The sequence below is a fragment of the Rhinolophus sinicus genome, linkage group LG13 (genome assembly GCF_036562045.2).
Source record: "Rhinolophus sinicus isolate RSC01 linkage group LG13, ASM3656204v1, whole genome shotgun sequence".
In the NCBI taxonomy this organism is placed as follows: domain Eukaryota; kingdom Metazoa; phylum Chordata; class Mammalia; order Chiroptera; family Rhinolophidae; genus Rhinolophus; species Rhinolophus sinicus.
Genome location: NC_133762.1, coordinates 2,539,147 through 2,608,583, shown reverse-complemented (window position 1 = coordinate 2,608,583; position 69,437 = coordinate 2,539,147). Strand labels below are relative to the sequence as shown.

The window sequence follows — 69,437 nt, the reverse complement described above, 5'->3', positions numbered from 1 at the left end:
TGAATGTTAATTCTATCATCTCTTTTTTTAGAATTTTTTATTGGGGAATATTGGGGAACAGTGTGTTTCTCCAGGGCCCATCAGCTCCAAGTCGTTGTCCTTCAATCTGGTTGTGGAGGGCGCAGCCCAGCTCCAAGTCCAATCGCCGTTTTCAATCTTTAGTTGCAGGGGGCGCAGCCCACCATCCCATGTGGGAATTGAACCGGCAACCTTGTTGTTAAGAGCTCTCACTCTAACCAACTGAGCCATCCGGCCATCCCATCTCTTTTATTTCTTGGTTTATAACTATTGACTTATTTTCCTTTTGATCATCATGGGTTATGTTTCCCCACCTTTTTGTGTGTCCAATAACTTATTGAATCTGGACTTGAGAACATTAGGTTGTCAAGTGTCTCCCTTTCCCGAGTGTTGCATTTTGTTCTGACAAGAACTTAATTCTTTCATGCATCAACTTGTACCTTTCAAGATTTGTTTTTAAGCTTCGTTAAGCCTTTATCTAGGGTCATTTCAGCCTTATTCTCAATATGGGGCCTCTCTGGGGTCTCTATTGAAATATTGGGGTGTTCAGTGAGGACTTCCCACTCTGGCTGGTCAGAACTGGTGTGCGTCCCAACCCTGTGTAAGTTCTGGTAACTGCAATACTTACGCAAGGTGTCTTTCCTTATGCAAGGATACATGGGTGTTCATCCAAAGACTCATTGGGACCCTATAAAGATTTCTGGAACCCCTCCTTTTTTTTTTTTTTTTTTTTTTTTTACCTGAAACCCTCCTGTTCAGTTCTTACCCCACAAAGTCCAGCTTCTTCAGACTCCCCAAACCAATCTTTGTGTCCTCCGCTCAAAGAGAGTGCTGTTCTCTGATGGGCTCCCTTCCCTGCCCGAGGGTCCAGTAAACGCCTGCAGGCAAGAAGCCAGGTGGGTTACAAAGCTCACGTTATTTCTTTAGCTTCTCTGAGGGATCGCATTCCTGCACCGCCTATTGTCCAATGTCTACAAATAGTCATTTCCCATGTTTTTTTTTTTCTTCCGGTTTTCGACTTGTTTACAGCAGGAGGACTAGTGTGCTGCCAATTGCCCTGTCGTTTGTAGAAGTGAAAGTCTGCTTATTTCCATGAGAATTATTGAATTATCTGGCTGCTTTGACATCCTGTAGACAACGCTCTAACCAGCTTTAAAAATTTTTTAAACCAAAAGAGACTGCCTCAGAAATTTCATTGCAGTAACTTTTACATGGTTGAATTGCATTCTAAGATAAATTTCTGGCATGTCCACGTGAAAGTGTCTTATGAAGATCCAGTGACACTTTGGGTTAGAAAAATAGCTTCCACACCCCAAGAAACTGCTAATAGTGTGCATAAGGGACTAAAAACAAACTTGTATTCCTGATTGTTTTACAAAAGTAATACTTACTCGCCATTAAAAAATTAGAATATAATGGCAAGTAACAACAACAAAAAATCACCCAATCTCCCCATCATTTAGCAATCATCACCCTCCTCATTGTAGTGAATCAGCATGTGTATTCTATTATCTATATATTCACACAAATAGTTTTACATGAAAATTGACTTGTGCAAACATTATTCTTGAGGTTCTCTAGCAAGAAGGGGGTGATGGAAAAATTAGGGAGGAGCTTGTCAACAATGCACATCTGTGTGTGTCAAGAGTGGATGAATTTAATCGACCACCACCACCACCACCACCACCACCACCACCACCACCACCACCACGGATGGAGGTCCCTGGGGAGGGCAGGGGTGGTTCTCTTGTTCCACCTGGGCGTGTGGTGAGGCACAGAGAGAATCAACCCAGAAGAACGTCGGCCCCACCCCCATCCCTACCCACTAGGAAGCAGGAGGGCAGACAGGGACTCTTCTGGACCATCTATCTGTCCCAATGGCCTATAGAACCCTCTGGAGTCACTCATTTGCAAGAAACTTACACAGAGTGAACTCATTTCGCTTAAAAAAGTATAATGTGAAGAGGGTTAAAATAAAAGGCTCTAAGTCAAGAAAGCTCTATTGCACAGATCAATTTTTTAAAGGCAAGTGATGAAAAGACAGGCTAATTGTACTAAGACACTTTAGACGAAGGCTAGCTGTTGTGAATGAGTTTAATTATTTAAATTTGACCTTCTTGGCAGCCAGGGCAACAACAAAAAAGGAGAGTAACGTGTATTACAAAGCTCTTGCTATCGCCCACAGGCCCACGACCCCTTTCAGAAACATTTGGGGGAGGATGTTTTCCTGAATTCAGAGCATTTGGATTTTAGACCAGTAGTAATGTGCACATATTGTATTTTAAGTAACAGCCTAACAGGGTCCAAGCGGCACCCCCTGGCCGAGTGCATTCAGGTTTCTGTGGTGAAGTGTGTACATACTCACGCTAAGACTAACTATCCTGATATCTGACCGGGTCAGGTTTTGCCACCAAAGGTGTTTGCCACTAACTTATGGAAAAAGTCTTCGTTTTCAGAAATATTTAGACGTTGTCACTGTGCATAAGAGACCGTAGGCCTGTAATAGAAACTGTTAATTAATCTCTGGGGAGAAAAAAATTTCCTCGTTCAGATATCTGACACCATGTGGACCTTACAGGCACCGCACAACAAAGAGGGCAGGTTCACCCGTGGACGTTTCACAAGAAACGCTTTGTTTCAGCAAACTCCATCGGATCCCCCTGGACGCGTCTGAACTGCAGCCTGTGTGTAGGGGTGAGGTGGGGAGGGCAGGGCGCAGCCATGGTGAGAGGTGACCTGTACCCTTCAGGGACACATTGTGGGGGGCTGAGGGCCACAAGGGGGGCTGATGGGGGGTACTGAGGACACTTTTCAGGGAGCAGGGCTGCAAGCAGGGTGCTCTCGGCTACAAGTAACTAAGACCCAGGCTCAAGCTGGGGAAGGACAGCAGCAGTGGCTTATGCCAGTCTGGGGCCTCCACAGGTTGTGGCTTCACCCTCAGCTGGTAAAAGATGTGACCTCCTGATGTGGCAAAGTCTAGCGGAACACGCTAGACCATGTCTTCCTATGGGTCTGTTTCATCAGGAAGGAACCAGGGACCCCCAGCAGGTATGACTGGCAGGGCAGGTCACCAGCCCCCCCAGAAAAAGCAATGAGGGAAGAATGGGCAGTTATCAGGGGGAGGAGTGGGGGGCCTGAATCAAAGTAGTTCTCGAACAGCAGGAAAGGGGTAGTGGCAGTGGGCAAGCCGTCCATTGGGCTCTCAGAGGTGGGCAGAAGGGAGTGGTGGGGACAAAGAGGGAGGTCACTTCTGTAATAGAGGGGGGTGCAAGGGCCTGGGGAGATGACTACCAAGAGAAGTTAGGGTGCCTGGAGCACGTGGGGGTTCAGGGGCAGGAGTTAGGCCCGGAGGTTCCACGTTGCAGCCGCTCTTCCTCAGCCTTCACAGCCTTGGAAGGAGCGGTCTGACCTCTGTGTTAGCAAGAGTGCAAAGGGGTGAAGTGTGCCGCCACATACCCCTTTGCCCGCCCCCCCCAGGCAGCAGTGCCAATGCAGGGGACAGATCTGAAAGCTACTGGCCCAAGGCCTCCTTCAGGCCAGCAGGGCAGAGCATCAAGGAAACCCCACCTGCTCTCTGTCCTAATGTGGGCAAGTGACGGGTCAGGCCAGACACACTGTTGGTGAAATGCCTTCTACCCACTCACCTTGACACACACACGTCGTCACAACCACTTGGAAGGTCAGGCTCAAATGGAGCACCCTGATTCCCATGCCATGTCCCCCTAGGGAAGCAGCCCTCCTGGGCCCTGCCTGCTCTCTTTGCTCTCACTACCCCTCACCTTGCCACCTGCCCACCGCTCCCTTCACTGGAAACCCTGAGCCCACAGGTGTGCACACCTACAGAGAAGAGACCTGGGGGAGGGCCACAAAGGCCCAGGAAGCAGGTGGGGCTGCTTAGCAGGGAACTTCCAAGTGGCCCTGAAGAGGTGCAGGGTCTGGGTGGACATGTCCCCTGGTCCTGCAGACGCCTCGCCCGTGGGGAGGGGCACAGCTGAAGGAGGACTCGGGAACAGGGCTCCTTTTGTGGGCTCTGAGGGTGGCACTGGCCTCCAGGCAGTGTGTGACAGCGAGATGCTGGGAACAAGGGGTGGGAGGCCTCTAGAGGGACTCCCTGGGGTCTGGTCTGGGCCAGGAGGACGATGGCGGCCCCTGCACCAGATGGGGCCTTGCCAGGGCATAACTAGGGGTGATGCTGGTGAGACTCGTGAGGGGTCTTTGCAGGTACTTTGAAATGGCGTGATACTCCGATACACCAGCCATTCTCCCGTCATCCCAGAGTTCGGAGTCCAGGAAAGCCCTGTGGGCGTGTGCACACAGTGTCTGGGAGACCCTGTGTTTCTCTGTGTGGGTCATTTTTGTTGGTTTGTTTTTTAGTTGATGGGAGCCTGGAGCAACCTGTGGGCTCACGAAGCAGTCCGTGGACGTGGGCAGAGCGTTCTTGCTCTTTTTTATTGTGTGAAACCTGCAGTCCTGGGGTCACCTCTGAGTGGCGGGAGCCCTGAGTTCAGGGGACTCGCTTTTCCTCCTTGTGGCCCAGTGTGTCTCAGGCTGGAGGCCCCTTGTCAGAACCACTCGTGGACTGGGAAGAGAAGGGAGTGTGTGGAAGCGCCAGGCTGGAGCAGGTCCGGGTCCTGGCTCTGTCCCACAGGACACCCTTGGCGGGGACGACCCCACAGCCCCACTCTGGGCCTCAGGGCCGCTCTCATGGAGAAGGGGCCAGTGACAGAGACAAAAGGACAAGACTCAGGGGCAGGCGGGGCCTAGGTGCTGAGCGGGCCCCAGAAGGAGCCCAGTTCTAGCACCCTGGACGAGAGGCCCCCTCTTGTTTACGTCTCTGTTTTCTCCGTCCCTATGGTCCCCCCAAAACTCTGCCTGGCTGGCTGCTGCTGCTGCAGGGGTCAGATGCCGAGGGAGGCGGCGTGACACACCCAGCCGGGCCGCCGCCCACCCTGTGCTGTCACGTGCCTGCCCCTGGGCGGAGGCCCACAATGCAGCTTTGTGCAGCCCCTGGCTTGGAGCACACACCGCGTGTCTGGGGCAGCCCTGGTGGCAGGTGGTGCCAGCCCTGGAGGCCAGAGATGCCAGGCTGGGGAGGGGGATGTGCTCTGCCCAGCCCTCCAGGGCCCTGGGCCAGGCACTCTCCAGGAAACACCTGGGCTGGCCTGGGACCCCTGGGGAGAGGACAACCTTCAGCAGATGCCTGGCTATCAGTGCCCCCACTGGAAGGGCCTGCAGGGCGCCCTGGCACCACCAGCCTGCCGCCAACTCAGCCTGCTGCTGGGGTTCCCAACACAGCCCCCTAGTTATAGGTAAAATGAGAAAACAAGGGCAGCCTGGTCAATTTTTAGAAAGCTGAATGTATCTACTTTTTTAATATAAGTCTTTTTGTAGATGTAAAACATCTTTTTATAATGAAATGATTATGGTTGATAGAAGTTGTTTTATGACTATGCCCTTAAATGATAGAATTAAAAGCTGACAATTCTATTTTCATCCCTTTAAAAAAAAATAGAAATAAGAAAATTGGTTCACGGAGGCCTCAAACGCTGACACCACAGTGCTGGCTGGGGCCTCGTAAAAGAGCAGTTGGTGAGCCGTTGGTGAGCAGGGGAGGCCCCGGCACATGAGGAGCTGGCACTGAGGTAGGGGTGGGGGTTCTGCTTGGCCTGGGCCCTCTCCCCTCTGGACCAGGAAGTGTGTCGACTGCTGGCTTCCTCGCTTATGACTGAGTCTCCCAGCAAGGCCGGAAGGAGATAAAGTGTGTGCCCAGCAGGAAAGTGTTGTCTTGCCGTTCCTCCTCCATGTCTTCTCCACAGCAGGCTCCTCTCGGGCCCTCATGGGGCAGTCTGGGAGCCCGGCCAGTGTCCAGGCCCGGGTGTGTAGCCTGGCTCTCAGGAGCACCCTCTGCATCCCTGGGCAGGACGACCCCACCTCAGTGCTTCCCTTGCAGGCAGATGATGGTGCTGGTGGTGCTGGTGGTGCTGGCTCCTCTCCGTAGACAGGAAGGGACAGCCCATCTGCCACGACTTCCCAGCTGTTGCATCCTTCTCAGACCCTGCAGCCAGAGACCCTGTAGCCACAGGGGTCCACAGGGACTTCTTTGCCCTCCAAACCCACCAGGAGATTTTATCTGGCCTGAAGCTGGTCCCCATGGTTAGGCCATCCGGAGGGAGGGAGGAGTCAGAGGCCAGGGCTCTCCTGAAAAAGGCCTCACAGGAAAATGGCGTTTCATTTGCTGAAAGGCTTAAGAAAGAAGTGCAGGGGGATGTCTGTCTTGGTTCTTCTTTTCAAATGCCATGGTCAGGTATCAAACTTAATTGAAGAAGAGATACTGTCACATATGTCCATTTTCTTTTCACATGAAATTTGCCTCACGCTTTTAACAAAAATGCAAGAAGGCTTTACTTCCTGGGCCCGATTCTCCTAAGGATTTGGATAATTAGGTGGGATTGATTCCTGAAGTGGACTTTCCCAGGCCAGTGGGGGGTGGGGGACCCCAGCCCTGAGAGGCCATCACAGTAACAACCCCATAATTAGGGATAGGCCAGTGAAGAGATGCTTTTGGGTTTGGAAAATCCACCTCCGCCCAGCCTGGGTCTTTCTGTGCCTGGGGGCATAGGGAGTCAGCAGGCCCTCGTTGGATGCCCTCATGCCCAGCCCTACCCCCCCAAAAGTTCACAGCTAAGTAGGAAGCCTGGTGGACAAATGAATGGGAACAGCCATCAATGGGCACACCGTGGGGAGAGTGGGTGAGTAAAGAGGGCTCCTGGCGAAGAAACAGGATGTCTGGGGGGCTGTCATCAGCCCAGACCAGGGAACAGAATGCAGGAGGGCGGTGAGGCGCCTGCAGTGAGCTCTGCAAAGTGCAACACGCAGTCTTGCTGGGGCCCCCCATCGAGCATAAGCCCAGTCACCAGGGCAGAGCTTCTGCAGAGGGTTTCTTTGGCTCTTCCCCAGACGGGGCAGGCATGGCCCGCTCTAGTACCTGGAGGCTGAGGGAAGTGGCCAGGGGGAGGCCCATGTCACCTCTCTGAGCCAGTGTTCTCATCTGTGCAGTGGAGATGGCAGCGGGAAGAAAAACAGTCACACACATAACACTTACCGCACAGAGATCCTGGAGACGTAGAGTGCTGAGCTCTCCCGTGGGAGTGGGAGGCAGCCAGGCTCTGGGGGCTGTGTGCTGGGCACTGAGTGGGCAGGGGGAAGTGGGAAGACAGGCTCTTGACCCACATTGAGGTGTCTGGGCCATGTGCCCAGGTGGCCTGGCCTCCTCTGGGGGAGGGGGTCCTGCTTGGTGTCTGGCCCAGAGTTGAGAAGGTGCAGACCTGTTTCTGGGTTTTGCTGTTGTGGGGTCTCAGGGCTTGCTCTGTCAGACACAAACAGGGGAGCCTCCAGCAACTGCTCCCCCTGCAAAGGCAAGCTCAAAAGGCCCTTTGGACCTAGAGGGGCCGAGAGGGGAGCTGGGGAGGGGGAAGGAGATGAAGAGATGGAGGAAATTCTCTGAGAACGCCTGGACATGCTGAGCTGTGAGCATCCAGATGAGTAGGGAAGGGTCTAAGCCCAGCGCCCGGAGTCTCACACGGAGCCACTGAGGCCGGGAGAGGTTTATGGCAAAGTACCCTCAGAACTGCCCTGAGAGGCGGTGCTTGGGATGAAAGATACATAATCTTAAACAGGTTCAACCTAAAACAGAGGCTGATATCTACATGACAGATGCTTCATTTCTCACAGTACTTCTGTCATCATGCTGGGCCAGATAATCTTGGTTTCATGGGGGGATTTTGGGGAGTTGTTGTCCAGCAGAAAGAGGTCACACCCCAAACATGACAGTGGCAACACTAGCCCCTAAGCCAGGCCCTCAGGAATCACCGGCATGGGGTTACGCCAACAGCCCAGAGCCTCGTGGCCAACACCCCCTGGTTGTGTCAGGGTCTGACTGCGCCTGGCAGTGAGGGGGATGGGGCAGTTGGCCTCAAGCTCCTCCAAAGCCTTGACTCTCAAAACCACTGGCCCCTCGAATCTCTCAGCAGAAGATAAAACTGGCCCTGTAGGGGTTGGGAACATGAAAGTCATAGGAACACCAAGTCACACCATGGGGAAGGTCTCAGATTTTTCTCCAACCCCTGCCAAACAACTGAGAACAAATGAGACCCAAGAGAGCATCTTATAAAGCCGCCTACACAAGATGGCCTTGTACCTAGAATGTCACATGTATTTTCTATGCTATTCATAACACCCCTGTGTTGATTTTCTAAAAGGTGCTTTAAAGCAGCTACTGAGTGTGGCTCACCCACCCTGCCCGCCCCCCAGAAAAACAGTTTGAGAGCTAAGCTGCTGAGGATCCCAAGCCCAGGGTCCCCTAATTCCAGTCCCTAGCACTTGTGTGAGTGGCAGTGAGGTGGGCAGGTGGGGTCCTGAAGGGATTGGGGGCAGTGCAGAGGCCCCTGACAGGGCTGACACGTGGGTTGTGGGGTGTGGGGTGTGGGATGTGGGCAAGACAGCCCTGAAGGGGCCACAGGAGGGCTGGCCCCCAACCAGGCATTGGCGGAGTGGGGAGGGCACCCCTTAGAGAAGCTTCGGGAGGGAGGAAGCGCAGACAGCAGCCCCTCCAGCTCCCTCGGCTGCATGAGGACCCCAATATCCTGGCCTGCTCCTGCCCCCTGTACTGACCCCAAGGTCAGTCTCAGGGGAAACGGAGCCCAGGGTGCCCCAGGCCCATGGGGACAGAGAAGGGGCTGCCTCTGGGCTGGGGTCACTGCACCTAGACGTCAAAGGTCACCTGCGCCTGTCAGCAGGGTCAGGCCTGGGAGGTGCTGAGCACAGCTATGTGTCCCATGGGCAGTTGGCTTCATGCCTAGGTGGTGCCTTCCTGGGGAGACAGGATGCTAGGATGGCTTTGCAACCAGTCTCAAGGCTGGGAGTTCTGGAAGTGGAGGGTGGTGCCACGGGGCTTGGAAAGCAGGTAGGCAGCACCAGGCAGTACTCAGACGGGGTTCATGCAGAGGGCCCCATGGGCAGGGTGGCTGGGCGGCCCTCCTGCCCAAAGGAAATGTAATCTGCCTTCTTCCTCCTCTCTAGTCGTTATTTATTTATCGGGAAGACGTTCTCGTGACAGAAATTCCGGGCTGCACATAGCTGTCTGTAATGAGGGCAAGAGTGAACAGAAAAGGGACGAAGTTGCCCTCTGGGCCTGGCATGGGGGCTGCAGCCTTGTGTCTGCAAGGCCCTGAGTCTCTCTGAGCCCAGCCTGACCCCCAACCTCTCCTGCTGGGCACTGAGGTGCTCAGGTGTCCAAGTCAGACCCTCCTTTTACAGCTGGGACACTGAAGCTGGGGCGTCCCAGTGCTGTGCCCATGTGCACACCCAGGGTTACAGAGGTGCCACTCAGTGGCCACCCTGCTGGGGGCACGCAGCCACTTCCTGTGCTTGGGGCACTGCCCGCCTTCTGAAAACTACAGCTGCCAGTTGTTGCCATGGTGACTGGCTGTGTTATTGTTCCATCCTTGCTGTCTGCACCACCTCACCCCTAGACAGTCCGTTTCTGCAGGAGACAATCTCTGTCTCCAGGGGTGTGTGTCTCTGCCACCTGCCTGGCGCTCCGTCCCTCTTTCCTGGGTCCAATGGAGCACTGGCGTGGCTGTGCAGGGTGCTTGTCCCCTCCCAGCTCACCCCTGTGTGGTCCGTCCCCAGGGTGGTACACAGGAGCACCCTCATTCCCATTTCGGCTGCAAGTTCTGTTATATGAGTGCACATACCAGAACCCATGAAGCAACCCCTGTCAATAGACAGCCAGGCCGTGTCCAGTCTCCAGCTGCTACAAACAAATCTGCGAAGAATAATCTCAAACAGAAGCCCCTTTGTACACGTGAGGGGATTTGGAGGATAACCTCCTAGAGTGGCATGACTGGGAAATGAGTGTGTGCCTTTCTAAGCTTGGTACAATTTGCCAAGTTGCGGTCTGTTGCTGTCAGCCATGCCATGCCTGTCATTGTGCCAGACTCTGAACTCAGTATTTCACCTGGATTATCTCGTTCCATCTCACCACGACCCTGTGATAGAGGCTATTCCTATCTGCATTTTACAGACAAGGAAATCGAGGCTCAGAGAAATTTGGGGATTTGCCAAACCACTGTCCAGGCTGGAGGGCACGGGGCTCGGGCCTCCCCATGGGTCACACAGGCCCAGGAGCCCCCGATGGGTCCTCCTGACACCAGCCGGCCTCCACCTGGGATCGGCCACCCCACCTGGGGGGCTTGGCACGTGCAGTCCTTCTGCCTAAGAGGCTGGCCACCCCAGACACTGTCCCCGGCCTGAGTGTCCTCTGCTCAGAGGGCCCTCTCCCAGCTGCCAGGCCTCGTGCTTCTTGGCCGGTTGCATAGTTCGAGGTGATGCCTTCCTGCCTCTGCTTCTTTCCTCTGGTCCTGTGGCCGCCTGGCTGAACTGACAGTCGCGGAGACCTACGTCCAGGGCCAGCACAGTGCAGGGTGGTGCTCAGGAAGCCTGGTTGGGGGGACAGTGGGGATGGGCTGGGCCAGCTCGGGGACTAGGAACCGCCCTGCGTGGGAGGGCTTCCGGCATCTGCATCACAAAATGGTTAGCGTGCGAGGGGAGTACGCTGGAACCTCCTCTTGCATTTGCATAACAAAAGCGATTGCTTAAAGCCTGGCAGCCACACTCTGGCAAGCCTTGGGAACTGTTCCCCAGCACAGGTTGTCCAGAGCTCCACAGCCACCGGCTGACAAAAGCCACATTGTGGGACCAGTAGCAGCTGCCAGCATCTGCTCCCTGCACCACCACCCAGGGGCCTCGAGGCTCCCGTGCAAACACTGCCTGTGCTATGGACACGGCCAAGGCCGCAGACCTCACCTGGAACAGGGTTTGGGGACAGGCCTGATGTGGCCTGAGGAAATGAGGTCCTCCCAGTCACCTGGTGGCTGAAGATGACCCTGGACTTGAAGGAGGGAAGAAAATTGCCATGGTGCAGGCACCTGCCACATGGTGTGTGCCATACCTATGCTGGAGCATTCCAATATTTGATACTCACACCAGGTGTTTTCCACACTTTTCAGATGGAGAAGCAAGCTCAGACAGGTTCCTTAGCTGGCCCAGTGTCACACAGCAGAGCTGAGGTTTGAAAGACCCAACCCTTCAGGGAACGCTCCTCTCAGCCATCTCCCTGAGGCCCCCGCCCCTCCTTCTCCTTCCCCTTTCTGAGCATCTCAGCCTTCTCTCTCTCTCCGTCATCCCTCCCTCCCTATGGCAGGCATCCAGCTGCCAGGGCCAGCATGCTGAGTCCCTGAGAGCCCCCATGCAGGCTCCTGCCTATGTCAGGGATGCCCCCAGCACACAATCCTCTGCCCTGACTCCCTCTCTGTCCCCCCACCCAGTGCTAAGGTGGGCAGGTGCCATAGGAACACATAAGGTGGGGTATGTTTCAGGTGGGAGTGTGACATTCAGGGGACAGAGTCTCAATTTGGTTGATAAAGAAGAGAGATTTGGAAACTACTGCAAACATTCAAATATGGTGTGCGTGTTACATGTTATTCATAAATTAACGATACAGGGCTTACGTGGACTGTTGGCTTCGTGGCTTATCAAGGAGAGAGTCCTTGTTTTTGCAGATAGGTAGGGGTGTCAGCAATTACTTTCAAGTGGTTCAAGAAAAAAAAATAGAGATAGCTACACAGAGAGAGAAATAAGATAAAGTAAAACAAGGCAAAAATGATTGGTATTTACTGCATGGGTCTTGAAGCTTTCCAGTGGGGTTGAAAACTCCTGGACTCATCCACAGGCTGCCTGAGCATCCTCACAACACGGCAGCTGGACTGCGCCTGTTCTAGAGCAAGTGACAGACAGTGAGAGCCCACTGACAGCTAATCTTTCGATTATGTCGCTCCTGAAGTCACATAGCGTTACTTCTGCCAACGTTCTATTCATGGGGTCTTCTGCGAGTTACTAAGTCGGGCCCAGATTCAAAGGGAGGGGAACTAGGGCGAAATGTCCAAAAACTGGGGCATGTTTTAAAACCCCCACACGTACCCATCATTCAGGATCTATTATCCCCGTCTTGCAATTTTATTCTGAGCACCAAGATGACTGCATTTCCAGTGGAGGTCAGTGAGATGTAAGTGCTGAAAGTGACCCCCTCAGAGCCTTGCTGCACCCCGCTATGTCTCTCAAGGGCCCCTGCAGCAGAGACAGGAGAAAACACCCTAAAATCCCTGACTTTCCCAGCCTCCCTGGAGCTGGCTATGTCTCGGGACGACATTTGGCAATGGGATGCAGGGGTCCTGTGGACATATGATGTCCAGGGTTTCCTGTACTGGAGAGGTGGCCCCTTGCTGCCGTCCGCTCTCCGTGCACCCACTGCCCAGGACCCAAATCCTCCCTGGAGCTCCCCGAGCTGTCCCAGGGCAGCAGATCATCTTGCCCTACCTGCCCCACGGCGGGGGTGGGGGGCGGGGGGGGGGGAAGGGAGCTGCTTCCTTGTTTGGGAACAAGATACCCTCTGAAGCAGGCTGGGTGGGTCTGTGCTATGTGGCAGGCCTGCTGCAAGTGCAGCATCTGTCCTGAAGACGCCTGGGGCAGGCACAGCCCCTCTGGGAGGATGGGTAAGCAGAGCCCTCTGGGCTTTAGGGGCTCCCCATGGGAGGGCCTGGGAGGACCAGGCCTGGGGAAGGATGACAGTCAGGGCCTTGGATGGGAGAACCGCCTGGCCATCCTCTGGGAGTCCTGGTGGGTGACCTTTCTTCTGCAGACATTGCGTCTACTCCTGCCCATTTGTTTTGCACCTCGGCTCTTCCTACCTCAAGGCTTCCTCTCACAGCACCTTCTGACCCTCTGAGTCTCCAGGGACAGACCCCAGGAGGAGAGCTGGTGACGGTGGACCACCCAGAGGGTGGGTAGTTCTCACCGCAGGAACTCCTTTCGGACCCTGGTCAGCAGAGCATCTACCCAGGAGAAGGTCACAGTTCCGCTCTGCTGCTCCAGGATCACAGCGAGAAGCCTGTGGCTTCTTAGAGGCCACGCAGAGAAGGGGAGGTGGGCTGGGTGAGAGCCCCAGCTGGGCCACTTCTACCACCCAGCGTCTTCATCCTAAAATCGAAGCATCCTCCTGCATCACAGAATCAAACAGCTCAGTGGTAAGAAGGACTCTGCAGGACATTTGGCCCACAGGAGACACCCACCGGTGGTAGCAGAAGGGACAAGAGAACAGACTGCGGCCAGGGCTGCACTTGGATTGCCAGGGCTGTCCAGGACACCCTCAAACTCAGGGGGCACCGCAGTCTCTGCTCTTCTGCACCACCTGGAACCCTCTGTGTTGCCAGCACACAGCGAAGCTACTGTAGGCGGGAGTGTGTGTTCAATAGTGGGCTGTTGTCTGGCCAGCCCAGGACTCTGCACCACAGCCCGGGAGTTACTGCTTCCTCGTAACACCTGGGCAGGACAGGTTTTAAGGGGACACTTCAAGGAGATAACAGGATATGGCTGGAGAACCCCCCCATTCATTGGGCACCTCTGTCCCCAGGGGCTGCAGGCCCCAAGGCACTGGGCACGAGGGAGGTGGCCTGGAGCCCTGTCAGTGACTGACCCCAGGGCTGGCCCAGAGCCAGGGGCATCGTTTTCTCCCTTGGAGAGGACCCTCTGCAGGGCCCACTTCATGGTCACCCACCAGCCCCGACACAGACAACTGAAAGGGCCTTAGACAGCGGTTTCCAGTGGGAACTATTTCTGGACTTTCAGGAAATGACTTCTGGTTGGAGGTGGCAGCCTCTTGGCCGCTCTCAAGTTACCTTCAATGTCATTAACACTAACTCATTTTCAACTTCTCCCTTCCTTTTCCTTGGGGGAAAACCTTCATTTTTTCCCCTGGAATATCAATAGCCCTGGTTGTACAGCTCTCCGCTTTACACATGAAAGAAGCTTCATACCAAATGCCAAAACCAAACACCAAGTACCACACCAGAAAGGTCCAGTTCAAAGAGGCTCCAGCAGAAAGAACCAACTCACAGCTTATTTTGAAAAGATTTTACCTCCACCAGTGTAACTATAAAATCAGGTCTACGACCGTTCTACGCAGAAGCCCAAAGCCCAGAAAACCGAGTGAACGAGTATGTGAAGGATGGATGGATGGTCCCCCTGAAGGTGACAGCAGACGCCGTGTGCCCATAGTGACGAGCTCACCTGACAGCTCGTTTCCAGCCTCCCTGTGTGTGATTTGCTGATGCCTTAAGTAATACTATCCCGTACTCCCTTCAGCACTAACAAACAAGAATACTGCTTCCTTTGTACGCTACCAGCGAACCCTCACCGTCCCTCGGTTCTCTGCTAAGTCCTACACGTAAACAGCTGAGACTTAAAGGAAGTCTCAACCTTACATTGTTCATGCCCGTCCTCCCAATCTCATTAATGGGAATCCTCATTAGGCAGGATTCCCATGAGAGGCCAGGGTGGACCAACCCGGCCCTTATTTAATTGATTTGATGAATCCCCATATTAATTACCTAGCTTCCTATAGGCTGGGGGTGGGGCACACTTGTGAGGTGAAGGAACTCTGGGCTGAGACTCCGGGCCCTGCATTTTGCTGTGTGTGGCCTTGGGAAGGTCCCCTGGCCTGACCGGCATTCAGTGTTCTTCCCTAGAACATGGGAAGGCATGGCACCTTGCTGTGGCGTTTCTGTGTGTGACAGGATATCAGGGGACTTCTGAAGTGTCAAAAGTTGGGGCTTATTGTTATGGTCCTGGGCTGGGCAGGAATCTCAGCGTCATGTCAAAAAGACGAGGCTGAGTATGTGAGCCTGTGCCCCCCTCCCCCAGGGAGAGGGTTCTAAGTAATGAACAGCAGAGGACCGAGGGGTGACAGTGGGAAGTTTGCACCAAAGAACGGACCGTTCTCATCCAGACTAGAGAGAGCCTCCTAGACCATCACGAAGGCAGGCGGGATCCCCTGTCAGTCGTCCTGTTTGGAGTGCGAGCCATCTGCTCCCTCAAGCCTGGAAGGGACCATCCATCATTTTAACACGCTTTCCTTGAGCATTTGTTACAGACCCTGTAAACGTCTCTTCGGTCTTTTGATGGCTCAGCCTCAGAAGCGTTCTTGGTTTGCATTGTTCCCCGTGTAAACGTGCACCAGATGTGAAGTCAGTTTTCGTCATTTAGGATCTGATGAGTTGTGTTTCACCGAGGACCACTGGGATAAGGACATGAGAACAGTTTTCCACCCCACCCCCGTGTCATACAGCAGAGAATGGCTTGTTCTCCTTTTCACATGTCAATCCATCAGTGACTGCGACGTGAGCTTTGTTCAGAAGCTGATCCAACCATCCAGGTCTGAAATGGTGATACTTGAGGGCTGCAAAAGTCCCCTTTAGTGCGCATGGGGCTTTATGAGATTGTAAGTCAGGGGACAGGTGCAAGCAAGTGGGAGAGTATGAGGGAGACTCGGGAGCTTACGGTAAGTGGGGGACGCTGAGCAGCAGGATATCATGAGCTAGACGGTCCTGGATCAACCCAGCCACCCTCAGCCCAGCTCCACGTCATGGCTTGTGAGCAGATGTGGGACTTATAAGCAGCGGTTGCCCTGGGAAGGAGGGAGGACGATGCCAAGCTGGGCCGCCACAGCCTGGCTGCCACCAGGAAGCCGAGCCCAGAGAACACACCGTAGAACAAAGCACAACGCTTGCTCTGCCTGGCACCAAGCCCTCTCTTCATGTGCCTTCTTTTATCCTCTCCATCTCCTTCTGCCTTTATGTCAGTTTAGGTAGGCTAAGCTCCCGTAACAGGCAGACCCTGAATTATTGTGGCTCCAACACAGGGACAGAGTGAGAGAGTGCTCTTGGCTAGATTTCTGGGTCCCAGGCTCTTCTGTTTGGTGGCTCCCTATGGCTTTGCTGTCATAAGCATCCAGCTGGCAGAAGGGAAAAGAGAACATGCAGGACAGAGACCCACTCTCTTCAAAGCCTGGACTCAGGAGCAGGCCGCAGCCCCTCTGCACCCATTTTCATGCTAGAAACTCAGTCACCTGGTCACGCCCAACTACACAGCTGTGTGGGAAGTGTGGTCGGTCACTGCTATGGAAAAGGGGGAAGGATTTTGTTGGTATCTGAGTCCATTCAGGATGCTGTAAGAAAACATCACAGACTAGGTGGCTTATAAACAACAAGCATTTATTTCTCATAGTTTGGGGGCTGGAAATCCAAGACCTAGGCACCGGCAGTTTCAGTGTCTGGTGAGGGCAGCTTTCTGGTCCATACATGGCTGTCTTCTTGTGTCCTCACATGGCGGGAGGGGACAGGGAGCTCTCTGGGGTCTCCTTTATGAGGCTGCTAACCCCCTTCACAAGGGCTCTATTTTCACGACCTAATTACCCCACAAAGACCCCGTCTCCTATCACCCTCACATTGTTCAGCCCCCAATGAGCGCACATTGCCAGTTCCCCCCACCCCAATGCAGCCAAGGTAGATGATGGTAAAGGTAGAACCCACAGGGGTGGAGTAGGTCCCAGAGAATGGTGGACTGGCCAGGCCTCCCCAGGGAGCAGGACTGGGACTATTCAAGGAACATTCTCACTCCAGGAGAGGGGACAGTCTGTCCCATCAGAATTTCAGGATTGCTATGGATGCTGTCTGCTGGGTACCCCTCCCCCCCACACCCTTCCCCTTTCTGAATTGGGCTGCTGTGTCGTTCTGTTCCTTTGCACTACCCTGCACAGGATTGTGCTTTGGGGCTGGGGATGGAAACATTTTATCTTTAGGACATAGGTCTCTAGACCACATACACCACAGGAGAAACCCGTCGAGCCTCCCACAGAGGTGCTGGACCCGGAGCTGGATGCTGCAGAAACTCCCTCATCTTTACTGCCTGCCATCCTTGCAATCTCTTATTTCGCTGTCTCCGGCCTCTAGATCCAGATTTAAAGGCTTGTGAGAGTGAGTCAGGCCCATCGGGGGAGGGGGAAAGTGTGTGTTATGTGTGGGAAACACGAGTGACCCCTCTGGGTCTGTGCTGTCCCTGTCTCTCTGCCATGGCGACCAGCATGTTCTGGACAGAGGCTGCTCCGTCCACCTGGGTGTCCCCCAGATGCCTCGCTATGGATGTGTAGCACAGCCAGAAATGAACCACTGAGATCTGCAGGTCGTTTGTATTGCAACATGGCCCCATCTCTCCTACATTCTACTGCACTTCCTGAAAAAGTGTTCCGCCTGCTTCTGACCTGCACCAGCCTGGCCTGGGGGCCAGCTTCGTGGCTTCCTCCTGTGTGGCCCAATCCGTCTCCTGGGTCATCTGCCTCCCTCTTGCTTGGTTCACTCCTTCGTTTTGGGGAAGCATTATCTCTGGTACCTTCCTACCCTGAGAAAGGATGCAGGGAAGGTCAAGTTTTTGAGACCTCGTGCATTTAAAAATACAGTTGACCCTTGAACAACATGGAGGCTAAGGGCGCTGACCCCAAAGTAGTCGAAAATCTGAGCATAGCTGACTCCCTAAAAACTGAACTACTACTAGCCTGCTGTTGAGCAGAAGTCTTACTGATCACGTAAATAGTTGACTAACACATACTGTTTCCCCGAAAATAAGACCTAGCTGGACAATCAGTTCTAATGTGTCTTTTGGAGCAAAAATTAATATAAGACCCTGTCTGATTTTACTATAATATAAGACCGGGTCTTATGTAAGATGACATGATATGATGATATGATATGATATCATACTGGGTCTTATATTAATTTTTGCTCCAAAAGACGCATTAGAGCTGATTGTCCAGTTAGGTCATATTTTCGGGGAAACATGGTATTTTGTATATGTATTATATACTATAGTCCTATGATAAAGCAAGCTACAAATATGATTAAGAAATATCATAAGATAAAATACAGAGGATGCCAAAAGAATGCATACACATGTTTTCCCCAAAAAGTTATTTTATTTTTGGGGGGATCGGGAATATTGGGGAACAGTATGTTTTTCCAGGATGTCAAGTAGTTGTTTTTCAATCGAGTTGCAGAAGGTGCAGCTCACTGGCCCATGTGGGACTCAAACCGGCGACCTTGGTGTGATGAGCGCATCGCTCTAACCACTGCGCAAACCAGCCACCATGTATACACATTTTAAGAAAGGAAAACTGTATTAAAATTGTAATACTCAATATATACCAATAACAAACGATGACTACAAGTCACATTTGACATCTGCAATAACAAGAGGCCCTCAGAGTGGTTCCCATCAGCGTCCAGACACTTCTGATGGCGAACTACTGCTTGAACAACGTTGACCAAAGTGTCCACTTGTACACATTTTTTTGGCACCCCCGGTACATTTGCAGTATTTACTGGGAAAAAAAACAACCCACAAAATCTGCGTATAAGTGGACCAGAGTAGTTCTAATCCGTGTTGTTCAAGGAAAGCTCAACTGGACTTGGTTTATGCTTGGGCTGGGTGAAGGTGGGAAAACAGTTCTCCATTAGATTTCCCAAGGCTTTGCCTTTTGCCTTCTAATTTCTGCCTGTCGCTGTGGAGAAGCCCACACCCATTCTGACTCCTCACAGTCTCTATGTGACCTGCTTCTAAGGTTAGGACACTTTTTGTCCCCACTGCTCAGAACTCCAGCAGCAGTGCTGGGGCTATTTTCCCCACTGTGCTGGGTTCTCTGTGGTCCTTTCAACATATGCGCTTCCGTTGGAGAGACTTTTCTTGAATTCACTCATTGATGACTCACTCCAACCCCGTGTTTTCTCTGATCACTCCTTCAGGATTCCTATTCTTACTTGGTTAGTGAACTTCCTGAATTGTCCTCTCATTTTTATTTTTTCCCTATTTCCCATTTTTGGGGTTCTTTTTTGTTCTGCTCTCACTGAGATGGCCTTAACTTTATCTTCCAGTCTCTCGTGAGTTTTTTTTTGTTTTTTGGGTTTTTTTTTGCTACCTTAAATTTCCAAGAATGCTATTTATTTGTTCTCTGAATTCCTTTTATCCTCCCTCCTGGGTTGCCGTATCTTCTTTAATTTCTCTGATGGCATTATTGATGGTTATGTGGACACGTACTTTTCTCTGCATAGTGGCTTTTTCCTCCAAGTCACCATTTTAAAATTGGGGCTTTAGGTTTCATAACACGGGCTTTCCTGAGATGCCAGGTCAGCTGTGGCTGCCTGTGAAAGAGAGATTAGAAGCCTTGTACACATGTATGGGGCTTGTTAACTGTGGCCTTTCCTTCTAGGGTGGTCTGCCTGATTAGCTGGGCCACTGCAGATGTCACAATGTTTAGCTGTTCCTCTTGGTCTGCTCTGATGGCCCAGGAAACACCCTTCTAAGTCTCCTGGCATCTGCCTGGATGCCGGGGGTGGTATCGGCATCCAATATCTGTATGTTCATTTAACCCCTCTGTTCCTATTGTGGGGCTCTGCCCTTAACTGTGCCTGGTGTTTCCAAACCCAGGAGGCTCCCTTCGACCTTCTTCGGATAATAAATATCCAGTCTTTTGTGAAGATGGGGAAGGATGCACAGAATTAAGGAGGGGGTCTGGGCACCTGAGTGCTTCTTATTCTTATTTTAGCCAATTTTTCTTATTTTAGCCAATTTTTCTTATTTTAGCCAATTTTTCTTATTTTAGCCAATTTTTCTTATTTTAGCCAATTTTTCTTATTTTAGCCCCCATTCACACCCACAGCCAGAGGTACCCATGCCACCCATTTGTGAACCTTTTGGAAATTCCAGTTTGTTCCTGGCTTTCCTTGCTGGCTACCATTTCAGGATTCCATTTCAGCAGGCCTGCTAAGTATTTTAGCTTCAAAATTCATGTTGCTGTGAGTTCCTGCCTTGCTCTCCCCGTTCTTGCCAATTTCTGCCTTACAACAAACTTTTGTTTCTGGAGGCTCCAGAAGTTAAGTCAACACATGCTATCACTCCACCCCCTTCCCCAGAAGCCTCAGCCACCTTCAGCCGAGCCTGTTCCTCCCCAGCCCATCTCCAACCACCTGCTCTCATCTGATCTTCCCCACCCTGCTTTTGTTTATTTTGTTCCTTTCATCTGGCACTTAGTTCCCACCCGCCCTCCTACCTCTACATAAGCCACCTCTGTCAAAATCCTATTTAGGAAGGAAAACATGGGTCAGGGGCTAATTGGAGAGGTTTTCTAGGGAAGAGGCCTGCATCTGTCTAGAAGATACTTCCACATGGGGTTTGAAATAAAGGCTGCCAGGCCTGAGGCTACCTTTAGTGAACTCCATAGCCATCCCCAAATGCTTGAGAAACCAGCCAGACTGTTTCTGGCTGTGGATGGGGGTAGGGGGTGTATCAGTGTAGAAGACCCTTGGCCCAGGCCTGCCTCCCTTCATCCAGGGCGGGTGTCTTGTCCATGGCTGTCTCCTAATGCTTAGAAAAGGAGCTGCTCATACTCCCAATTGGTCCACCGGAGTGTGTGCCAGCTGGGGTATCCCAGCTGGGGTCATGGAGAAAGGGGAGCCATGTGCAACCAGCAGAATCCCGCTGGTTGGAAAGGGACCAGAAGGGGATGGGTGGCTGGTAAAGCAGCATAGGGCCAGCTCCATCTTTCATGAAATGACTGATTGGGACACGTGGTGGAACTGGAGGAACGTTGTGAATCATTATTTGGTCAGAACACAAATCTCTTAAATGTCATCAACACAGTCTGCCTGGGAGAATGCTTACTCCCTGCCAAGAAGCGACCCTCTTGGAGGCACTTGACCCCTTTGGACCCACCCCAGCACAGCAGGCTGGGGAGTCCTCCCAGAGGACACTACTAGTTTCATCAGTGACAGGGAACTTTAGGATTTTAGGTACAGGTGCCAGGGTGCTCAAACATCCACTCCGGCTTACATTCACCCTAACATGCAACTCAGAATGCCCCTCTCAGTTCCTCCTTGGTTACCTGAAAAGAAGTTGTTTTTTTAATCCAGCTTCCAAAATTAATTCGGTGAGAAATGGCTGTTCCTGATTCTGTGCGCCCCACCCACCCCTCTCCTTGGGTCCACAGGGGGCGAGTGTCTGGGTTGCCCTCATTCTCGAGGATCTCCCGCAGGGGCGGCTGACACATTCAAATGTCCATTGAGGCAAATGAACCAGGACTGCAGACCCCGGCCTAGTCTCCCTGGGTCAGGGGCAACGGGCGAGGGGCTTGCTGAGCTCGGTTCCGAGGCAAAAGTTATGCACCGGCCAGTCCGCTGATGGCACAGGCCTGGAGGAGAATGGTGGGGGCGGAAGAGGAGTGCGGGCGCCGCTGAGAGTCAAAATCCTGTCAAAAGAGTCAAGGGCAAGTTGGCGGGGCTGGGGCAGGGAGACCGCGAGCTGGGCGCAGCCGAGCATTTCCTTTGGGAGGCCCAGACAGTGGGTGGGTGGGGAGCGGTGGGCGGGGTTTTCGCAGCTGGTGGCGTTTGAAGCCTCCGCGACCGCGGTGGGAGAGGGGCAGCGTAGTGAAGTTGGCAACAGGCCTGGGGTGGGGAGAAGGGGCCCCGCGTTCCCAGAACAGCGCGCCGGCCGCCCCAGCACGTAGTTCACTCCCGCAAGCACAGGAGGGCGGTGGGCACGACACCCACGCTGCCAGGATAACCGCCAGCCCGGGGCCAGTCCGGCTCCGGCCCACTCCAGGTCCCTGACCATCTGGGACCAGTCGGGGGAGCTCCCGCGGCCTCCCGCGGGGGCGGCCCCGCCCCAGTCGTGACCCCGCTCGCGGCCGGGCCGCGCCGAGGCACGAAGCTCAGCGGGGGAAGCTCGTGGAGAGGGCGAGCGGCCTGAGTCTTGGGGCGCGGCCACCCAGGAGCCCGGCTGCGGAGGGTGCGGCGGGAGTTGTTCCGCCCCCAGGAGCGGCCGACAGCCCTGCGCCCAGCCGGAGCGGACACGCCTCCCTCGCCGTGCAAACCTGGCTCTGGAGGGGAAAAGGGAGTGGAGGCGAGCCCCGCCGAAGCGCACCCATCCCCGGCAGCCGTCGCGGGAGGGGCTGGAGGGACAATGGGACTCCCTCCCTAGCGTTCGCCTCCAGCAGGGGCTTAAGGTTGTCACCGTACAAAAGGTCTGGAAGGAAAATACCCCGCGGGTTCCCCGCGGCGAGTGAGGGCGGGCCCCGCCCCACCCCACCGCCTCCGGACGACGTGCGTCAGCGTGCCCGATTCCCGGCTCCAATTTCCGCCCCTCCTCCCGCCGGCCAAGGGGGCACGCCCATTGGAGCGCGCAGGCCCCGAGGCCGGTAGGCCTCTGTTGAGGCCCGGATTGGCCCGCGGCTGCGCACCCACGGACCAATGGCGCCCACCTCTGTCCTCGGTCACGCCCCCTTCCCAGGCGCGGGCGCGCGACCGCTCTATCCTGCCGGTGCGCGCTCCGAGATCCCCGCCCCCTTCGCGCGCGCAGCTCCCCGCGGCCGCCGCCGCCTGTAACCTGCGCCGCCAGGATGTGGCTGGGGGCTGACGTCGGGTCCAGATGTGGCCCCGGCCCCGCCCATCCCCGGGGCCGGGCCGCCCACACCGAGCCGCGGCGCGCACGGCGGCTGTCCTGCCTGCCACAGTGCGCGGCGAGGCTGCGCCGCGACTTGGCGCGGTCGTCCGTAACGTCGCCGCTGGGCATCCTTAGGACAGGCAGTCTCTGAGGCCGCGCGGGGACCCCACTCGTCCGCACCCTTCCATGCACTCACTCTTCAGTGCCTGGCCGGGCGGGCCCCTCGCAGACGCGGAGCAGCGCGGGTGACGGCAGAGGCGGCTGCGCGCCTAGCCCAGCCCGCGGAGAGGGCGCGCCGCGCCCCCGCCCCCCGCCCGCTCTCCGGAGGCCGTGGGTGCGGATGCGCGGCTGACGACTCGCAGCGACCAGCAGTGCCGCCGGCCCGCCGGCCGGAGCCCGCAGCATGGCAGCCGCCGCTTATGTGGACCAATTCGCCGCCGAGTGCCTCGTGTCCATGTCGAGCCGCGCGGTCGTGCACGGGCCGCGGGAGGGGCCGGAGCCCGGACCCGAGGGCGCGGCCACCGCTGTCGCCGCCACGCTGCCCCGCGTCGAGGAGCGACGCGACGGCAAGGACAGCGCCTCGCTCTTCGTGGTGGCGCGGATCCTAGCGGACCTCAACCAGCAAGCGCCGGCGCCCGCTCCGGCGGAGCGCAGAGAGGGCGCCGCTGCCCGGAAGGCGAGGACCCCCTGCCGCCTGCCGCCCGCGCCGCTCGCCGTCCCCGAGCCCGCCTCCCCCAGCGGCGAAGGCGCGGCTGCTGCGCCCCTTAGCCCCGCGTGGAGCGAGCCTGAGGCGGGGCTGGAGCCCGAGCGGGAGCCGGGGCCCGCGGGGAGCGGCGAGCCCGGCCTCAGACAAAGGGGCCGGCGGGGCCGAAGTCGTGCCGACCTCGAGTCCCCGCAGAGAAAGCACAAGTGCCACTACGCGGGTTGCGAGAAAGTTTACGGGAAATCTTCGCACCTCAAGGCGCACCTGAGAACTCACACAGGTCAGTGGGGCGGCCCGGGTGCCCCGAGCGAGCGGACGGGGGTCAGTGCCAGCCTCCGGGCCACGCCCCCGGAGCCGCCGGCCGGGCGCCAGGGCGATCGGACCGGGAACAGTCGGGGCCTCGCCCCTTCCCGCGCCACTCGGTCCTGCGGTCGGCCCCGCGCGCCGCGGGTCCCGGCGCTCGGAGCTGGCGCCCGCCGGGCGACCGCGCCCCCGCCGGGCACGCCCCCTCCCCGGGCGCGCTCGGGCGGGGCTGCGGGGGCGGATGTCGTCATCTGGGTAGGGGGCGGGAACCCCGCCCAAACGGGGTCGGCACAGGCAGGTGCGGGCGAGCTGGGTGGGGACCGCGGGGGCCGATCGGGGCTTCGGGCGCCGGGGGAAGCGGGGAGCCGCGTGGGAGGGTGCCCTAGCCCCAGCCCCTCCCCCGCCGGCCTGGCGCGCGCACGGGAGGGGCGGGCCGGCCCGGCCCGGGCGCGCGGCGGGCGAAGTTCACGCGGGGACAGGGTTTCCTCCAGCCACTCGGCACATTCTTCGCTCTCCTCTTCCTGTAATTTTTGCAGCGCTCTAAGGTTTAATTTGTCGAAACCAGAGCCAGCGGCGGCGGACGCGGGGGTGGTCCCGGTTCACTGTCCGTGCCTCTTTGTGGGAGTCCCGCCCATCCGGCCGGCGGGGGCGCGCCCGACCCCAGGGGCTCCTTGGTGAGGCCGCGCTTTCTCCTGAAAGGAGTGCCCTGCCGGTTGCCCGTCGGTCTGCGCTGCCCTCTTCCTGTCTCTGCGCTCACCTGCGGGGAGCCGGATACAAGCACGTGGCACGCGCACGGGGGTGGGCGGCCTGAGCAGGCAGTCCGGGGGCAGCGGACCGAACCCCCTCCCCCCGCTCTCAGACCCCAAGGCAGCATTTCCCATCACGCGGACGGGGAGTTAGTAGTTGGTTCTTCTGTGGTGGGTTGTTCTAAACACAAAAGTGGAAACAACATTTTAATAGTGGGCAACCTTAACCCCCCAATTTGCTTTAAAGAATTGTATATTTTCTCTGAGCTCACGCGAACTCTACAGTGGCACGTCACTCATCCACATTTGGGGCAACGCCAAAACCCGTATGCCTATGCCGTTTCCTTGTCACGGAAGATGTAGTCTTCTCATTTGTAAAATAGTTCATAGGTGATTAAAAGACGGACTTAAAAACTGCAGCCTTCAAGACCATAGAGCCGAAAGGCTGGTTTCTCTTGGTAAAATCGGTACTGAGCGTGTCGGAAGGCTGCAGGCGCCAGGACCCGGGATCTCTGAAGAGCCCTCACCTGGGAGGGCTGCCCCCGCATTTCTGATCCCACGCTGTAGCCGCGGCAAACCGCGTGGCAGGTGGAAGGGTGTCAGTTGAAGGGAAGACCATTTTTCTAGGCATTCTGAGTCAGAATTAAAGGTGTGTGGACCCAGATGGGGGGTGGGGTTAGTGTAGGGGTGTTGGTTCAGCTTGGGAAAGTCACTGCAAGGGTGGGTGTGGCCGTGGCAGGGGCCAAGCTGGGTTCCGAGCCAGGTGGACCCTGAGGACCGGCGCGGGGACAGCGCTTGGGACATGGCTGGGGTTGAGGACAGCCTTCGTGGGGCGAGGCCGGTACAGGGCGGGGAACTTAATGACTGGAAAATCTTTCAGCAGCCAGTTTCATTGTGGCCTCCCACCCCGCAGCGCCGGGTGGCGGGGTTCGCAAATTGCAGAGGGGCTGGCCGAGAGGCGGGGCTGGCCGTCGTGGGCGTGGCCGGCTTCGGTCCCGGGATGGCTTCTGGGTTGGCTCGACCCCGCCCCTTCCAGGCTGTCTCGGCCCTGAGCGGGCCCTTTGGCTAGAGGATTGGGGCAGGGGCGCTGGGGAGCCAGATTCCCTGGGGGTGCCTGGACATCCAAGGTGGGCAGAAGAGGATGGAACCAACACACTGCCTGCGGTGTGCAACGCCTGTCATTAGTGCAGGGAGCCGGCCCCGCCCTCCATGTTTGCAGAAACTCCAGGCCCCACCTCCAGGGAAGATGCGGACCTCCAAGTCAGGAGTGCACAGGTTCCTTTGGAGCCCTTGGAAATGCAGATTTCCGGTACTAAATGCTGACTTTCAGCCGAACGCTGCAGTTTAAGTGGTGCCCCAAGTGAACCTGATTTGGAACCAAGAGGCTGCCTCTTGCCGAGGCCACCTCCACAAATGGAAGCCCATTTCTAGCCCGAGCCCTAGTGTGCAGACCATAAGTAACTGGTCTTCATGTTGGAGACAGAAGCAGCCCACGGAGGGGAGAGGCCAGGCAGGCTGGCTGCAGGGGGCGGGGGACCGAGAGGCCAAGCTACCCGGGGAACCTGAGCAACAGACCCTGACTCTGCGGTGGGTGTGGTTTGGTTTGTGGGCTCCCAAGTAGTGTTGGGGGCACGGTCTCTATAGATGGTGGTTTAGGTCATGCCAGGCCTTTTACTCCACTAAGGACCCACACCTCCCATAGCAATTTCACGGCACAGGTGAATATCCAAACCACTTGAGCCAAGAAGCCAGTTGGCAGTTTGCTCCGTGTAGCTCTGTGATCAGGGACAGGTTTGCAGACCTCCCTGCCGCTCGCTGATGTCTCCCCTGACCTGGAAGGTCCAAAGGAAACGAGGTTGTGTGTGTGCAAACCCTTTGGGGAGTGCAAGGGTCAGCTGACTGGGGGGAGCTGGCGTCTGGCGCTGCTCTGATCCCTCACCCCCATGCCTGACCAACGCATGCAAAGAGCTGCCTGTCCCAGTCAGCTGGGTGGCAGTGTGGTACCCTACTGCCATCCCCCAGTGGTCGTCCTGGGGACTGATTACTCTGTCACATTTAGGGAATTGTTGGTGTTATAGCAAATGTGATAAAACAAAACAAGGAATCAGATGTCTTTGTAACTGTCTGATTGATCAGAACTTCCCAGCCCAGACTTTGGGGAGTTTGCTAAGACTGGCTTTGGGGAGTAGCAAGATGGGGAGCAGATTTTCTTGGAGGCTGAAGGTCTTTGATGTGAAAATGCGAGGACTTGGGGAAGGAAAGGCCCTTGGCCTGCTGGGAGGGCACACCTGCCTCCTGAACCCCCCCAGGTCCCACATCTGGAGGTTCCTGCTTGTAGTGCAGAGTGGTGGGGCTTGCAGGGCCCCCAGCAGAATGGCCAGTCAGGCCTCCGGGCAGAGATACCCTGAATACATTTCTACCTATTTGTCCCCACAAAGAATTGTTCTCAGAACTCCTCTGTGCCCTGTTTTCTCTCCGGCGCCAGGTCTTGCATGCTGCCCATCTTGGCAGCTCTGGGGGGCTGGCCAGAAAGGTGGGCACTGTGCCATGCACGGCCCCTCCCCTGCAGACCCCCAGAGCTGTTCCTGGTCAGCTGCCCTGTTGGGGTGGGTGGGGGCGGGAAACAGTAAGATTGCATTCTGTCAGCCGTTTCCCGTGAGAGTTTGGGCTGATTAGTCTGACATTTATGTTTACCTACTGGCCCTACTGGGGCAGGGTATTTAGGCCCCCGCCCCCAACACAAACTGGACATTTCCAGGCACAGTGCTGGAAGGACCCCTAGCAGGTGCTCCTGGCTCAGTGGCCTTGGGAAGACAGCTGTCAGAGTGCAGGGGGAGGGCCGGGACCTCCTCCCAGGGCAAAGCCAGGCTGGCCAAGGGCCTGCACTGTGTCTGGGGCACGTGTAGGCCAGCAGCCCCCACCCCTGCTCCCACACAGCCCCAGGCTGCCCGTGGGCCTCCTTGTGAAACTCTTCAAACTGCAGAAATGTGGAGACAGAGCATGAAGGCTTCCCCTCCCCCAGCTAACCACTTTTATCCTGTGTGGGTGTGACTTTCTAGACCCTTCAGTGGGTTAGCGAGCATGTCTGCACACAGGCATTTAGAAAACACCTGTGCAGGACCCTGGCAGACGCGTTACCTCTGGCTGCAGTCCTATGCGTTTGCGTAACGCGGTGTCTCCGTTCTTCCTGCTGCCCCGTGCGCGCTCCAAGGTGCTCGTGCAACTGTACCATCCATAACCGTTTGGCCTGTCACCTGCTGGAAGGACAGCCACCTTGCCCTTGTCTTAAAAGCCACTGGATCCTTTGTCGCAGTGCAGAGCAGCTGTCGTTTCTGTAGGATTGAGACCGGGCGGTGTTGACAGTAGTGTAGCATTTAAGTGCCTTAAAAGACACAGTATGTTTTTAAAGGAAGTGGACCTTCTTGGTCTCCCCACTGCTGAGGTTCCTGCTGTGTTGCTCCCCTACCTTTTTTTTTTTTTAAACTTCTCCCAGTTCTCCTTTTGCATGTGTGAGAGCATCGTATGAGAACATTTAAAATACCACCGACAAAACCACTCTCTCACGCCTCCTGACCTGCTCTCCTGCCAGCTTTTGTTGGCTTACCTGCGCCCCGCCACCACACCCGGTGCCTTCTTTGCAGCCCTTTTGGGGGCCATGTTTCATCCCCAGTTGCCCCAAGGCTTGCTTTTTGTTACAACTCACTTCCTAACAGTGAACTTGAGGTAGCAGGGCACTATTCAAATATGTCCAATTTATGCTTTAAGAAGGCAGTTAAAATAGTTTTTAAAATAAAAACTCCTAGAATCAAACACTCAGCTCTCACAGTCGTATCTAATACTTTCACATTGCGTGCCCGGGGCCAGGCATTGTTCTGTTTGTATAGTTTATAGGAAGAGTTTTGTCTTCACAAGAACTCTATGAAATAGACACCACTTCTAATTGCTAGTTTTCAATTAAGGACAGTGAGGCTCAGGTGGGTTAAGAAATATGCCCAAGGTCGCACAGCAGATGAGGTGGGAACTGGGGTTTGTGCTGGGGCAGCCATGCTTCTGAGTTGGGATATGCTGACTGCCCTACGGCCGCTCGTGTCATTGACAGGTGAGCAGGACCTCCAGGTTTTAGAAGCCTGCGTGTCCCCAGTACACTGCTTCCTCACAGATTTTATCACAGCTGAGATGTTAAGGGAGTGGTATAGTGAACACTCATGCTTTCCTCCTAGATTTGTCAGTTAATACTTTATCACACACTTTTATCCTTCCCTCCTTCCTTCTTTCTCTCTAAATATTGTTTTTTCCCTTCCCTGCCTCTCCTCTCTCTTTAAATATTATTATCTAAAACAGTATATATTTGGTTTCCCTGATGAGCCCCAAAATGTCCCACATAGGATCCAGTTAATTATACATTGCATTCAGTTATCCTGTCTCTTTAGTTTCCTTTCATCTAGAATAGTCCCTCCGTCTTTGTTACATTGGCATTTTGGAGATCCCGGCTGGTTGTCTTGTAGGACACCGCACAATCTGGATTGGTCTGATTGTTTTTTCATGATTCGATTGAGTTTAAACAGCTTTGGGTCAGAAATACGACAGTTGGTATTGGGCGCTTGCACACAGCACAGCTGGGACACGTGATGTCAGGTTGTACTGTTGCTGGGTCACGTGGTTCAGCCTGGTGTCTGCCAGGTGTCTGCACTATAAAGAGATGCTCGCCACCGGACAGTAAGTCACTTGTGGGTGACGCTCCAGGACTGGCTTTTTGGAGAGCCAGGTGCTATGCCTGGCACATGCGGCGTCTGTTCTGTAGATGTTCAACTTCCGTCCGGTCCACCTGGCCCATTTCTGCTTCCTCTTTCACCTGTGTCGACTACATGAGTGCTGGGCGGTCCGCGCCCTGCAGCTGGGAGTGTTTTTAAAGTCAGAGGACAGCTCGGCTGAGTCTGAGGTGTTCCCTTCCGCAAACAGACCAGACCCCCTAATTCTCCTTGAGATGAGACTCTTTACGGATGGCCAGCTCAGAGGTGCTTCTGGGCGTGTTCTTCGTCAGGCCACCCAGCCCCTGGCCCTGTGGCCACAGGTGACCAGGCTCCCAGGCCTGGGCGGGGGCATCAGCCACTGACACCCTTAAGGTCCTGGTGGGTCTCTACATGCTTTCCAGAAAAAAGACATGTTGACCTAAGCACACACAACTAAGTGTAGTTTTCTTCCCTTTCACAGCATCAAACGGGATTATTCTCTTGAGAAGTCAACTTTCTGTCGAGATGGGAATAAACTTCTGAGGGTGCTCTCTGGCTTGGCAGTTCGGAAGCAGCTGCTGTGGTGGGACTGGGTGGGGGGGAACGGCGCGACCCCCAGAGTGGGGGCACTGAGCTCTGGATGCCTTGGCCACTGCTCTGGGTCAGTGTGACAGACGCGAACGTTAACTTTCCATGCTGTTGTTTGGGAATTTGTCACTAGGCACTTAGTGTGGGACACAGAAGTCCTCACCCAACCCAAAGCTCTGCCATTTGGTTACACACACACTTGCACACGCATGCACACACACAAACGTGCACACACATAAATGTAGCATCTTGTTGATTGTTGTGACTGAACTGAGACGCCAGCTTGCAGTGTGGTTATGTGGCCCCTGGGTTTCTCAGTCACTTGTTCACTTTTAGGCCTTAGGGTCCCCCTGGCCCCCTGCCCCCAGCAATTGTGGATCCGCTGTGTGCACGTCAGGCTTCTTGGAGGCTCGGGGTTCCTGGGCTGACACTAGGCCTTGGGGAGAGTCTGCTCCCCTGCCTGTCATCCCCTCGCTCCTGTCAGTACCTGGGCTCTGGGTCCCCTCCTGACCCAGGCTGGGGTCAAGGTCATCCCCATTTGCTGCTGAGTGTTGTGTGCATGGGGGGGGGGGCAGTCTTTCACTAACATCACTCTGTTAAGTAGAACAGAGGGCACACTTCCACAGGTTTTCATTTTGGGGCGTGTCTGTGTTGGGGGGGGGGTCTGTTTATTGTTCTCCGTTTTGAAGTTCATCACACAGAAAACACTTGCTAACCAGGAACTTGGCCACACTCCATGGCCATTGGCCAGTCTGTCCCAAGGTGACCTGTTTGAAAACACGCTGCGGCCTGATGCCTCAGACTAAGTGCCTATGCTGTGCCACCGGGGCGTGGCCTGCCTGCATGGGCGGTGACCCACGGTTCTGAGCACGGGGCACAGGCCTGCCTGCATGGGTGGTGACCCACGGTTCTGAGCACGGGGCACAGGCCTGTCTCCTTGGCCCTGGAGCCTGGGGTACATCGTGGAAGAGCTTTGCAAGAAATGGCGCCTGAATTAAAAATCACTCACCAGAGAGTGTGTGTCTCAGTGCCTGTGCTGGGTTCCTGTCTCAGGAGGAGGTGACTGTCACCTGTAAACATGGGCCAGGCAGAAGGGAGCTTGGGCCTGGGAGGGGCGAAGTGGGCTCAGAGGAGCTTAGGGGGCTTCCTGACCCCCACCCGGGGCCACTGACCAGACCTGGAGGGGGTGGGTCAGCAGGATGATGGCTGGGCAGCCTGGCTGGTGGTCCAGGGTCGAGGAAGGGGTTTCCTCACGCCGTTGGATTCAGTGGACCTGAGGCCATTCTCCTCCAGCCTTTTCACTTGTCTCTAACTCTTTTGTTATATAAACGCTCAGTTTAAAAAAAAGGATAAAGAGCTGGGCTTGGGGCTAGTGGGAGAAGTTAAAGTTCATGGCTGATGGAAAATAGACGGTTTTGCAAGGAGGTATTGGGAAAGAGGAAACAGAAAAGGCGAGCTTGAACCTCAGCTCCGCCCTTGTGGAGGGGAGGAGCCGAGGCCCAGGGGCCCGGGCCTGTCCTTGGCACAGAGGGATGTTTTTCCTGGGCCGTTGGCTGGGCGACATGCTGGAAACCATGTCTGGGATCGGAGGGAGGGTCTGGGAGCTGGGGGTTGGCACCATGGGTGCACCCCGGCATCCTAGCAATAACAAACCCTATCACGAAGGAGGGATGATACATGCGAATTAATTACAGAGTTGCCACTGATGCTAATTTGAGCTGCGTAACAAGTGACGGAAAGTCTGGTTACTTAGCAGGCTCTGTGCTCCAGCCATCTGCTTCCCTGACTCACTGCCCACTGTCCTCATTCCCCCAGCCGGCCATGGTGGCTTCCTGGTCCCCAGCCCAAGTCCCCTCCCACCCGGCATGCCAATGCCCCGTGGCAGGGTGAGCAGGGGCTGAGACTGTGTAGACGCCACCCACACGGCCCCTGTGGATGTGCTGTGGCCCCGTCACCAAGGTCTCGCCCACTTCCTGTGGCGGCCCCCACTGTGGGAGGGTTTCCCTGTGCTTGTTCATCCGTTGCCATGGGTGGCGTGGTGGGCGGGGAGGCCCCTCAGGGCAGCACGAGAGGATCCCATGGGACACTGGCTCCTTGCAGCCCTGCATGCCAGCATTTTAGGACTTTTCCAGAGTGCCCCTTTTTGTCTGTTTGCGTGGCAAATCCTGTTTTCTAAAATGGCTGTCGCTGGCCTTGGGCAGCAGGGGATTCTCTGGGAGGGTCTGAGGGGCTTCGCAGGCCGCCATCTTGCCCGCGAGCAGTGTTAGCTGTGTATGCCCTGTGCCCCGTCACAGGTGTCCCACTGCTGTGTGGGGAGCACAGTGAGTGTCAGGCCTTGGGGTCTGGCCTGGAAATTCAGCCTTGGGTTCTCGGGTTCTGATCTGAAGCTGCGCTTCCCTAATAACGAACGGGCTGGGCTTTTTAGGGTACGTTCTCCTCGGACACATGCGTCATTCTTAAGTTCCCTGACTTCAGCCTTTGAAAGACGGCAGCCGTCCCCTGATCTTGCTCCTCTCCCAGAACTCTGAGCCGAGCATGCACACCCCTTCCAGGAACGTCCTGTTGCATGTTCAGCACCGGCAGCCTCAGAGGACGGAGATTTATGTGTCCGTGTATTGTCATGTGTAAGCATGTGCGTGCGTGTGCCCAAATAAATGTGTACATGTGTGTGCTGGTAGAAGCGTGAGCATGTGTGTATGTCATGGCTAAGTGTGTGAGGTGTGCGTGCCTGTATACGTGTGTGCGTGTGTCTGTGCACGTGCATGTGGTTAGCCGCCTGCCAAAGCTCAGGACGATTGTTCGTTTGGCAGGCAGCCAGTCACGAGGCATCTGGCCAGGTGGCCAGGCTGTGGCAGGGACGTTTGCTTCTGCACGACCCCGTGGGCGGCGTGGAGGCCGATGGCCTGCCAGACAGAGGAAAGGAGCAGTTCCTGTGCAGGCTGGACTGGCCGTCAGGGAGGAGCGGAGACCCCTGCAGCCACACTCCAGGGTGCATGTTCCTGGTCCCCAGCGGGGCACTTGTCTGGCCGTTCTGCCCTGGACCTGGTCCAGCAGCGTGGTGTGGGGCGGCGGGGGCTGGGTGACTGCCTGGTCAGGGCTGAGGTCTTGGCTGCCAGCTAAGAGTTCAGCCTGGTGCATCCTCACTTCTCCTCCCCCTCCCCCTCTTGCTCCTCCCCCTTCTTCTCCCTCCTCCTCCCCTCCCCCTTCCTCCTCCCCTGCTTCCTCCCCCTGCTCCTCCTCTCCCCACCTCTCCTTCCTCCCCCTCACTTCTCCTCCTTCCCCTCCTCCCATGTCCTCTCCTTTTCTCCCCTTCCCCACCGCCTCCTCCTCTCCTCTTCTTCCTCTGCCCTCTTCTCACCTCCCCTCCTTCCTCTCCCTCCCCCTTCTCCCTATTTCCTCTTCCTCCCACCGTCCTCTTCCTTGCACCCCGGGATCTAAGCACGGTTTTCATCCTGTCTTCAGGGGTTTCCAGCCCTCAGGACTAGCTGGGGGGGGGGGCGTGCTGGGGAGCAGGGCTGTGGGGGTGCAGAGGGCAGTGACCACACCTCTCCTTTGTGCTGTAGCCCTGCCTCAGCCTGGGAGCCCGGTGGGGGTGGCGCTGGCTTCCTCCGGGGACGCCCTGGCAGCCTGGGGCTGGCCTGCGGGTGTGGGGGGAGGCGGGCTGCTGGCTGTTCCTGGTCACTCAGCATCCTCCTACAAGCAGAGGAGAGGTAAACACTGGGTCGCCTTGGCAACCGCCTGAACTGGAGCTCAAAGTGCTTGTGGCGAGAGAAGTTCTGTTGTCTCAAGTTTCTAGGATGAGGCTCTGTTTTCATTTTTTTGTTTGTTTTTTAAATTAGCTGGAGTGACTAAGATACCAAAATGCCTGACCCAGTTCCTGTAATTTCTTAATAAACATTTATAGTCTCTGTAGGAAGAACGTTTCTCGCAGTGATTCATTGACTTTTTCTCTTCAAGTGTGGCGAGGCCCTGGCGAGGCAGGGCAGGGGCTGCACCGGGCCCCCCCGCCGACGGCTGGCACCAGGCGGCAGCACTGGCCAGCGGCCAGGTCCCGAGCGCTGATGTCAACACCATGCCAGGGTCAGCTTGGCTTTGAGGTGAAGATCCATGGAAAACTGCGGGCAGATGCTTCTCTCGTCTCAGGGTGTTGGGATCCCAAAAGTCGTCTGACAGACCCGTAAATCTTTCTGATTCCAGGCAGCGCTGCTCTCCCCATCTGATACCAGATTTCCCTGGGAGGCCACGCTGTGAACTAACTGTAGACCTTGGTGCAAGGTGACGCTTTGGTGTGTGCTGTTAAACTGTAACTGCACACGTAGGTAACGTGGGCTGGAGGTGCCCTCGGCCTCCTGCCTGCCCCTGCCGTCCTGCCAGCCACCTCGGGGACACCTGAGGGGCCTGGCCAGGTGGGGGCCCCGCCAGCCACTTTGCTGCGTGTGTGTATGCATGTGTGCAGTGTGTGTACACGTGTGCATCTGTGTATATACATGTGTGCACGTGTGTGTGTGTTTATCCTGTAGGTTCTCACACAGCACTTGCCCTTCAGGTGAGGCATCCCTGGGCTTCCCTGCTCGGTCCACCTATAAATTACCTGGTTCAGAGTCACCTGCCCCCAACCAGGAAGAGCAGGTGCATATGTGAGAAAGCTGACGTGAAGCCCTTTTGTCATCCATGGAGCTGACCCGGTGACCCTGGCAGGTGGCTGTCCTTTCATTCTCTCTGCAGAGTCACAGCCAGGCCTGTATCAGGGTCCTGGTGTGTGTGCAGGGCCACTCGGGTCCCATCCCTCAACACAGGCAGGGGCCAGGGCTGCCTGTGGCCCTCCCTCCACTGGCGTCCCTGCCACTACCACGCGTGCACCTGCATGGACAGCAGGGCTCATGGGATGGCCCCAGGGGCAGGCCCGCCACCCCAGCACTGAAGGGACGGCCCAGATCCGCTGCATGTATTTTAGGGTGAGTCCCTGGTGTCCCCCACGCCTCCCAGCTTTCCCAGCTTTCCCAGCAAGCACTGGGCCGCCTGCGATGTCGGCTCCAAGCCACCTCCTTGCCGTCCTGTCTCCCTTCAGAAGGGACCCCTTTCAAGGGCGTATGCAGGATTGGATGTTTTTGGGGAAGGATATTTTCGCATAGTGTTGGGGGAAAAACTCAAAGGTATTGAAATGGGGGTGAAGAGTAGGGGAAGTCCCGAGCACTGACGCCGTCGGGGAGCCTGTCAGCTGCCTGGTGCCTGCGTGCCCTGTGCAGTCCTGAGAGCTTGGGCTTTGGACTTGCGTCTCTCGTCCTGCCACGGGGGAGCTCGACTCCACGACTCCACGGTGTTGTGCTTTGGTGACCTGCAGGGGCCTCTCCGTGTGTGGTTGTCATCACAGAAGGCCTTTGTGTCAGATTATGCGTTGTCATTAAACAGAAACAAAAGGGGGTGAGGAGGACCCGCCTCTGAGTGGAGGCAGATTGAGCTCTGGCTTCTCATCTGTGCAGCAGGTCGGGGTGTGCTGACCTCTGAGAGAGGAGAGAGCAAGGCCCCCAGTGTGAGGGGTGTGTGTGTGCGCACGTGATATGTGTATGCGTATGTGTGCACACGTGTTGTATGTGGTGTATGCGTATGTGTGAGTGCACCTGTGTGATGTGTATGTATGGTGTGCGATCTTTGTGTAAATGTGTATGAGGTGTGTGTGTGCAGTGTGTGTTTAACCTGACAGCAGAATGTCACCCACTGTAATACCGCTCACAGGCACCCAGTGAACAGACACTTTTGCTGCCTTCTTCTTTGAAAAGAAACTGACTCCTTAGAACTGTTTTGAAGCAGGTGTCCCTTGTGGCCCAGGGCCCGCCCAGAGCCCCTGTGGCAGGCAGTCTGTGAGGTGAGCCTCCTGGGCAGTGTGGCTCCAGCTGTGTCCCAGGCTCTGCCCAAGTTGAGTCTGAAATGCCCGGGACCTGTGGGGAGGACCAGCTGGAGGAAGGCCTGGTGGCGTGAGGTTCCAGAGGCTTGTTGCTATGGAGACCACTGCCTGTGGCTGGGCTCAGACTGGGTGGGGGGGGCGTCTCAGGTGAGTCTCATTTGTTACCAGCCAGAGCCTCCAGGGACGAGCCAGCTAGCTATACCTGGCCTGTCTCTTTAAAGAGGAGAAGCAGCTGAAAGACCTGGACCCCGGGACCGTTCTGGAAGTACCCACCTCCCTGAGGTGGCCACAGGGGTAGTGCCTCCCCCTCCTCTCCTCTGGTGTCACTAGTCTTCGGCCATCCCAGGGTGACAAGTGGCTGTGCCAGTTCTGCCGGGTGACACCCCCAAATGGAAGGACTTGCTGAGTCCAGGTGTGCTCTGGGTGGGACTTCCAGAAGGCTGCGGTCTGGGAGGAGGGTGCCTACCCCTCAGGGAGGCCCAGGTGCCACGATGGCTTTCCTGCCGGGCCCTCTTCACCTGACACCAACAGAAACCCTGTTTGCAGGGCACCTTGCTCAGCCGACCCTCACGCGCCTCTGTTATTATAGCATCTTGGCCGGGGGCAGCCGGGAACCCCACTCACGACTCCCACTGGCAATTTTTATAATTTCCCGGGGCTTCTGTGGTTTTAGCACGCGTCCCACATCTTGTTTGCACAAGTGATCGCCTCCTTGAGCTTCGGGCCATCTGGATTGCCCCCTTGTCTTCTCTTTTCTGGGGCAGCAGCTCTGCAGACAGGAGTGTGGTGGTGCCCTGAGCTGGCTGGTCAGCTCTCCGGCAGACCGTACCCCATTCCCACTTGCTGTCCCTCTCCGTGTTAGTGTGTTTTGTACCAGCATGTTTCCTGTGTGGGCTGAGATGGAGGTTTTGGGTGAAGAGCTGTGGGCATATGTTCTGAGACAACACCTGGCGCTGGCTGGCCGCCTCTCTGTCCCCTGGCGTCTGGTTGTTCTAGAGGACGTTTGTGACTGTACAGCCCCGTGAGGTGTCCACGTCCTCCCTCGGACTGGCCCCTGTCGCACAGAGGAGGCCGCCAAGGCTTGTGCTGCTTGGGCCGGTCTCCTCCCTTTTCTGCTCCAAGCGACATGGTGTGAGAGGCGCCTGAGCACAGGCTCCCTGGCTCAGCTGTGCTGCTGCGCCCGTCCACTCAACCCAGCCGGGCGGGTGGCGGCCACATTGGGATGTCCTTCAGTCACCCCCCAGCCTCCTTACAAGCAGTGGGGGGTCACCTTCTGGGTGTTCACCTGTGTGGAGAAAGCAGGAGCCCATGGGGTGGCTGGCCTCTGGGGACCAGAGCGGGAAGATGCTTCTGCCAGCAAGTGACCAGCAGGTGACCTGGGTCCTATGGACCCTGGCGGGGCCACGTGCCCACCTGTGCCAGCAGCACTGTTCGTTGGGCCACAGTAACACAAGCTGGGTTTCCTTGTATTAGGGGACGATTTCCAACCACAGGAAATGGCCTGGGAAAGTTTTCTGCTTAGCTGGCTGGCCCCGGGTCCTGGGCGCGCTCCCTGGTTTGGGGTATTTCCACTGTGGGAGATAGAGCCTTGCAAAGGCTGGAGGCAGCCGGCACAAGGACACCGTAGACCACTGGGCACAGAATTGGTGTCTCTTCATTTTCAAATCAGCTGGGGAAGAAGGCGTGAGCGTGTGCCCTCCGTCTTGCTCTGGGATTCCCCCCTCCCGTCATTGTCTTGCTTTCACTGTAATGTGTCTCCTTCAGGGAAATACCTTGCCACCTCCCTCTCCGCCCCCACTTTTCCTCTGGGTGCGCTTTTGCGTAAAGGAGGTTTGGTCCTCTCCTCCCAGGGAGACGGCCACCGAGCAGAGCACGAGGCCGTTTCCTGACCAGTAAATATTAGTTGCAGCACAGATGGCTGGCCTGTGGGATGGCGTTGGCCCTGGGGGACGCTCCCTACTATGGTCTGAATGATTAGTCCCCAGATGGATGTGCTGACGTCCTGCTGCTCCGTGTGAGGCGTTTGGGAGGTGACCAGGTTGCAAGCCCTCCTGGTGGTGGGATTAGCGCGCTTAGGAAAGAGGTGCCAGAGAGCGTCCTCCCCCTTCCTCCATGTGAGGAGAAGCGAGAAGGCTCGGCCATGAAGCAGGAGCCTGCACCAGACCCGGCCATGCTGGTGCCCTGGTCTCGGACTCACAGCCTTCAGGACCGGGAGAAACAAAGCCTGTTGTTTGTGAGACACCCAGCCCGTGGAAGCTGGTCACAGCCTGGGCAGGCTCAGACCCCTTTGGGCAAACACCCACCAGCACTTGGGCTACCCTGAGTCAGCCCCTGGTGCTGTGCTGTCCAGAGCCTGTCACTCCCGCTGTAGAGCAGGTCTCACGCCCTGCTCCCCACGCCTGTGCAGCTGGGCCCCCAGGTCTGGCCCCACAGCACCCTGCAGCCGCTTGCTCGCTCGCTTGCTGGGAGCGGGCAGGGGCTGTCTGCAGACTGCTCAGGTGTCCTCATCGCTGCTTTCACTTGTGTTTTCAGGCCAGAACCCACTGCAAATGCGCCGTAGCTCAGACCCGTCCGTGCATCCAGCTGGCAGGGCTTCCGGGGGGACGGGGGTGCTGGCCAAGCGGGCCTGCTCGGTGCTCTGGCCAGTGCCTTTGCCTCTGGGTGGCCTGTGCGGCCAGCGTGTGACCCGGGTGCTGCTCTGGGCCTGGGAGGCCTGGGTGTCTCACCCCGACCCCCCCTTCACCCGCTCCAGGCATGTGGGTGCCCCCTCCTTTGGGTGCCTTCTCAGAAAGTGCTGGGGGTGGGGGCCGACCTGGGCCTGAGGGTCCACCGTGAGCCTAGTGGCACGTGGCCAGGGGACACTTGGGAAAGGAGAGAATACTGACTCATGCAAGCCAGAGAGGCGAGCTGCCCCTGTAGCTGCCCTGTTCCGTTTCCCAGTGATTAGTGGCACCTTCATATCTTCAGGTGGCCGGTGGGCGAGGCCCAGGGCTGTTGGCCCTGTGATGCTGTGCTGGGTCTCCCATGGCCCGGGGCAGCTGTGCCAATGCACCGTCCCCGTGGCTGGGGGCCACCTCCGTCACAGGATTGAGCACACCAGTGCTGGGTCTGTACTCAGTTCTGGCCGGGGGCATCTCTCAGCCATCCTGGTGCAAAGTCTTCACATGCTTTTAGCCTCATGAAAACATGTGTGCACCACCCATTTACAATGGGCAGACCCCCTGGGGGCTCCTGCTGCACCCCAGCTCTCCCCAGCTCTTTGTCTCTACTGCCTCATGCAGCTGCAGGTGGGGAGTAAATGTGCTCTGATCCTGGCTCTGGAGGGAGGGGTCAGAGGGCAGCCTGTCCTCACGGTGTCCCCAGACCTCAGGTGGCGCTCGTGTGTGCCTGCCAGACCCCAGGCCTGGCAAACGCCCCCACTGCCCAGCGCCCCTCACACCCAGCCTGTCCCAATGGGCGCGCAGGCCTGTTCCCACAGAGCAGAGTTCAGTGGTCTTGGCTCTTGTTTCTGGGAAGATCAGCCATGTGTAGTTCCAGAAAGCACCCTCTTCCTTTTCCTGGACTCGCAGCCGCTCTCCCCCCGCGGAGCTCAGGGCTAAGCTCCCACGGCACCTGTCCCCTCTGCAGCTGCCCACCGCCTTCCCTGCTGCTTTGGTCCCCCTCACGCTGACCCGCCGTGGAGAGGACTGACTCCAAAGGCCACCTCTTCGTCCTCTCAGTTCCCGCCTGCACCCCTGGTGTCTCAGAGCCTGGGGGCTGCCAGCTGCCGGCCCCAGCACCCAGCCCCTACAGTAGGGTGACGGGACACCCGCCATGTCACAGTAGTTCACTTCCGTGCCTTCTTTTCAAAGGCATCAACTTCAACTGGAGGAAGAAATGAAAACAGCACCTGGGCCTCAGAACCTTTCAGTTTCTAGACACTCGGTAGTTGGGGCTCACCCCTCACCCACTGCTCTGCACCCCCAGTGCATCAGAGTTGGGGGTCAGCAGCCAGGCTGCTGAGGTCAGGGAGGTGCAGCCTGGGGGGGCCCAACACAGGACGGGCTCCGGGTGGGGCTGTCAGGTCCTCACCCGCTGGCCTTCAGTGGGGGCGGTGGTGGCTCAGGTTTGTGACAGGGCACCCAGCCCTGTAGTATTCGAAGGCTGGAGAAACTAGGGTGGTTGGGCAAGGAGTCAGGGGTTGGACGTCTTCTCAGCATCAGCAGGCGACCCCCCCCCCCAGCGCTCTGCCAGCAGCACCAAGGCTTTTGTGGCCAAACTGGCACCACCTGGGAGACCAGGGCAACTGGCTTCTGTGCTGAGACTGGGGCACTGACCGGTGGTTGGGGAAGTGCCCTGCTTGGTGCTTGTGGGAGGGGGAGGGGAAGGGGGTCTTTGCAAAGCTGTGAGCCAGGTTCACCAAGGGCAGGGGGTGGGCTGTGGAGGGGGAGCAGAGGAGCTGCCCCAGTCAAGGTGCAGGGATGTGACACAGGCTGGGTAGCAAGTCGGAGGGGACCCTCAGGAGGCAGGTCTGGGGACGGGAAGGGGCGTTGCCATGGCGATGAGATGGAGGCTGCATGTGGGGATCCAGGGGGTCACGCTGCTCCTGACGTGGTGGGAAGAGAAGGCCTATGGCGGGGTCTGGATCGGGGGCTGGGCACCGAGGGAGGGGTGAGGACAGACAGGGCGCGTCACTTGGGAAAGCAAGGGAAGAAGAAGAAGTGGGTGTCAGGGTGGCTGGGCCTGAAGGCGCCCATCCTGCCTCCCATGGCTGTGTGTGGGCCCCTGTGGCATCTTTGGTAGGACACTCGGGACAGCGTAGCCCTGGGGTCACGTGATGAGGAAAGGTGTTTGTGTCGCCTGCCTGAGGGTTTCCGGCCTGGCCACCCCCCAGCACCTGCCTCCCCCATGGCGGCTACTTCTTCTCTTTCTGGGCACCTGTTGTCAGTTTCTGACGACAAGGCCCAGGCCCCAGGTCTTCCTGCTGGTGGAGGAAAGTGGAAATGCTTGGTGGGAGGGGAGCGTGCCACTCACCCCCGGCAGGATGAGCCCTGGAGAGGTCCAGTCTAGAAAATAGGGCGCAGCAGAAGCACGCGGGCCCCGCTGCTCCTCCTGTTGATTTGGTTCTACGCTTAAGTGACAGCAGAACCCAGGGTCTGGCTGTGTCAGCCCAGCCTTAGTGTTTTCTGGGAGGAAAGATGCCATGTGTGGCATGTGTGTGCACACACGTGTTTCTGGGAAATGATACAATAACTACAAACATGAAAAAGCTCAAAGAGGAGATTAAATGGCACCTGCTCTACCGCGGCTCTGTTCTCAGCTTCAGTGAGCCCTGAGTCTCTGACACACAGCTTGGGATGCCCTCCTGGTGCCCACGGCACGGCCGGCGGGACTGCAGACACACAGCCCCTGTTCGGGGCACTGACAGCTGTGTTTTCATGAGCCCGAGGCTGGGACGGTGCTTGGGTGCAGGACGCAGCCCCAGCCGCTGCCATCAGTTTTCTCCTCGCCAGGGCCCTTGGTGGAGGCCTTGCGTCCTCTTCAGAACCAGAGTGCAGACGTGGGTGCAGCCTGCTCCCCCTACTCACAGGTGCTCTCTGTCGCTTTACTGTAGGGTCATATCTGCAACTATAAACCTCCGTGGGAACCCCGGGCCCCGTGGGAATGTCGCCCATGCTTCAGTGACCCAGCTGTGTGGCTCCTGGCGTGGGCACTTTTTCCTGAGCCAGGGATGGACTGACAGCAGCTGTCCCGCCCACTGGCCTGGCCCACGTGTGAAGCGTGGGTCCTGTTCGGCTGCAGTGGGAGTAGCAGCCCTGTCCTGTGGTGCATGTGGCTGGTCATGGGGGCAGGGGTCGAGTGCCTGGTCCCGGACCTGTCTCGGGGCCCCAGCCGGGGACTTAGTTCTCCCCTCCAGCCAGGCTCCCTGGGGCCGGTGTGCCCACGCCTCCACTGTGCCGTTTTACCTCACACCCTGGGGGTCACAGTTTAGAGAAAGCGGTTTGGCGTGTCAGGTGGCCTCTGGCCTGACTTCACAAGATGCCCCGGTGGCTTTGGTCTGGGTACAGACCAGGGCACAGAACCCAGGCCAGCGCCCGCTGCCCAGGCTGCTTCGTGGGCTAAGCAGCTTTGAATGGGTAGGGACCCACTTTCAGTGGCCTTTCTGTGGGGGTGTGGTGGTCAGTATGACGACATTCTACCTATGTGTGTTTTAATGTGAACCTTGGGCTCGTCCCACACTAGTCATTTATTGTTCTGTGTGTCCCCCTTTTGATATGTGGTCGTGCTCACGTCTCCAAGGAGCTGAGTGGCTTTGCGACCGGGCCTGTCATGGCCGCCCAGGGCATCCTGACACGTTCCTCACTGGTGTCCTAACCAGGCCGTGTGGGTCGGGCAGCTGTCGTGTCACCTCCAGGGACTTGCTCTTCTGCAACAGCCTGTGACTGAGTGACGGCCACCGCGGTGGGCCCAGCCCAAGGGGATCACAGCATGCCTGGAAGGACGTGTGGTTCAGGGGCAGCGGGCCTTCAGCCGGCACCCCCAGCGCAGGACACCCAGGCCTCAGGCTGGCAGGGAGGGGGTTACTCTAGTGAACCCAGGTTGCTCTTGGGTAGAATTTATATAACAAAGGCCCCAGGCCAGCTCTTTACCCCAGGACCCCCAGACTCTCCTATTGTGTACCCCACCTCTGGGCCCTCCAGGCTGGAGGGTGTGGGGGCCAGAATCAACTTGCCCAGGGCGTGAGTTTCTGTTACATCAGTGCCCAGCCTTGGGAAGGCGGCTGTGGGAGCTTTTCCCATCATCCGGGCTCAGGCCACACCCAGGGGTTTCCATTCCTGTTCTCAGCTCTGGTGTCCGCAGGGACGCCTCTGTACCCCTGAAGGACGAGGACATTTAAAGGCAGCTGTGGACTCCGATTCTGTCCCTGCAGCTGCCCTGGTCCCCGCCATCCTCAGTCCTGCTTTGGATGCACAGCCCTGGTGGCCAGAGGGCCGGCTGGAGGTGTCAGTGCAGCTGAGGACAACCCCCACCGTAGAATGTCCCTCGGGTCCCATGAGTGAGAGAGGCCATGCGCGTCCTGCCTGGTCCCGTGGGGGCTGGGCGCAGCCGCTCCAGCCGCTGGTGAGATGGCTTGGTGTGGCTCGGCTCCTGGCGCTGGGTGGCCCCGTGGAAGCGCCTCTGGGTACCTGCTCTGTCCTGGGAACAAGCGGGAGCCCGTCCTCAGGGCTGGGGTGTCTGCATTTGCAGGCCCCCCCGCCCCGTGTGCTTTAGTAAACGGCTGTCCTAGCCCTACGTGTGACACGGCCACGCTGGTGCCCTTGGAGTGAGGGAGGACTTTGTGTCCAGGGCCCAGGCTGTGGACATTAAGATAGAGTCCCAAGACCACTGGGCAGCGGGACCCCCCAGGCGGCTCCTTGGGGTCCTTAGAGGAGGCAGCTCTGTGACCATAGCACAGTGACAGGCTGGGCCGGCCTCCCTGGTGCAGCCGGCCCCCTTCAGGCTGGTCAAGAGTCAGACTCCTCCCTGCCTCCCTCCCTCGTCCCTCGGACCTGGAGCCCTGGGCCTTGCCTCCCAGTCATGCCTTGCTGTGGTCAGGGCCTCTGCTGCCAGCTGGGGGCTCTGGGGGCACCTCCTCTGAGCATGTGGGTGGGCCTTCCGGAGGAGGAGGAGCTCCCAAGGGTGGTGGCAGGGGCGCTGCGCAGGGAGCCGGCGGGGGAGGCTCTGCTGTGTGCTGGCTGTGTCACCTAGCGTGTCACAGACTGTCTGTCCTTGGGCCTGATTTGCTGGGCTGTCACTGAGGCAGCTTTACTTGATCCTCTTAAAGAGTGTCTGTGGAACCAGAGCAGCGGCCTGTAGCGCTGGTTGCGAAGCACAGTGACCGGGGCTTTCCAGCTGCCGACGCCAGCCCGCCCAGGAAAGGGAGTGGAGGCCAGGCTAGGGCCCGGGGAGCCCTCTGTAACCCAAGCTGGACCGCTCTTCGTGCCCTAGAGAAGTAGCAGGAAGTCCCCGGGCAGGGGCAGCCTTGGGAGGGTCTCAGGCTGGCACAGGCCCTGCCATCTGGCCTGCCCACCTCCGGCTCCCTGGTCCTGCCCGGTTTGGGCTGCTTTCCAGATTTGTTTTCATTTTCAATTCCCTTTATTGCTCAAACCACCTCAGAGCCGCAGAAAACAAACCGTTATCCTCAGCTGACCTCCGATTCCTGGCCTCAATTGTTCGCCGTTTGCTAATTTTAGCTCCTTATCCGCCCCCCCAAAGGGAGACACAGACCCAGAATAGCCGCCTGGAAGGGGGGCTGCGGTGTTTGTGGCCAGAGTTCCCACAATGATCTGTCAGAGGAGGGGGCAGCTCCCTGCTGCGGGCTGGGCAGGCCAGGCGCAGGGGACAGACGGGACCCCTCCTCCCACCAGCCCCTCTCACTGAAGGACCCTGCTCCCACAGGGCCTGACGTGCACAAGAGAAGAGGAACTCTCTTTGAGTCTGTTTCTACTTTCAGACAGAAACCAGGCTGCATCTGGGATGAACCCCCGCGGCCCTGCCTGGCTCACAGACCCCTGGGAATCAGGCACTCCTGAGAGCTCCCAGACTCCAGGACCAAGCAGACAAGCGCAGTCTGGGGTTGGACGTGGCGCTTGGCCGCAGGGAGGCCCAGGAGACAGTGGCAGGCTGGAGGTCCCTGGCCAAGCCCCGTCCCGCCCAGCTGTGGAGGCCAGCTCAAGGCCTGCGTGGACGAACTGGGTTGGCGCGTCCAGGGTGCTGGGCCCAGGCTGCAGGCGGTACCCTGCCTATGGGAGGATGGGCAGAGGAGCAGCCCAGCGAACCCCAACCTGGGGGGCCAGAGAGGGATGAAGCCCAGCCACCAGTGGCCTCGGGGCTGGGCCTGAGGCGCTCGTTACACCCTCGTCTGTACAGCGAGACCTTTGTTGGGGAAGACAGACAGATGCCTGGGTTGAGAGGAGCACGTGACGAACCCCCGCCCAACCATCACCTCCCCACCCCCGCATCCCCTCCCCCTCGCTGCCCTGGACGGTGTTTGAGGAAATCCTGATACCGTATCATTTTATCCATAAATATTTCAGCACTCACATTTTTAAATGAAAGCCCAATGCTAGAATTATACTAATTAAATGTGAAATAAAGAAAAGCCAAAGCCTGAGGTCACCACAGATGACGCCTTAGAATTGAGAAATGGTCCCATCTCACTGTCCCGTGACCTCACATCGGATGGTTGCAGGCAGAGGGTACCCAGGAAACAACCATTCTGTCAGTGTGGAATGTTCTGGACACAGATATTTATAAAATCAAAAGCGACGACGACAAAAGCAATCGTACGCGCTCCTGTGCTCTGGCACAGGGGGCACGGTGGGGTGGGGACAGGGAAGAGAAGACGCTGCTGCCTCCACACGCCTGGGATGCCGACGCAGCCGCACCCTCCCACGGCTTCTGCAGAGGGGGACGAGGAAAGGAAAGCGACTCTCAGAAGAAAGCCTTGGCTGCCGAGAATGTCATGCCTGTCCCATTTTGTAAATTACTTAAACATTTTATTAGCCATGTCGCCTAAGGCCCAAACCGTCCTACCCGAGTCACTGTGAGGAGAAGGTGACTGGCTCGCCCTCATCTCCCAGGGGCAGCCACTGGCCGCGTCCTCGGCTGGCTGTTCCGCTGGTCCCCTGCTGTGTCAGCTGCATGCCCCTGGTGGCCATTCCTGTGCTTCGGTTGTCGGCCGTTACCTGTTGACTTCCAGCGATGGCAGATGATAAGTGAGTTCCCCGTCACGCCCCCCCCCCCGACTATGATATTAAGGTATTTGGGGTTCGCTCAGCATTCAGGATTCAGAGATGATTGGGACTGAGTAAATGCTAGTTGAGGGTGACCCAGGTGTTGCACGTTTCTTCTTTTCCGTAGCGTTAATAGTTGCCTTTTTCACTTGGTTTTCTTTGCACTGTTGTGACTGACTTGTCCCCGGGTCCCCCAGCCATGTGGCTCTCTACTTGGCATGGCCTGTACAGTGTCAGTGATCTGGGGCCTCCTCTCCACCCCTGATGGTCCCCCTCAAACTGCCCCCCACCCCCCGACTGGTGGTCACTGTTGTCCTGAGACCCCTCTGGCTGTCTGGGCCCCATTTTGTTGTACCTGTGCCTCAGCTTTTAGTGGCACCTAGAAGGGGGCCAGGGGGCCATGTTCGATGAGCCTTACGTGTCTGGGAGTGTCTTGCCCCTGGTCTGACACTTGATTCCTGTTGGATGGGTGTCGAGGCTCAGGCTTTGGGGTTTGGAAGGCCACGCTTGTGTTGCTGCTCAGAGGGGAGCTGTCCTGACCCCTGGTCATGTGCAGCCCACACGCTCTTTGGGACTTCTGGGCTGGGGTCTCTATCCCAGAGTTTGGAGGCACCTGGCCCTGCAGCGGCCTTGGGGTGCAGCCGTGAATGCCCAGGGCTCCTGGGGCCTCTTCTTGCACGTGCTCTGGGAAATGGCTCCTCTTCCAGGTCCTCAGTTTTTCTGCAGTTGGAACTATTGGCCCGATCCTTCCATTTTCTTACCTTCCCCCCGTCATCCATTTGCTCATCTTCTTGCTCTGTTTTCTGTGAGACATTCTCAAGGTTCCCTTCAACCCTGAGATGGAGATTTTAGGGTTGTGTGCCTTCCCGTTCAGACGCAGGTTTCTGGATCCTTTTCTAGGAGTGTCCTGTTCCTGCCGGGTCTTGCGGCTGAGATGACGGACAGCTCTGGAAGCTTCCTTCTCCCGTGTCACGTGGCCTCTGCACTCTGGTTGCCTCTTTCCACTTGCTGCCCGCCCACATCCCAGGCTCTTGTCAGATGTCTGAGGATCCTTGGGGTCTGGGATGCTGCCTGGGGCTGGGGTCCCTGCCAGGGGGTGTCACCCTGGCTGCTGCACTCAGAGAGCTGGGCGGGGAGAGAGCAGCCAGGGGAGCAGGAAGGAGGGTGCCCTGAGCCGTGTCTGGGTGCCTGGCCCAAGGTCCCCATTTCCACTGACCTGCTCAGACAGTAAACTTGTCCTGGGCAGGTATGAGAAAGGCAGGCCGTCTCTGTGAGGTGGGGAGGAGACGGGCGTGTCTGCTGCTGTTGTAACTAACTCAGGTGCCCTTCCGTCAGCCCCTGCACGCCTACTGCCATCGGGGGCATGCTGTGCAGGCACCGGTGAGCGCTTCTTGGCTCTCTCTGCCGTCTTTCTAATTCCCAGCTTCCAAATTACTATTATTATCCCTTTTCCTTTGTCCTTTAAAATTCCCTTTAATTTTAGAGGGATCTGAGGACGGTAAGGTGATGAGTCGCCATGTGTGTCCAGAGTCCCTCTTGGCTTTAGGTCCAGCACAGGGAGGTCTGGGAGCAATGAGAGGATAAGATGAGGACATCCCCTTGTCAGCAGGAGCATCCCGTCCCATCGCAGGCTTCCGCCGCTGTCATGGGCTGCATTGTCCAGCCCCCAGTCTGCCAGTGCCCTTTTGTTCTGGTCCAGTGATGTGATCCAGGAATTCCAGCCAAAGTTACGTGGAGCCATGTTCTCGAAGCAACCGGAGGCAGCTTGTGAAAAGACAGGTGCAGAGAAAGGAGAGGGTCGAAATCTAAGGCTGGCGGGTATAGGTTTCTTTTCCGGTTTCAGGTCCCAACGTGGATAGTCCAGGGCTGGTGTAGCAGCTCCAGGGTGCCACCAGAGACCAAGGTGCATTCTCCTTCTGTTTAGTCTTCGTTGGCATCTGAATGTAGCCATGCTTTCCACCCCATGATCACATGACTCCTGCTGCTCCTACAGCTTTGGAATTGGAACATACTCCAGGCAGGAGGAAGGGCAAGGGCTAAGGGCAGAATATGGCCCATGGCCCCTCTTCATTGCGAAAATGCATCCAGTGGCTTATCCAGAGCTCATTGGCCAGAATCAGGTCCCAAAGCCAATCCTAGCTGCAAGGGAGTCGGGAAGAGAGCCTTGTTACCTGGTGCGTTGCTGCTGCAAACTGCAGACGTGTTCTCTGGGAAAAGAAGGTGTGGATAATGGGCACTTAGCTGTCACTGCCGTCGTCGCCAGGGGGCTCCCGTGCACTTGTCCTCCAGGAGGGCAGTCATTGATCAGGGAAATGTCTAGTTGGCAAAGGTGACCACTGCATGAGCAGGTGCTCCCAAAGCATCTGAGGAGGGTCAGAAATCACTTAACTTTCTCCAGCATTTACTGTTTTCCCAGCAAGAGAGGGTGTGTTAGCTGTTTGCCCTTACAAGAAGTATTGACTTATTACTCAGCAGTAAGCTACATGGTTACTGCTGTAGTGGTCACAAAATGTAAATGAAATGGGTTTTCCATAATTTATTATCTGAACTATAGTCGTCATGTCTCCTTAGGCTCTCTTTGGCTGTGACAGTTTCTAAGATACTTTTTGCTTTGCATGACCTTGATGGGTAGTTTTGAAGGGTCGTGGCCAGGTATTTTGTAGAATGTCCCTAAATTTGCATTTGTCTGGTGTTTTTTTTGTAATTAGACTGGGTATGTGACTTTTTGGGAAAAATACCAGAGGTGAGGAGCCCTTCTCATCACATCATATCAGTGGGAGAATGATATCCCTGTGACTTACCACTGATACTTATTTGTTGCTCAACTGTTCCAGACTTGGCCTGGAACTCTGTCAGGTTTACTCCTGTGTCCCTTTGACACCCCCCCGTCATTTTGTTTTTTTGTGCACTTCCTTATTTTCTTGCATTACAAGATGCTTCAGGTTCATCTTATAATGAGCCAGTCTTCCAAGCATGCCTATTCCTTTTATTGGAAAATGGTATTTAGAAACCAAGATCCGGTTGCTGAGTGTGCTGCTGGGTTGTTGCAGCTTCTGGCGCCTCCCAGGGACACAGCCAGGGAGCGTACCTGTGTCCCAGCCCATACCTTTCCCTGTGTGTGCACACTGAACTAAGCGTGAGTTCACACGACGTCTCAGACACGGGGCAGCCCCGCAGGAAGGACTCATTCAGATCTGTAACCCCCCCCTCACCCCTGCTTACTGTCACAATGGCTCCCACCACCCTCCATGCTTTCACTGGTTTGTTCTTCCTCAGCACACATGTGGAACAGTTTGGGAATTGTTTACCCACACTCTCCTGGGAAACTGAACAGTTGCTTTGGTCTGTAGTCTTATAGTTGCCAGTTAAAACACCGTTTTCCCAAGTTACTTAGGTCAGCTCCGTTTCCCGCCCCCTGCCAGATGCCGTGTCGTACATTTGTCACAGTCTGCATTCCAGCCTGGGATCCCCCAAGCTCCTTTACACGTTAAAAATGTGCACACATCAGCGTGCACTCCCGACGTGCAGTTGTATAGGTTTTGACCAACGCAGACGATTTAGTATCTATAACCCCAGTACCAGGCACAGTGGCTCCGTCACCCCAAAAATCCCTGTGTGACTCCCCGATGCCCCAGTTCCTGCCACCCCGGATGCATTTTCTGTCCTTTACAGTTTCGCCTTTGGCAGAATGTCACACGAACAGTCATACAGTACACAGACTTTTGGGTCTAGCTTCTTTGACTTAGCAAAGTGCATTTAAGATTCATCGATGTGTGTGTGTGTGTGTGTGTGTGTGTGTGTGTGAAGCAATAGTGCCTTCCATTTTGTTATCAAATTGTGTTCTGTTGTGGATGTGCACGCCGCAGTTTGTTTCTCCGTTCACCTGTAGAAAGTGCTTGCTTCTGGTTTCTGCTGATTACGAGTGAGGCTGCTATAAACATTTGTGGCCGGCCTTCTGGTTCATTTGGTGAATGTGTAGGGCTGGGATTGCTGGGCTGTATGTGAGTCTGTGTTTCACTTTCTAAGGAAATCCCAAACTGTCGTAAAATGACTGTACCGGGTTGCGCTCTCACCAGCGGTGAACGAGAGTTCCAAGGGCTCCATCGACACTTAGTATTGTCAGGTTTTTCGGATTTTAGCCATTCTCGTAAGTCTCTAGTACCGTCTCATCGCTTCACTTTGCATTTCCTTACCAGCAAACGATACTGGGCGTCTTTCACATGGTGTTCTGACATCTGTCCATCTTTGGTGGCATTTAGATCCTTCATTCATTATAAAATTGGGTGTTTATTGCTGAGCTTTCAGAGTTCTTTATATATTTTGGATGTGAGTTGTCTTCACTTTTGATCAACCTCAAAAGAACATTTTAACCAAAATCAACCAGGATCTTTGTGGATGGTGAACTCATGCCTTGCCTTGCCTTGGTGTTTGAGGCCATCTCTGAAAATGCTGACGGAAATGTGCTCCCGGGCTGCCAGCAGCCCTCATGGCCGCGTGTGCAGAAGAGCACAGGTTCCCGAATGGGACTGTTGACGGCTTGCTGGCTCCTGGAGCAGAGGACTGGTCCCTTCTTGACTGCAAAGGTAAGAAGGACAGGGGCTTGAGGTGGTCATGCCACTCGACTCAGGGAAAATGCTCCTGGCGTCCCGTTGGAGGCAGTTGGTAATGTGACCATCAGAATAGAGGGGAAAGAAACAGAAACGTCTGTTCTGTGGGCTCAGCTCTCGTGAGGCCACTCAGAGCATTGACCGCCTGGAGGTAGCAGGCCCCTAGCACCGTGTTTCCCCGAAAGTAAGACCTAACAGGAAAATAAGCCCTAGCATGTTTTTCAGGATGACATCCCCTGAACATAAGCCCTAATGCATTTTTTGGAGCAAAACTTAATATAAGACCCAGTCTTATTTTCGGGGAAACACGGTATGTAGAAGTCCAGGACCTGGAAGCTTTGGCAGTGGGAGCCCATAGACTCTCACTGTGGGTCCCTTCAGGAGAAAGGAGGGATGTATGGGGACACCAGAGCCCTTGTCTGGGGGAGCTGGCAGAAACCACTGGTATTTTATTATTGCTGTTTCAAAAGGGACCTTGGGAACGGAAATTTTCAAATGTGTTTTGTAACCCTTAGCAAAAGTAGGGAAAACAGCTTCATGAAATTCCTGGCATGTGGGCCTGTTGACCTTTGCAGGCACGTGCACCCACGCGTGTAAATGAGCGCTATTTTCTCATCAGAGGCCAGAAGTACTGGGTTCTGTGGAAGCAGGCCCAGTGAGGAAGCTGGAGTTTGGGTGAGACTATTATTATATTGTAATAGAATTTTGTGAAGTCTGGATATATATATGTGCACACACAACTCTGTGAGATAGTGCACTGCATTCTTTTGCACCATAAAAAGCTGTTTGGTTAAAAAGTGTAGGAATGCTGAGAGGATACTCTCATGATCCCGTCTCCCAAGGTCATGGCTGTGTTTCCGTCCTGCGGCCCTGGTTGCACAACACGTGCCTTTCCCATGGGGACAGTGGGGCTCAGCCCCCAGCAGTGTTTTCTTGGTGGGCTCCTGTGAATGGGCTGCTGAGAAGTGGGTCCCCGTCTGCGCTTTAGAGGACGTTAGAGAGAAACAGCTGGGCCGCCTCCACGCACACCCTCCGCTTGGCCACCCGCTCCCCCCATCACATGAGCCTGGTTCTAGTGACCTTGGGGTGGGGGTGGGGGGCAACACCATAGAGCTGAGAGTCTCCCACACCCCACTTGGGGTCCTGCGGGAAGGAGGCAGGGTACAGGGCGACAGAGTTGTCAGGGAAGATGACATTCAACCCTGGGGCTTCTGATGGGGGTTGGGGGGCATGCAGAATGGCACCTGCTTTTTCTTCCTGGCTGGTGCCCCCAGGGTCAGCTACCTTAGAGGCCGGAGAAGGGCAACGGGCAGGTGGAGGGGAGGGAGGGGCTGGGTGAAGCCAGGGGCTGGCCTGTCCCCTGAGCCCCGAGGCCCCTGTAGCGCCATCGCTCCCCACAGCAGTGTGGCTTTCTTCACTGGCGAAGGGCAGGGTGCCGAGCTGGTGTGTAGCTGGGATGCACCCGGACAGAGTCAGGTTCACTGAGGGGCGAGCCTCCAGCTCACGGCCGCAGCAGCCTGTTCTCTACAGGCAGTGCTTTGAGACAGAACAGTTTTCCCAGAATGCACCGGGCACAAATGGCTCCGTGGCCAAGGCAAAAGCCAGGTGTCTGGAGCCGCTCATCTGAGCGCTTCCACTGTCTAGAGAAGCCTGGTCAGTGACTGACTTTTTTTTTATTTGCATCATCTCCCTTCAAAGCCAAAGGCTTCTTAGGACTATAATAAAATGACTTACACATTTTAATTCTGATTTATTTATTTATGAGGCCAACTGCGAAAAGGAGATTGTTTTGCTGTGTTCCGTTTGCAACCTCATGACGTTCTGTCCTGAGAGAGATGGGCTGCTAGGTTCTCCAGCCTGCTAGGTGCCCCTGGAGCCGGCCTGGCTGGGTGCTGGTCCTGGGGACCACCTCTTAGCTCCACTGTCCGAGCGCTGCCTCAGGGCGCTCAGCCCTTCTCAAAGGCAGGGCCTCGGAAAAGTGCCTTCCACCGAATCAGGTGTGGCCACTGGCACTGGTGACTGCCTGCAGAGGCCCCTGGAGCAGATGGGACTAATGCAGCCTGACCGGGTTGAGAGCTACTGGCTCTTCCTGGGGAGCTGGAGGCCCCAGGGTACCAAGGTGGGGGACCTTATGGTATGTGTGTCAAGAAGGGGGGAATGTGCTGGGCCTCAGTGCCCTGGTCTGTGAGATGGGCCCTCAGCCTGGATGGTTCCTCTTCTGCTCCCACCATCTGGCACGTTAATGGCCGAGTCGTTAACAGCAGTTCTTACTCCACAGTGGGGAGGGGCTGTGACAATGTCTTCCTTCCAGGTGGCATCTAGACTCCAGCCTAGGCATTCTGGGCGTGTGACCTTGGTGAGGTCACTTTGACTTCAATCCCGTCTCTGTCTCTCAGGGTTGGTGGAGTCACGTGAGCGGGCGCATGGCAGATTCAAAGCTGTATACCTGTGAGGCTTGGATGTGTGCTGGGGCTCGTCCCCAGGGCTGGGTCCCCTCCCTGCTGGCAGGGCCCACCAAGAAGGCAGAAGGGAGGGGACAGAAGTGAGGAAGTGAAGGGGGGGCGGGGGACACAGGAAAGGGAAGTGGGACAGAGTGGCTGCCAAAGGCTCGGCAGAGAGGGGCCTCTCCCTTGGTTGCCCACAGAGCCCCGTGTGCGGGGGAGGAGGGCCTGGGGTGCAGAGGGCTGGCTGTACACCTGGCAGGTGGCAGCAGGAAGGGAGTCCCTTTGCTCTGCTCCCGGGGCCCCTGGCCGACCTTGAGGACTTGTTTCTTTGGGGAGGGGATGGTGTGGGCGGCCCACGTTGGCTGAGGGCTCGTCCTTGTCGAGGAGCTGGTGACTGGTGCCACCCCAGCTGAGGGCTGGACGAACTTGCCAAGTTGCCAGGGGAGGGGAGGAAGGGCCTGCAGCCAGGGCCCGTCCTGTTCCATCTTTTAGGACAGGAGCGTGATATTCAGGAGCCTGAAGGGGCCTTGGACACAAAACTACACCCCTGGGTCATCTGCTGCTCACATTTTTACCATTGTCTTAAATTGGGCAGGGTCTGTCAACCTGTTTGTCAGGAAGTGCCCTCCAGCAAACCGATTGGGGGCTTCTGAGCCCAGGCTTCCTGCCCTGGGAACACCTCCTAGAAAGGTAGATTGGTCTCGATTGCTATTTTTGAGTTTCTCCTACAGCTGGGAAGCCCACTGGCCCTGCCTCCATTAAGGACAGTCATTTAAGGGGAGCTGTGGGGCAGGATCGCAGGGCGCTCTGGCCTGATGTGCCTGGCCAGGAACTCAGCTTCGTTCCCTTTACTGCCTGCTTTTGACTTTGCATTTTTGGTGACTAGTATTTCCTAGTTTGCTGTAGCTGTTTGTTTTTATTTCGTGTTTGAATAGGTAAGTAACGTGTGTTTCAAAATCCAAGCAGTTTAAGTATTTTTCCAGTGAAAGTTCTCCCGACACCCCCCACCACCACCAGCAGCCTCCAAAGTGCCTGTTGCAGGAGCCTAACCACCCTGACAGGGAAAAAGGAGGATGTCCTGGGGTTGGGTTTGCATTTGTCTTCTGCTAGACATCTTTTCAGATGTTGGAGAGTCCTTTGATTTCCTTTTGGGATCTGTCCATTACAGCCTTGGTCTATTTTTCTGTTAGGTGTTTGTTTTTCCTTTTAATTTCTGTGAGCGCTTTCTACATTGGCGATCAACCCTTTGTAACATGAGCTGCAAATATTTTTCCTCATTTATCTTTTGCTGTGGCTTCTGGTGACTCCGTCCATGGAGAAGTATTTTATACTTTTGTCAGCAAATGCATCCGTCTGTTTGTTTATGGCTTCCGACTTTGATTCACAGGAAGAACTTGACGATGTCTCATGTTTTCTTCCAGGACTCTGTGGTTTCATTTTCACATTTGCCGCGGTTCCCACTGTCTGTGGGTCTGGTTCTGACATCTCTGCTCTGCCCCCAAGGGCAGTCGTCAGCTTCGGAGACAACGTACTGAGTATTTGGTGGTCCAGTCCCCCCCACATCATTCTTCTTTTTCAGAGTTTTCCTGGCTGTTTCTATGTATTTTTCTGGATGAATTTTAGGATCACGTTGTCTTATTCCAAAACAAAGCAAAGCAACAACAAAAATGCCTCCTTTGAAAATAGGCTTCCGCCCATAGTAGAAAGCCAGAGGCACAAACGTGGGAGGAAGGTGGATTTTCTTGTTTACGCGGTGCCCCCAGGCCGTGTGTAGCAGCCTCCAGCCGGGCGCCGCCTCCCTTCATGTCCTGCCAGCTCTGGCTTGTGCAAGAGTGTCAAGGAGCGTGTGATCAGCGCCGCTCGTGCCCCCACCGCAGCGGCGTGATGGGGCCGGGCCTGGGCCCAGGTGAGCACCGCCTGGTGTGGGGCTTGGACGCGCCCTGTGGTGCCCAGCGTGATGGTCTGCCACCGGCCAGGGTCCCTGCGCACGCACTGCCCAGGGGCCCCAGTGGTGGTAACAGCATCTCACGTGAGCACATGTGTTCTCCTATTAACCGTCACAGTAACTGGGAGAGAGGAGAGGACCACCTCTGAGGCATCGGCCTGAGTGGGGAGGCAGGGGGTCGGCAGGTGCTGTTTCCTTGCAGAAAGCCAAGTCCTGCGGCAAGAGGGGGCCCCGCTACCTGGCATCTCCCCCCCCCCCCCCCCCCGGGCCTCAGGGCAGCTGCATGCAGCCCCCTGGGGGTCTCTAAACCACTGGTAGAGCAGTCACATGGCCTCTTAGAGAAAGTAGGGAAGTCCCCTCCCCGCCAGAGGACAGGCCTTTCTACTGCAGGCTGCAGGGGAGCTGCCCCAGAGGGAGGGGTGAGCGGGACCCCCTAGAGTGGAGCACGGGCAGTCCTGGGGTTGGGGCAGGGATCGGTGGCCATGGCTGGTGGTGAGTGCCCAGGGCGTGGGCGTGGGGGCCGGGCAGCCTGGGAGAAGCTGTGCAGGCCTTTCCCTGTGCTGCCCTCTGCCTCTGGTTAGCCCTGTCACTCACCAGCACCAGCCACACACCCTTGTGGGTTCTTTGTACTCGCTGAGTCTGGTCATGGGATCCTGGGCACCCAGCCCTATTAAGTTGATGGACCCATCTGCTCTTTTCTCTTGAGGCCCCCTGGGCAGAGATGCACCCCCCTTCTCCCTTCCACAGAGGGGAGCTCAGCCAGGTTGCCCAGAGCCCTGGCCACTGCAGCCAGCTGGGCTGAGAAACCCCAGCAGGAGGTGGGGAAGCACCCAGCCTGCAGACAGTTCTGGCCTGGGCTCAGGGGCAGCTGCTGGGGAGACAGCAGAAACGACCCCCGAGACTGCCCACAAGCAGCTAACATGCAGGAGCCACGAAGGTGGTTGTTGTGCACCGTGGCAGCCAGGAGGGACCCACTCAAGTGGGGGCAGCCGGCCTGGTGGGGCTGGATGGAGCGACTGAGATAACCGGCAGCCCGCCCTTTGGACTGAGGGCGGGAGGGGCCCCCACGCTCAGGATTGAGCTGGAACCTGCGCACGCGGTCCACCCACTACACCTGCACGTGTGGCTGTGGGTGGGGGACAGGTGCAGGGCCCGGTGGGCGCTGGGTGGCGGAGAGCCCCTGAGCTCGCAGCCCCGTCCTGGAGGGAACGCCGTGTCCGGCCCTGCCTGCGGCTTGGGCAAGAGAGCTGTGGGACTCACTGTTCCCTGATAAGATGAGGCAATCTCTCTCGGCCGCCAGGCAGTGGCGCCAGGGACATTTATGTAACCCCGCCCTGTGCCCTCACCCACCGCTACCAGGGCCCTAGCTACCCCCACACTGCAGGCTCTGACCTCCTCCCCCTCCCCCCTCCCCCATGCACTGCACGCCCCTTCTCCCCCAACCACCCTGGCACTGTGCCCCACCCCACTCCCCAGCATGTGCCCGCCTTGCCCTGCCACTCAGCCCTCACTTCTGCTGCCAGGCACCTGCCACACCCCCACCTCACCCCTGCGGGGCTCTCCCTTCCCCCTGCCCCTGGGTCCCCAAGCCAGCCACAGTGACCCTGGGCCTCCCCTAGGTTCCCTCACCCCCTCCCTGTGCCCCCAGCCCCCTTCTGCTCACCCTGCCTCCCTGTCACAGCACCCTTCCCCCCAAACGCAGCCTCTGTCTGCCCTTCTTACAAAAGTTGGGGTATCCCAGGCCTAGGCTACTGAGCTCCCATCAGGGTTCTGGAATTGGGGGTCAGGTTTCCCTTCCCAGAGGGCCAGTGTCACTTCTGAGTGAGACCGAGCTCTCTCCTGTGGCAGCCATGTGACACTGCTGCTGTCTCCTTGTCACATGCCCAGGTGGCGGCAGGTGCGAATTGGAAGCAGTTCAGTTCAGTGCAGCTGGCCCCCAGCCCACGCCGGGTACACACCCCGTGCTCCCCTCGCAGCCCAGCCACACCGCCCTCGCGTCAGTCCTGGGGGCATGGTTTTCAGAGTGAGGCCAGGACGGCTGCAGGTACCTGAGGCCCTTCCCCGGGCAGGAGTCGTTTGTCCTTCTCTCAGAAGAATGCACTGGGAAGTCCCCCAGGCTGCGTGCTGTGTCTGAGCTCATCCTCCAACAGCTACGGGAGTAGTGTGCTTGCCTTTCCGTTTTTTTCAGTTTGAACATCAGTGCACATGAGCCCCACAAACAAGCTCCTTGGGGTCCTCACTACAGGCTGGCGAGTGCTGTCCCCCTGCCCAGGCCACCTTCCCCACCTGTTCTCCATTCTCCTGGCGCCACATGAGCGTCACCACTCAGAGGCCAGATGAATCATAACTTGTACATGTTTTCTCCGTCCGTCTGGGGGCCAGTGTATTGGCCCTCCCCTCCTGGGACGGGCTGACAGAGGTGGAGGGAATGGAGCAGGGAGGGCCCTGTCTGTCTGTGTCATAGCTGTGTCCCCAGGGCCAGGCATCAGGTTTGTGTTCAACAAGTGTGAGCTGCTGATGGCTGCATGCGTGGCCGAGAGCTCTGTGCTGACCACGGGTGACACCGGGCTTTCCCACTTCCCACTCCAGGCTGCCTGGCGCCACACCCCACCCTGTGGGTTTTGTGCTTCTCTGCAGCCCGTCATCACCCAGCACCCACCTCCCGTGCCTCCCAGAGGTGCAAGCAGGAGCCCCCAGTGAGGGCCTAGGCTTATTAGGAAGCAAGGGGGAGTCTGAATCTGGGTTGTTGCCACTCTCCCCGCCGCAGCCCCGAATCAGGAGACCTAGTTGACCAGAATAACAGACAGGAGCATCACTAGCTAACGTTTCTTGAGAAGCATGTGGCGTGTGCCAGGCAGTGTGTGCAACCCCGTCTGGACCCCACTGTGACGCTGGGCAGGGTATTCGTTTCCTGTGGCTGTCATAACAAATGACCACAAACTGGGTGGCTTCAAACAACAGAAATGGCCTCTCACTATTGGGAGAGCAGAAGTTTGCAATTGGTGCCGGCAGTTAGGTCCTTTAGAAGGTTCTGAGAGGGAATCCCTTCCGTGTCTTTCCTGGTTTTTGGTCACCTGCGATCCTTAGGGTTCCTGGGCTTGTACATACATCACTCTGTCGTCACATGCTTCTGTCTTCCCTGTCCTTTCCCCTTCTCTCTGAGGACACTTGTGGTCTCCTCTCAAGTGCCTTACCCTAATTATATCTGTGAAGACCCGTTTGCCAAATAAGGACACGTTCAGAGGTTTGGGGGGGCACTGTTTTACCCCACTGCGGGCACTGAGGTGCTTGTCTGAGGCCACTGTTACCCACGTGGGGACACAGTCTGAGCCTCGTCTGTCAGACCTGGCACCCCAAACATTTGAACTCAGCACCTAGCACAAAATGAAACTGTTCTTTTTAATGCTGGGCCTTTCATCTAATGGCCGAGCGCGCTGTGAATCCCCTTAGGCTGGCCTGCCGCATTTCTCACTCGTTTTTGTGGACGGGATTCCCCCCCAGACCAATTAACTACTTAGTCAACTCTGGCTTGGGAATGGCAGGCTAGATATTTCAAGAATTACATTTAAACATCTCTTTGTATTGTTAGCAAAGAAGTAGATGCATATGATTTTTTAAAAGACATAAGACAAAAGAGCTTATAACAACAACAACAAAATCCTCTTCTCCATCCAGCTTCACCCCCCAGAGGTCAGCACTCCTGATGTTGGTCATCTCCATGGTTACTGCCATGAACAGACGATATGATTTTACTGCTGTTTCTTGATTTATCAAATTTAGATTTTTATCTATCACCTTCCTGCCGTGAAATTCAAGGATTTACCTCATTCCTACCTCTTTCCTCGACCTCCTCCTGAATTGATGGATATATTATTATTTGAATTCTTTTGTTGATTATTCTTGAACCTCTTTAGAGATTTCTTCTGACTGCACATGTGTGTTCCTACCTTCCGCTTAGATCCATGTTGTCTTCTGGGCCCATGAGCTTTGTCTGTAAGATCGATTCTAAACGCTGCCGAGTGGTAGGGCTCACGTGACCAGGGCTGTGTTACGATTCCTTCCCAGTGCCAGGGCCTCTGCTGACATTCCATGCCCTGCTCCCTCCTTATGGGGTCCTTGTGAGGAACAAATAACATACGAAAAGCCCCTAGAACAGAGCTGGGCTCAGAGCTCTCCTCTGATTCTGGAAATCATGGCACTGTAGTTTGCTTCAATAGAGACCACAGTTTGCTTGCATGTCTTCTGTTTTTCCTGGAGTTTCTCATTGCCTTTTTTTTTTCCTTTTCCCCAAAGAACGCTATGTATCTTCCCTGTGTCCTGACATTTATTCACCTCCTGATCATACTTTCTTGTCCATGGGACTCACTTTCTTCTTGGAGCCCTGCCCTCTGCTCCAGTGCCCCCCACCTCGCCCTTATCCCCACCCCTCCCCCACCCCCATCTCTGCCTCCTTCTTGCCCTGAGACGCCTCTTCATTGTTCACTTACTTCCCTGCCTTCTCAGTTTTTTCTCATTTTTGCTGGAGTGTGACGTGAACTGAGAAGGTGCTGTTCCTTTGTCATCTAGCATCCAGTGTGACTTAGGAGAAGTTTGGGATCTGTCCCAGCCTTGTTCCCCCATGGTTTTTCCCGTCTCTGTGAAGTTTTATGATCTCTTTTTACCCAGTGAGTGATCTGACATTGCAGAAATTCTCAAAGCAGGAGCCTTGACTCATTACCCTGCCCACCTCTGTTAGTCTGCTGTCTCCTTCTTCTGTTTTCACTCTGCCAGATACTGTTTTGTTGTTTCTTTGGTAATTTCCTCTCCTCCATTTTTCCTGCTCCATTACTTGGTGCCTTCTGTTAGTTGCACCCCCAGGATTGATTGATTCCCAATGACTCTGAACTTGTAGCTCCTGCTGTTTCTAACTGTCAGATAGGTTTGGGAAACAAGGGTTTGCTCACCTATTTGATTTTGAGTCCCCACGCTCCCTTCCCCCCAAAACATAAAATCAGTAAGAACAGCAAATACACACAGCCCTCCACTTCAGCACCATCAGAAGACAACACTGTGACATTCACATATTTTCTAGAGCTGTTTTTCTGTTCTGTTTTTCTGGGATATTTCCTTGAGTGTATTTCCAGCTTTTCTATGGAATTTTTGTTAGAGCAATGATATTCTCCATTTCCGAACACTATTTTTTGTTCTATGAACTTCCTTTTTATGGTATCCTGTTTGCTTTATGCATAAAATTTTGTCTGAAATTTCTCTGAGAATGCTAATTAGAATTTTTCGGTTAACATTCTCTTCTGTTTCCTGGCTTCCTTCTTTTTCCTCTGGAGTCGGTGGTTTTGTGGCTCTTGGCCCTTCCCTTTCATGCCGCTGGTTTTCCTTCGCCATCTGGCTATCCTTGGGTGTCTGTTTATATTTAAGGTTGATGGGCTCATTTGGGGTGGGTGGTGTGGATTTCCTCTGGGACAGGTGGGCCAGCTTCAAGGACTGGCTGTCTGGACCGGGGTGGGAGGGAGGAGGCAGGGCAGGAAGGGTGGTTGCGTGGCCATCCCCAGTGCCAGGACGGCAGTGTTCTGGGGTGTCAGAGCCCCTCCTGGTTCTCCCTGAGCACTTGGTGTGGTTTCGTGTGGTTCAGAGTTAGCCGGGGTAAATGCAGGCCTGTCCCTTGCTCTGACCAAGGATGGGAGGGAGGGGGCGGGGTCCTGACCAGAGCTGCCCTTTGTCACCTCCCTCTCACTGGGTGTTCTGGGCGGTCACCTGCCCTTGTCTGTCACCATGCTTGGGTCTGCAGGAGCCTGCTCTGCTGGCAGTCACCACTTGGCCACGTTGGGATTTCTCTGTGGGAAGGAGCTGCAGACTCTAGCTGGAGCCTGTGGAGGTGAACCAGACCTCTTGTTCACAGACTCTCAGGCCCTGGAAATTGCTGGATCTGACCCCCTTATGTTACTGATCAGGGGACTGCAAAGGGTCAGAATGACAGCAGGGTGCGTCGGCTTTGTCTCCAGGCCCTGCAGGGGTGATGGTTTCTGGAGTGCAGCTCCCACGGGGCCAGCGTGGGGCAGCTGGCTTCTGCCAGGCGTGGGAGCTGTCCTTGGGCCCCCACCCTTTTCCCCTGGCTCCCAGTCTTAGAGCCATACGGCTTGTCTGTGCTCCCCACAGGCTGCGGACAGCTGGCCCTGCACGGTTGTTGGATGGCATGCTCTGCCCTGTACTTAGGTGTCCATGGGCGGGGGAGGCTCAGGCCCTGCCGCTGCAGCACCTGAGATGCTGCTGTTTTATCGGGGGATGCCTGCGTCCGTCCTGGGTGTGGCTGGAGGGCACTGGCTTGCACACTGTGCTCACAGATGTGTCACACACCGGCGGTGATGGGGCTGGGATGGAGAGAGCGCCACGAGGGTTGTGGGGGGCCGGGCTTCGGGGGAGCAGGCCTGGGTCTTGGGGCCTGTCCTGGGGTCGCGTGGGTGGCCAGCCGGCCCACGGGGGTGGGGAGGCGGTGGGCTGCACCGCGACTGACCCTGTGCCCGTGTCGCCCACAGGTGAGAGGCCCTTCGCCTGCAGCTGGCAGGACTGCAGCAAGAAGTTCGCGCGCTCGGACGAGCTGGCGCGACACTACCGCACGCACACCGGCGAGAAGAAGTTCAGCTGTCCCATCTGCGACAAGCGCTTCATGCGCAGCGACCACCTGACCAAGCATGCCCGGCGCCATGCCAACTTCCACCCCGGCATGCTGCAGCGGCGTGGCGGGGGCTCGCGAACCGGCTCGCTCAGCGACTACAGCCGCTCCGACGCCAGCAGCCCCACCATCAGCCCCGCCAGCTCGCCCTGAGCGCCCGCCGGCCATGCGCCTGCGCAGCAGCACAGCCCCGCCCTCCGCGCCCCTCCCTGTCCTGTGCGCCCCAGGCGCGGGCACCCCATCGTCCCACTACAGCCATGAGCAGATGCTCTCACCTTTTCTGACCCCGCATCTGTTCCTTTCCTAACAGGAAAGAAGAGAGAGAACTTTGTGATGTCCACAACAAAAACCCCCAATTTCTTCACCTCAGGTGTCAAACTCAATTTGTAAAAAAATAACAAAAAAATTCAAAAAACACCATCCACAAATTGCACAATAGACACACCCAGGACGGTGAGGTTCAGCGGTGTCACCCCCTTTCTCAGGGATGGACATGGTCCAGGAGGTCAGTGAGGACACGCTTCCTGCCGCCTTACTCTGTATATAGATTTGCACTCTGGAGCTTTCTGTTGGGTTTGGGAACACGCTGGGGACAAGCAGGGGAAGCAGTGCAGGTAGACTTCCGCTTCCGGCTTGCAGGCCAGTCCGTTGGTCAGTTGGCAGTGGACATGGTCACTGACACTTGTCTTCTGGGGGCCTGCACGTCTTTGCTGCCACCCGCCCAGCCTCCGGCCCCTGCTCCAGTGGCCGGCTGGGGTCAGGACACAGACGGGTCAGAGGGGATGCCTTAAGTCGCGCCGGGCAAAGGAGCAAGCCCTCCGGAGGACCATCTCGCTGTCCCTGCCACCAGGAGCCTGTCTGGCCTCTGTCTGGGGCACCGGAAGCAGCGGTGCAGCCGGGTTGGGAGACCATTGCACCATCGATGAAGCAGTGCCCGGGTCACACTCCCTGGCCCTCATCCCCATACCCCCAGGTACATGCCCTACAGGGTCGCCTGCTACTGTGTCTCTGCAGAAGGCACCGGGGACCTGCCACTAATACACCGCGTTCTCCGTCTGGAGCAGAGCGTGGGAGCTCTGGTCTTCTGCAGAGATGTCCCAAAGTGTCGGTGCGTCCAGTTCCCTGTTCTCTCCCACCGGCCCTGCTACCTGCTGTCGGGACTCCTTTGTTTGAACCGGTGGGTGAAATTGTTGGGCCACCTTGCCAGAGGCTGTGTATATGTGGCGGGGCATGTGGCTGTCCCTCGCAAAGACTGATCCGTAGCAGGAGACTGGAACATTGTGACGTGGAACTTTCCAGGAGTGGTGACGCGGGTGTTATGGGACATGCTGTCAGGAGAACGCGCGGTCTGTCTCCCCAGAGCAAGCACCAGATGGAAAGTTGTGAGGAATGCTTTTCTCAGAGCCACTGTGCCCCCAGCTGAGAGCGAGCGCACCTCCAGCTCTGCGTCCCTTCCCCAGCCCACACCCTGCCCGAAGCTTCTGCTGGAGAGGAGGAGCCGAGAGCGGGCATGGGGTCCAAGCCCTGGCGGGTCAGTCAGGCGGCTCCGGCCCGCTCCTCCTCTGCAGACAACAGGGGTGTCTCCTGGCACTGCTGCCCAGGCACCGCCCTTCCCGTCCCTTCCTTTCCCTTCCCTTCCCCAGAGAGTTGGTGCCTGTAAATATAAGCCCCCAGGACTCTGTGTGTGTGTGTGTGTGTGTGTGTGTGTGTGTGTGTGTACATACATGTGCGTGTGTTGGGGCGGACTTGGGTATCTACAGAGACCTGCCCATTTTGATGAGGAGGAATGGCTCATGGGACTCAAGAGGGCCGTCCATGGGCTTCCTGGGCCCAGAGTGCCTTGGTGTGGCCACCCTGCTCCCACCCCACCCTCTCACAGCGTGGGGTGCAGCCCTCACCCCCAGTGACCCAGACCTGGCTGGTGCTTACATCACAGCCTCTGGTCACTGCTTCAGGCCAGCTCCTGAGTGGACGGGCGCCCTCTCTTCGTAGTGGCTACGAGGGTGGCACCCTGCCGTGTGCAACACCTGGGTGCCCGTATCTAACTACTGTGTCTGCTGGGATTGGCCCCTGCTTGGTGGTGGCTTCTCAGTAGCAGGATAGGTAACAAGTTGTGCCGCAGTGGTGGTCTTGCTGTGGGTGGTCCTCGCTCTGGTAAGGGTGCAGAGCTGGCCACCCCAGCCGCTGGGCTCCGCTTGGGCTGTGTGATGGCCCTGCGTGCGTTGGATCCGGAGAGAGTGGACTGTGCCCTGGGGGCCTGGACAGAAGAGCACCCCACTGCTGGGGTGCCCAGTGCCAGTGTGAGGCCCTCCCAAAGTTGTTTCTGCGTGAGGCGGAGAAAGCCACACTATGAATACGTCATGTCTCAGGAACTCACATTCCAGGTTCAGGAATTTTATTCCAAAGTCCTTTGGTGCGCTTACCAACCGGGGGTCCCGGAAGGCAGGGACGGTCACACAGCACCGTCCCCTGGAGGAGCCCCGTGTCTCCTTGTGGCGCGCCTGCGGTGGCTGCGTTGGGACGGAGGGTTGCTAAGCCAGTCTGTCTGCACATAGAAGGGGAAAGGATTCTAAACCCAGTTGTCTTGGAATGAGAGAAGAGCTGGTTTGTTTTTGAGGCGGGTGGGGGTGGGGGTGGGGGAAACCGGGCTTTTGCTGTTTCCAAAGAGAGCACTTAATTTAATTTTTCCTCTCAATGACCCAGGGCTGTTCCGTCTGATAGATGGAAGGCTAACATTGCCTTAAAACAGAAATATGCAGGCGTTGGCTATTTTTGGCAAAGGAGTGTCTTCATTCCCGACGCAGTCTGGTCTACTGGCAGGGTGGGTCCTTCTGAGTCTTGGGGACCTGCTCTTGTGACTTCGGCACTTGGAGGGAGTTCCCGCCCAGCACCCCTGAGCACTGGGCCTGGGGTCCGTCCATTGGACTGCCCTGACCATCTGGGACTAAAATCGGTCTCTCTCGAAGGGTGGGAACATCCGTGACTCTCTGACCAGGTTCACATGGGCCGTTACTCGGATCTCATCACGGAACGTGCAGTGTGCGTGAAAGAGGGGGGTGGGCCCGGAAAGCCGCCCTCACTGAGGCCCCCGCGGGGAGGACCCCCCTGAAACAGCCTGTGTTGTCCTCTAAGATGTAAAATGTCTTCCCAGCCTGGGTTCATTTCAGGGTCTTTCCTTTTTCTGGCTTATGGCCACGCTTGCTGGTTTCAGTGTGATTGAGGAACCCATAGGACTCCTAGAAATAAGAGTGAAAATTCAAACCTTCACTCTTAAGGGAGCAGAGACCTCAAAACAAAGGTTGCCCGAGTAGAGGGAGAGTCCCATCCAAAAAGGCCTCAAAGTCACCCTGGGCTCGACCATTTGTGGGGGCTGGTGTGCAGCTCATGTCCCACGTGGGAACCCCCCTTTGTGTTAGCCGTGTTAGGGGAACAGCTGTTGGCTCCCTGTATGCCTACCGAATTCTATAGCTGTCTGGAAGGACAGAGGGACAAGCCCTTCCACAAGGCCCAGGGTCCTGTCCGGTGGGGTGCCATGGGGGAACGTGTTCTGGGGGTACCCGCCCTATCTCCTGCCACACCCCCATCCACTGCACCTGAGGTGCAGGCCCGTCCTTTACTCTGAGGCCATATGTCTGGGCGGGTGCAGGATTTGCTATGGTGCAACCGCCAGAGGCAATCATCAGGGGTCTGCAGACCTCACCAGGCTCTGGGACACAGCTCAGACCAAGGAAAGGTAACTCAGAGGTGGGGACAGACCTCGGGCCACAGGTGGCCCCCAGCCTGCTTGTTGGGACATGCAGAGGCCTGGTGGCTTCCTGTGGTCCCAAGTGAGGTGTGGCAGAGCGGGGGTCTCTGCTCAAGCCTTTTGCTGCCCAGCCCAGTGTCTCCAGAAGACCGGGCCTTCTTTCTTGCCAGAAGCAGGTGCTAAGGTCGACTGCCCAGGGCCATAGCACCCCCCAGGCACTCCAGTCTGGAGCTCAGCAAGCAGGAGTGCCACCTCACAGGAAGACGTGATCTGAGCAATACATCCCCTTGTTTCGCAACTCCTGGTTTGGCTGTGTTTACACGGCTACCTGATTGTGACTTCTGACAGGTATTACTGATTTTTTTTTTAGACCCACTTAAAAAGTCACTCAAAGACAGTGCTTGAAGGTTTAAAGGGGCAGAGGTGTCTGTACATCACAGCCAGCTTGAAATGCTTTGTAGGTCACCCACATCTTTTGCTGTCCAAAGGGTCCATGTACGACTCCGGTGACCACGGGTTCCAAAGCGAGTGCCAAGGTTGTGGGCTGACGCTTGCTGAATTCAGGGTCTCCTTGGGAAGAGCTACGTCCTGTGACTGGCTTCCTGATTCGGAGGCTAGCTCTCCAACGTTTGTCCGGGACACATTCCAGAGAATTCTGTACTAGAATTTGGATCCTCAATCCAGCTTACCACTGATAAATGCCTGAACATGGTTTAGGGAGAGGCCCTTCCCCCAGCCACTGCTCCTTGAGAAGAGTAGGCTTTGCAGCAGTTGTGAGCCCTGGACCCCTGAGAGGAGGGGCCATACTCAGCTCCTGTTGACTCTCTGCAGACTTGCATTGTGGCCCCCTGGCCCTGCCCAGCCTCTGCCCTTCTCATGCAGCTTTAAGCCCTTAACTACTTTCATGTAAAGAACAGGATGGGACAGAAGTGGTGTCCCTGCCCACACATCACACCTGGGGGGGGGGGGGACAGAAAGCCTGGGGAGCAGGAGTGGGCCGCCACGCAGCAGCTTGGTCCCAGGGCTTGGGGGTGTTCTACTGACATGTGGACAGCACATGCTCATTTGCAAGCCAAGGATGCAAGCCGAATGCCTGCAGGGCAACCACAGGTCTGGGTGAAGGCTGGCCCTCACACTTGGCACTGCTTGGCTGGCCGGATCTGTCCCCAGCCTGCCCCCATATGGAGGGAGGGGGCCACCTCCCAGCGCATCTCGGACACCTGGGGGGTGTGGCATCCATTCCTGGGTCAGGGTGCCTGTCTCTGGGTGTGGGTGGGAGACTTACCTGGCCTCGCCCTGGAGTCCCCCTGTGCCAAGTGCCGTCCTGAGCAGCTATGCATTGTAGGGCGTGGGGCTTGCTGTGGCTCCCGCGTGCCAGGGAATTGCTGTGTGGGGTGCATGCATTGGGGTTGAAGCCGCCCCCAGTCCCACACAAATGAACCCTTCCCCATCCAAAGCCATTGATGGAGCGTCTCTGGAATCTTTAGCCAAACTCCCAAGGCAGAATCCAAGGGTCCAAGACCATTTCCATCGAGCACACGTTTTCCTTTTCTGTAGGAACTGGGTTTTTATTTTATTTCATTATTTTTTTTTAAACCAGCACCGTGTCATGCTTCCAAAGGGCACATTTCATCTTCCCTGGATCACTACAGTGCAGTATCACAGTTGTACAGTCCCCTCTGGCCTTGGCTTGCTCGGGTAAAACTTTGTATGTATTTTGTATGGCATAGATTCTATATTGTAATGATGTCCTATGCAAAAAGAAAAAAAAATTAACTAAATTGTAAATTTTATTGTTTTAACGTGCATGCATGTTTAGTGACGTTTACATTTTGAAATAAAATTTATGATTCATTATTGTATTTGCCAGAGCTGATTCCTTTGCAGGGCATGCCTTGGACAGGCTCTGGGAGAGGACAGGCAGAAATGGCCCATCGCGTAGTTGTGTGTAATTGGCCCAGGGGCAGAACCCTGCCTGGAACTTTGCAGAGAGTGAGTAGTGTCACACCCCTGGCCTGTCAGCCTATTCCCACCTCTCACCTCAGCCCTATTCCCCTAAAAAAGCTCAGCCTCACAAGTCCATCTTCCGGAGCACTGAGGAGACCTTTGGTGAGGCTGTGGGTCCCCAGCAGGGCACAGCGCTTGTCCCTAAAATTCCCTGTAAACACCTGAACTTTCATTCCCAGGCAGCACCCCTCAGCCCCAGTGGAGTGTGGAGGTTCTGAATCAGCCAGACCATCCTGTCTCTCAGCCAGATACCTGCCCCCCCAATCCAGAACATGCCCTGTTAGCAGCCCCTGAAGTCCCCAAACTGCTCTGCTGCAAGGGTCAGCCCAGCACTGGGGACAGGCCTGGGGTCCCAGGGATCTGGGGAGCAGGATGGCATGTCTTGACACCAGAGCCCATTTAAGTCTCCTGGCTGCTCCCCAAAGCCGGGCTTGTCTGCCGCAAGCAGTGGAAAGCCTGTGGCTAGTGGGACGGAGTGGGTGATGCCCGCTGCAGCACAGAAGGAAGGTGCCCCCAGACCCAGGGCTGTGTCCAGCACTCACGTGATGCTTACATTGTCACCCCTTGTTTGAGGGTGTATGAGAACCACGAAGAAATGTAAAATAATGACCACGACAATAGGCATGGCACTGATCAGAGGTGACTCTTAGGAAGCTACATGTACACGGGCAGGCGTTTGCAGATCAAAGCGTGTTTTCTGTGCCATAGATGAGGAGGGCTGTGCAGCCTGTACTCAATCATCACAGAAACAGGCACATGTTCGCACACAAGTCGCTTTGGTGCCCAGACGTTGGGAGCCCAGGCTTGGCTGGAGTAGTTCCCGGGGACAGCCACTGTTCACCTTCTGGGACTTGGTTCCTTACCGTTGGAACTCCCCAGACAGCAGCCCAGCAAGCTGGAACCACTTCCATAAATAGTTATGTGTGAGGAGGAGCCCAGATGCTTTCAAAATATTGATAGGAGAAGCAAGAATTTAAAATAGTCATCACCTGTGACGTCACTGAAACCCCAGGGTTTCAAAGAAGTTGTGGGTTCCTGCTGAGGAAGCTGGTCTGGCATCAGAGAGCCATCTCAGAAACCAGGGGTCTTCTGAAACCTCGAGAGGCCACCCAGTAGCTCAGGAGGAAGAAAATAGGCAGTGAGTAGGCTTTCGTGGGGAAGCTGTGCTGGGGGCCCGCCTGCCTGGCTCCCCCGCCCCCCACACGCTATCTTCCATTCCCAACCTCATCCCCAGGAGAGCTGGGTGAGTAGCAACTATAAATATCAGTATGTTTGCATAACCAACAGGCTTCCCCTGGCCCCTGCTGCCACCAGCCACCCGAGGGCTGCTTATTGATCCATTCTTGCTTTTGAAAAACAGTGAGTGGCTGCCTGCTCCGAGGACGTAAGCTGCTCCCCGCGTCTCATCTCTTGTTCGTGTCCGGCTCTTTCTGTAAACACCTCTGGAGGGTTAAGTGAGAGCCATGGCTGGACACCCAGAGCACAGAGGGAGCCTCTCCCCACCATGGTCAAGGTCATTCCTTATAGGAACCTCTCACTCTGGGAAGACCAGCTACAAATGCATGAATTTGACTGTAATGGAAGGACACCTCCGCCCCCAAGGAGGGGGCGCCTCTACTGTGGGGGGCACAGGGGCTAGAGAGGCATGTACAGTGTGTGGGGACTGGCTCGTGCTGGGGTGGGGGGGTCAAAACTCGCACTTCCATTACATACATGCTTGTGAATGCAGCAAATCTTAAATAATAAACAAATTACAAGAAAGTTATCTGTTAAAGTACCAAAATATTTAAAGTAGCATAAATAGGAGTAGGGGATGAGTTAAACGATCTACGTAACATCCAGCTTCTCCAGGTTGTAAAACAGCATGCGGAGTGTAATCATTTCATTAAGCCAGTTCTCTCAATAGCTATACAATTGTGCTATATATTTACATGCATAGAACAAATCCTGACAAAAGACACAAGGCAAGGCAGTTATCTTTTAAGTAGTGGAAAGCACGGATGCTTTTTATTTACAATATCTGTTTCTATCCTAAATTCCCAAAACGACCCAGGTGTAAGTTTTGTAGTTAAAAACCAGGATGGCACTTTCGTGAGGCTAAGAGGTAGCCAAAGGTAAGATGGGGAGCACCCACGCTGCCCCAGGAGATGCCCACGGCACCCAAGGCTGTGCCCTCGGGGAGAGCAAACCTCCAAAGGCCCCCACCCTGCCCCCACACCAGGAGGGACACGCCCCGTGGCTGCCTGCACATTAGTGCAAAGGCACGAAGCACAAATTGCGTGCATCATTTAGAAACAGAGAAGGGGAGCTGCACAAAGAAAGGGAGCTGCCAAATGGAAGCGCTGCCGTAGAACATGCTGGAAAACTGCAGAGTTGTGACATACCCACAGATCAAGAGTACCCACCACATGGGGTCGTCAGGGCAAGGTGGCTCAGAAGGGCCCTGGGGCTTCGCTAGGTGGTGGGAGCTGTGGTGTTTGTTTTCTCTTTCTTGTTGTTACATCACGTGAGAAATGTCCGACAATTTTATACTCCACAGATGTGGTTCCTGCGTGTCACCGGACCCATCTGGGTAGGCCTGCAGGCTGTCCCTGTGATGATGGGCTTCCTGAAGCGTGCTGAGTTGGCTGCACTAGGCAGAACCCTGCCCCCGAAATAGGGACACTGCCAGGAAGCCTGGCACCTGGAGCCCGGCGCTGGCTGGGACATAAGCCATGCAAGGACAAGACATAAAAATAGAGCTGCTCTGGCCAGAGGGAGGAGGGTGTGGGTCCAGCCTCTGAAAGGGAGAAGCCTTCACAGCTGTGACCCCACAGACAGACGGAAGGTGGTACCTGGAGGCA

The 69,437-nt window shown here is 56.3% G+C and overlaps 1 protein-coding gene and 2 long non-coding RNA genes across 3 annotated transcripts; 2 read left to right on the top strand and 1 right to left on the bottom strand.

The window, feature by feature from the left end:
- The first annotated feature begins 22,357 nt into the window (after nt 1-22,357).
- Nucleotides 22,358-66,449, top strand: KLF13 (KLF transcription factor 13). The gene is made up of 2 exons (XM_019753212.2): nt 22,358-23,438; nt 60,706-66,449. Exons 1-2 carry the CDS (start codon nt 22,859-22,861, stop codon nt 60,993-60,995), a joined length of 870 nt encoding a protein of 289 aa, XP_019608771.1. The 5' UTR covers nt 22,358-22,858; the 3' UTR covers nt 60,996-66,449.
- On the top strand, nt 30,592-43,512 carry LOC141568255 (uncharacterized). Its single transcript, XR_012491348.1, has 2 exons — nt 30,592-33,622; nt 33,723-43,512. It is a non-coding gene; the product is annotated as an uncharacterized LOC141568255 (long non-coding RNA).
- LOC109459044 (uncharacterized) lies at nt 66,142-69,127 on the bottom strand. The gene is made up of 3 exons (XR_002139328.2): nt 68,979-69,127; nt 67,584-67,710; nt 66,142-66,338 (listed from the first exon to the last, which is right to left on the bottom strand). It is a non-coding gene; the product is annotated as an uncharacterized LOC109459044 (long non-coding RNA).
- Between the last annotated feature and the right edge of the window lie 310 nt (nt 69,128-69,437).

What these genes read in the sequence shown, in the direction of transcription:
- KLF13 (XM_019753212.2), top strand. Translation starts at nt 22,859, where the DNA reads ATGGCAGCCGCCGCTTATGTGGACCAATTCGCCGCCGAGTGCCTCGTG. An exon ending in GCACCTGAGAACTCACACAG is followed by an intron (nt 23,439 to 60,705) that starts GTCAGTGGGGCG and finishes TGTCGCCCACAG; the next exon opens with GTGAGAGGCCCTTCGCCTGC.